This window comes from Olea europaea, chromosome 3, assembly GCF_002742605.1.
Source record: "Olea europaea var. sylvestris chromosome 3, O_europaea_v1, whole genome shotgun sequence".
Lineage (NCBI taxonomy): Eukaryota > Viridiplantae > Streptophyta > Magnoliopsida > Lamiales > Oleaceae > Olea > Olea europaea.
This window is the reverse complement of record NC_036239.1, coordinates 21,071,793-21,143,881: the sequence shown is the minus strand read 5'-3', so window position 1 is coordinate 21,143,881 and position 72,089 is coordinate 21,071,793. Positions and strand designations below refer to the sequence as shown.

The window sequence follows — 72,089 nt, the reverse complement described above, 5'->3', positions numbered from 1 at the left end:
ATTTGAAAAAGTGAACAATGGAAAGGAGCATGGGAGAAGCAGCACTCGAGAGCCTGGATGCTCGCCCATGCTGGCTCCACCCGAAAAAAATGAGTACGCAAGCGGCGACGCTCGCCCACTGCCACTTTCTAATCAATAACTCGCGCAGAACACGCAACCTCAACGTGCATTTCTGACATTATTCTGGTTGTCTGCAAATACAGTGCTTTATTTGTCACCATATCCAACATTTCCTCCTTTGCTATTGTACACAAATACACGTATACATCCAGGGCAGGGATCAACGAAGATATTTTGAGTTAAGGTAAAATAAAATTTTGTATAAATTAAATACTTTGTTCATAATTTTCGAATATTCATATTTAATCCGGAAAAATAGAGATTTACATTTAAAAAAATTCTTTTATTAATATTTTGCTCATCATTTTCATTAAATACACGTACACATCCAGGGCAAGAGTCAACGAAGATATTTTGAGTTAAGGCACAATAAAATTTTGTATAAATCGAATACTTTGTTCTTAATTTTCGAATATTCATATTTTATTCGAGAAAACATAGATTTACATTTAAAAAAATTCCTTCATTAATATTTTGCACATCATTTTCATTCATTTGATTTCAAACAGTCATTTTAGTAATATTTTGCTCGTCACAAGAAAATGCATATTTACATTTAAAGAATTTATAATTTATTTTGATACAGACAACTAATTGAAGTAATGAAAAGAAAAATATATAAGCAGTATTAATACTAATGATCAATCAAATAAACACAATTTGTTAAATATAAGTGAAATTGAATTTAATTATTTTAGACACAATTTGATTTGAGAAAATGTAAATTTAGGTTATAATTAGTTGAAAATTTAATTAGGAAGTAAAAATTTATAGTAAATATAATAACCTGTAGAGAAATTATAGACGAATTTCAAAAAATTAGAAGGGTCAAGATTTTTGGTAAAAATGCGCGAGGGAGAGTATCGAGAGAAAAGAGAAAATATTCAAATTTATTGTGATTATGCTCTTGTTTGATAGGGATTAAACTCATATTTTTAGTAGATTTTCCCATGAAATATATTACTAAAATTAATTATTGACTTTGATTTAAATTAAAATTTTAATTTTAATTCATGTCAAACAAGACTTTAGTGAGGGGGGAAAAAAGGTTGGGCGGGGTCACCGGTCACGTGACCCCCGAACCCACCACTATTTCTGCCCAGTGTATGTAATGTATGTATGTTCTACATGTATACGTGTGTTTCGCACATCTATTCATTGCCATCAGTGATCACTTTGGTCAAAAGTTTTTGCTGAATTGTGAGTGCATTAACTTACAATGGCAAATGCTCATCGAACTTGTGATTATAATTTGGAAAATGATATATGTACAGCACCAAACATTTACAGCTCTCTCATAAAATGTGAGTTCAACAATTATTTTAATTGTAAGTCCCACTTTTATACGTGAGAGGGCTGTTAAGAAAGTTGTAAAAAATGGTGACTTGTAGCACATTTGTTATAATTTAGCATGACTAATCTCTTGTTAAGTGAGCAAAAGAAATCTCGTCCATCAATAAAGTGACAAAATGTGATATTGTCACCTCATCGATATTTTAGATTCCATTGGTCACAAGCAATACAATTATCAAATTCTGAAATTCAAAGTGGATTCATCCTTGGAAATGTTCCGACGTGATCAAATTTTCGTAGGAGTATTACTTATAGGTGGACAAAATATCTCCTACTCATTATGGACACGAGATCAATCCTGAATAATTTAGTAATCATTTGATTACTATTTATAAATTTTTTATAATCAATCAAATTGTTTTTGCTTACCCTTTTTTTGGGAAAAAAAATCATCTTCTTGCGTTTTTACAAAATGTAATACTTGCGGTACAAAAATTTATTGCAAGATAATTAAAATAAAAGAGATTACATAAATAGCATTTTGAGAATTAAAAGTACGGAACTAAAAAAATTTCTTAAAGGCATTTGTAAATTGTTCTCTAAAAATTAGGGGCATCATTGGGCTCAAGGCTTATCTGACCAGCGCAACAAGTCGAGCTATCAACCCTTATATCAGTGGCCACACTATATCCGACATGTTGGCTATAGAGGATCAAATCGGGCTAATCCTTTGGCCTTTAATTTTTTAAAATTTGAATTTCCAAAAATAAATAAAATTTGTATAACATATTATAACAAAATAATAATAATACACAATGGGCTTAGTGCTGGTGGCCAATGGGCCTCACCTTCTGGCCCCCTATACAGCCCATAAAGTTTGGAGGTCGGCCCGGGGTCATTTAAAAAAAGGGCATCAGGCCGAGTCAAGCCCGGATCCGTTGCTACTTTAAGAACTGGATAGTCGCGTTTTCAAGGAATTTGTCACCAAACGTGTTTCCTTGCTCTTTAAGTGAGCTTGCATGTCCAACGCAATTTGCGTAAAATGCCATGCAATTGGAAGAGAGTACTATATTAATTTTAATTTTCTAGTAAATTAATTTTAAAATGTCATGCTATTTTAAGATGCCAATATATAACTTTTTAATTTGATATTTAAAATTTCTTTTTTTTTTTCCTTCTCATGCGTGGCAATTTTTCATGTCGACTTTCTTGTGAGGGATCAAATTGTTCATTTCAATTTATTGGATTTAGATAGTATATTAAAATTTAGGATATCATCTTAATTTATTAAAATGTCACTTTACTAAGAAGAATAACATAAGTCCTTATATGTTCGGTATTACTTTTATCTCTAGAGATTTTATACTTCACAATGTAATAATTAAAGCCTCCGATAATATTAACTTATAGCTTGTGGGGGTCTCATTATAATTTTTTTTGTAATTTGAACTCAAAGTCAAGTATTCATTTTAAGTATACAATTACAATTAACACTTACTATCCACACATTTTATAGGATTCACTTCTCCATTAATTTTTCTTTAAATAAGCACTTAGTGTATCTTTGACAAAACTTTAAAATATTTATAAATTGTGGATCTTATGAAATATGTGAATAATAAGTTATGCATCATACGAAATGTGTGAATGAAAAATATATATTGGTCCGAGAAGGTTTAAAAATAAGTTTGTAGACAAGTTATACGAAATTTAAATTGCAAAAAAATTTAAATTCACAACACCATATTTATTTGGCCTTAAAGGGCTCAGATGTTCGGTCTGGAAAGACCTAATCGCCCATTGAGCATCTGCCAAGAGATTATGCTCTAGATCCACTAATCTCAACCAACAAATGATACAAAAATGTATGAAAAAACCAGAGAGATTTTTTCAGATTTTTTCTAGCCTCTATATTACAAATCAGTAATTAACATTAGATCTCTCAAAGATCATACAAATCAACCCTCATTCTTACTAAAAGAACAGGGATTACACCATACAGATTCAGATTACAAATTTTCAGAAAAAACTTTAACTCACACAAAGAGAAAGAACCGTCAAACTACATACGTGAAGATGAAAAGGGTGAATTGAGTATATTTATCTATCCATATCAAAATGTTTCAATCCAAGATCGAGAATAAACCATGTGTACGGTAGATTACAACCCATTTAACAGAGGCAAAAAGGTGTGTAACATAAAAACATGTTTTCATGAAAATGGGCTACAAAATCAATTTCCAGAATAATACTGCCCAACAGTCCAAGTAAATAGCAAAGTAGCCCAATATTTAGCAATATATTTGGTCAGCCCTAGAAAAAAGTTATGATTTGCCAAACATGCTATAATTTTTAGTTTAAGACCACAAAAATTCACAATATTATGCAATTCTTAATCCAATTTTTCAAATAGTTATGTCAAAAATTTCCAAAGAATTTAAAGAACATTTCCTCAAAGTTTATGAATTTTATTAAAAGAACTAGAAAACATTTTTGAAGCTTTTAAATATGTATATTAGAATTTCTAAAGAATTTTTATTTTCAAAATTTGTGGCACAGAAAAAAAGATATTGTCTTAAAAATTTTCATGCAACCTTAGTTTCCAACAATATTAAGTCTATGTTTGGTTTAATTAAAAAGTTCATAAAAATTTAAGTCAAAGTCAACAATTAATAACCGCACATTTCATATGACTCACAGATTTTATCAACTTTCCGAGTAAACATTTTTATTACCTTTTATCGAAACTGACTATAAATCAAACGGGAACTAAATTACTTTGTCTGTCCTAATTGAAGTTTCAATCGGATTTATAAGTAATATAATGGCCGTTGACTTAATGCAGAGGGTAGATAAGTTCTTCAATGACAATACTGGTGGGCTTTAATGATAATATTCACAATAAACACTACAAAATAGTACATATTTAGTAATTAGTAATTCACCTTTTGCTTTCTTGTCTAAGGAAATGTAATCAATGACTTGCCAGCCATAACACTTGAGAAGGTAGAAAAAGAAAAATGTACCTTCCTATATGAATAATTTTTTAGCAGGTACACCCTTACACACTTAAAGGACTGCCCTTTTTGTTTCTCATTAACGTAAGAACGAGAATAAAAAGTATAATCGTTACGGATCCCACACAATAAATATAAATTCAAATATGGTGGTTTGATATGATAAATAACGATCATATTTTTCATTTTAATGGCCCAATAATGAAAAACAAATCGGGGCTAAAACTTTTTTATTGTGATAAATTATAACTTAAACTTCTTTTCTTTTTATTGATTTTTAAATGTTTAAATGGGATGGCTTAAATTTTAATACCGTAGAAAAGTAAACAAAGATTGCGCATTCAAAATTCAAATGCCATCGTTGCCTACTTAAGAAAACTTCACATATTAAAAATCTTGATTAAAAAAAAAAAAATAATCCAACATTCGAAGAATAAAAAATTATCTTGTTCATTATTCAAAATTGCATGGCATAGAGTTCGGTCGAACTTGCAGAGCTTCGACCTTGGTCCATTTTTATTATTTTATTTCCTTATAATTTAATTGTTAGAGATGGAACATCATTAGGTCATATAGTGTTTGTAATTATACTTGAGCCCCCGTTTGTTTCCAATTGTTGGAAGAAAAAAAAGAATTCATTTTTCGCCCTTTTTTTGCCAGCATGTGAGACCCAGTGTGAGAGAAGAAGTCAACAAGGGTGGTTGACAGTCTAACAACAGTTGAAAAATGCATTATAATTGGGCTGAAAAATTGGAAGCGAAGAGAGATGAATCTTTTACATTCGGTAGAATTATCCAAACTATTAAAACTATTCGTCATTATTTTGTGATTTGGTGAATTTTGAATAGAAGACTTTGCTACAGAAAATCCTTCTTACAATTTTCAAACCTAAGAAAGGTCTGTAAGCAGATTTTTGGGGGTTTATGTCTTTGTTAATCCATTGTGTAATTTGACATGAAATATACACTTTTGTTTGGAAAAATATTTCGATAATCATTTTATCTTGAAATATTTTGTGAAATTTCTTTGTCAATTGACATAGACATGTTCAAAGTTAACTTTCCATGAAATATGTCAAATGCTTGCAAATGTGAGACACTACAATTTAGGTTCCTTAGGTTACAGCCTCACTTGTTAGTACATTGTCAAAGCTTAAGTAAGGCTCCATGTTTTATGGTGAATCTAATCCATAATAGCAAGGATATGGTAGAAGAAAACTGACCCATTGAAGCTCAACTTTAATGAAAAGTGGAACTTTACAACCCACTTAGGAAACTCAATTCCCTCTCTCTTTTACTCCTTTATTTATTGTTTGTCTCAATAGTTCTTTGCATAGTTTAAGAAAAAATTGCACTATTGATAGTTGATCCATTCATCTTGTTATAAGTTAGTTCTCGACCTTTTTTATGCAAATGAATCCACAACTTTTTAAGTTCGTTGCAGGTTAGCTTTGATGGACGGATTCCATTCACACTTCTCCTTGATGTAATTCTTATTAATTATCTTTTTATCAATACAGACTTTGATATAATGAAAAGTAAGAAAACAAAAGAACAAGAAAAAAAAAATTCTCTTCTCAATTACCCAAATCTTGTATGTGCTTCTCCTTCTCATCGCTCCCAAATTGGCGTACTCCATTGAGGATGATAGAATGAAACTAGAACAGGTGTTGCCAGGTACAAACTAGATAGGAAATAGATGGGTTGTAGGGAGTGAACAAGAAGGGAAAACTAGCACGAACCAAATGAATGGACAAGGATTTGGGTTAGCGAGACGAAGGATAGGAGCGGTTTTTTTTTTTTTTTTTTTTTTTTTTTTTTTTTTTTTTTTTTTTAAATTTAAGTTTTTTTTTTTTTTTTTTTTCTCTTTTTCTTACTCTTTAATTAAAATTAAGAGTTTACTCATTTTAGTTTTAAAAAGTGAGATACGTGAGAATTACAAGCTTTGTTAACTACCATATTAACCAAATTTTTTAATTGAAACTCACTTGTTATAAATGTAACAGATTGACTACCACATTTTAAAAATAATAAGTTTACACCAACATGATACAATGCATATAAATAGATTGAGAACACCATATTGATGTCAAACGTTACCTTGCATCCCATTATGTTAAAGGAAATATTTTAATTGATTAAATATCAAACCATACAAAATGTATAAGAGGTTTAAATAATCATCTCAACCAGACTGATATTTTAAGATTGAATTTCAAATCTTTATATGGTACAAAGTCATTAAGTGCAAATAGTTAGTTTGATCCGTTTAAAGTTCAAATAAATAATTGAAATTCAAGATTAGTCTTCTTAAATGAATTATCATCTTTTAAAAGACATGTAAAGAGCAAAATTCAACATTAATTAAATATTAAAACAACAAGTGAGAGATTGTTCTTCCTTTCTTTGACATGTTTGACATATGCATCATCATAATAGAGTTCACTTTTTACGGCATATATTGCATATCGCAAAACATACCTTATGGCATGCAAGTGAATTTCGTATAAAACTATGCCATAAATATTTAAATCATTTTACAGCATCCATTTCATGTCGTAAGAAAATGTAAAACATGTCATTGATGTAGTTTTTACAACGTGCAACTCCACGCTGTAAATATATTCACTTCTTACGTGTGCTACTGCACGCCTTACATATACTTTATTTTCGACATACTGTTTTGCAAGTCATAAAAGTCCATTTAGTAATATAATTTAAGACATACTTTTGTTGCACGTCGTAAAAGGTCATATTTTTCAAAAATATTTATTTATTTGATTACCAAAAAAGGTAAGAATTCTTCTATTTTTCGAGGAAAATTGCCTCTCAAACAGCCCCTATATATAACAAAACATATATAATAATTTTTTCCATAATTTCAATAAACAAAAGTATATTGAGTGTGGTCCAAGGATGCTTCCATCTCCTAAATTGGTTAAAACACAATCAAAATTTATGGAAAGGAAACATGATGATAACTTTAAAACCGTAAAATTTCCAATCGAATTTGAACCTTCATTTTACTGAAAATCGCTGAGTGTTTCTCTAAATCAATAAAATTCCCCTGTAACCCAAGAAATGAATCGATAGCAATCCAACAACTCAATTCATTTTACATCATTCCCCTGCAATTTGATAGCAACCCAACAAACAAAAATCAATAAACGTGGATACCTCGAAGGTATCCAATGGACTTGGATTGTTAGATTAGTGGGCTCAACGGTTGATGGTTGATCGAGGGGTGGTAATCTGGGAGACAACGACGGACGGAGCAAGAAGAAAAGCGAAGGAAGAAGAAGAAACAGAACGTTACGTGGGGAAGAAAAAAAGAAAGAAAAGAAAAAGGAATGGAAATGAGAGGAAAAAAATGTGGGAGAGTTAAATCAAGGAAAGAATAAGGATGTGTTTGATTACATTTATTTTTCATGGAAAATATTGATTTTCTATCCAAATTTTCACTTGGAGTGTTTGATTGCTACTTTTTTTTCATGGAAACATTTTCCAACTTTTGAAAATATGCCTAATTTTTCTTGTTTTTAAGGAAAATATTTTCCTTGGGTAAAGGTGGTTTTTATTTTCCACAAAAGATGGAAAATATTTTCTTTTCTAGGTAATATTTTCCATGTCAATCAAACACTCTAAAAGTAAATTTAGGATAAAAAAATTGGTGCATACAAAAGAAGAAAAATCGAAGTTATTTCATCTTGTATTTTTTACGACGTGCAAAAATGTATTCTGTAAATATTTAAGGTAATTTATGAAAAACACACAACATGCCTTGAAAGTACGATGTAAATATTCAACTTTTATGGCATGCGAAGAATGCACGTCGTAAATACTTTAAGTAATTGATAATTTACTGCATACATTTATGGCAATATCATAAATAGACTACTTTTACGGCGTGCCTTTAATGCACATCATAAAAGAATGTCGTTAAAAGCTAATCTTATCGTAATGCATCCACAACTTTTAAGTTTTAGATATAGCTTATTCTATCTTTTAAGCTCTGAGTACTTCGTGTACTTGACTTGACATTATTATGGCCACCTAATAGAACTTGAGTTATGAGTCCATCCAAATAAGTTCTTAGAAAGATTAATATTTTAAGATAAAATATCAAATTTTAATAAATTAACAAACCTTTCATTTAACTGTAGCCAATGCACCCATAGGATAAAGTAAAGTAGGGCATGTGGAAGCTACAATAAGCCTCGGTGTGTCCTCATTTTCTTCAAATTCATTTTCAATTACATATTTCAAGAGTTTTTTTAATTAACTTTTCAATTACTCGTTTCGTCAACTTTTATTAAATTCATAAAAATCTTATTTTTATCAAAACAAAAAGGGGGCTCAAGTGTCTCATCATTCTTCAACACATCATCTCTTTCTTGTTTGCTTTTGAATCTTATCTCAATTCTGTGTTGCATCACGCAATCAATGTCATATTTTTGAGTTGGTCTTAAGCAAGTTAAAGCGTTTGCATGGGCAAACACACGGCAAAGACTTGTTTTTTCTCCACAAACATCAATTGTTGTTGAAATCAATATATCATACTTGATTGCTTTAAAGAAAGCCCACTCCAAGACTCCATCGCTTTAATTCTCACCTCACTCTTTTCACTCTCTCTCCTCTCATTTGCTCTATAAATACATAACTTGTGCCATGCTTGTATTCACACTTTTGTTTTGGTTGATAAGGATAAAGTGCAATGTGGTTGTAAATGGGCGACTAACTCGTGTTGGAGAAGCAGGGCACGTGCAAATTTCGATCCTTGAAAGTCGAGACGTAGTCGATGCATGGAGTTTGCACGTGCTCCCCTTCTCCAACTTGGGTTTCTCACTCCTTCCCTATTCTCTCTTTCTTGAGTAGAGGTTTGGTAAGTTGAAATACGAGGAAAAATTTTCAATGTAGCACCACCACTCCGCCCCACCCCTTTGGATCCCGTATTACTGAACATAACTGAGCGCCAAACGTGCCATAAATGTATACTTTTACTTCTCTATAATTTTTCATATATTATTGTCATTGTCGTCGGGTTTTCTAGGAGATAATAGAGAGGAGTTTGTGTACCTCTAGATGGGGTAGGAAGGAGTACCTTAATTGTAATAGCTAGGTTGTGGTCCATGAGTCATGACCTATATAATTCTGTTGATTTAAATTTATCTAAGAATTCATTAGATTCTTTTACTATTCATGGGTATATGAAACTACAAGGACCCTCGTACCAGTGCTCGAAACCAAGATTTCATGGTGGCAATTGACAATCCAGAGTGCAAAATGGGTCACGTCGTGCCCCGGTCAGGCCCATAAAAATGCGACTCTAGACGAACTTATTGATAAGGACCAGATGGACGACATGCTATTAGTTCTATTTTTTAAAAGCTCTTTTTAAGACGAAGACGAGTTTTTTATGACACTTGATTATTTTCCATTTTAATTATTTTTTATAGAATGGTAATTTCAGAAATAACACTTGATTTTGATTAATTTCTCCTTCGACAAATTAATATTGTTGTTTAAGTTCAGAAACTTAATTTTCTCCAAATATTTGAATATTATTATATATTTGATTTTCTATCTAGGTATCATAGCATGAGAAAAGTCACATTTTGTTGACGAACTAATAACTCAATAATAAATAACATAATTAAGAAGAAGTTTGGAGTTGGAGGCGTCCGTAATAAGACTTTCATCCCTATCTTTCAAGTAAACGGAGAAAAATGAAAAAGAAAAAAGTACGAACTTTTTCCAATGAATCACGAAAAAATATAATTACCAATGCACCCTTAATCTCACGAACGAAAATCATTTCTTTGCCACTAAACTTTAAATGAATTTTCATTTAGGTCATCCAACTTTAATATGTTCGATTAAATTACTCAACTTTAATTTATTTTTAATGTTAATCTCTCTAGCAACTCCCGTTGCTAAATTTAACATCACAATCCTACTCAAAATTAAAAAATTGACAGTCCAATTATGCCTCTTAATCATGTCGCAACTTTGAAGTTTGAAAATGAATTTTGTGTAACCGTAATTTATTTGGACGAAGCATATTACTCATCCTAAATTTTTCAACCACGACATAATTAGGTAACAGATTTACCTAGAAATGGGTACTAACCGAGGGTTATGATATTTTGCGGTCATCACATGATTAGGTGGTATATTTACCTTAAAATAGGAGCAATAATTCTGGCTAACCAAGTGGCTAACTTTAAAAGTAACTTAAAATTTAGTAAAATTGAGGGACCAAATTGAACTTTTATGAACTGGCCCGGGCCCATATTGACAGGTCCTTCCCCACTCACAATAAGCATTTTCCCTGTGTCTGGCTGTACCTCTGCGTGTAATACGGACGTTATTTTGAAGAAACGCTCTTGGAGGAGCTGTCCAATCTGCAGACTGGATTCAGATACGGATATGTAAGAATTAAACTCGATTTGGCAGTCAAAGAGAAGCATTACAAGTAAACTGTACTAGGGTTTTTTGGGCCTGAGAAAGTGGGGGATTTTTTACTTGCTTTTGTTGTTGGAAATTGAAATGAACAGACAAAGTTTTTAGTCAGTAAATCCAAGCAATGGAGTAAACAAGTTGACAACAAATGGAGAGACAAGATAAAGGAATATGCATAACTTTGTCTGGTTATTAGGTTTTTTCTACACGCAATGTGCACACAATTCGAGGTTCTCTCTTTTTTCTTCTTTATTATATATTTAGGACAGTTTGTGGTCGATTTTTACATGCACAAGGACACTGTATTTTCACCTTTGTTCCCTCTTATTTAGGCACACCATAGATTGTATTTATTTACTTCTATGAGTTTTCACGTGAAAGTGAAAATTTATTTGAATGGATCAAGCTCACATCAAGTACCTAAACAATTAATGAAAATTTAGGCCTACCTCATTTTATAAAATTTATTTTTTCTCGAAATCATTTTCAAACGTACATTTATAAAATTCAGAACTTTTATTAACTTTTAAATTATGCATTTATCAACTTTTATTAAAATCTATATAATATTTGATTTTTAACTAAATTAAAAGCATCTACAAAAAACTATTTAAACATAAGATGTTCTCTATTTTAAAAAGTCAACTCTTAAAATCATGCTTCAAGAGACTCATTAAATTAATATTTTAATTTAAAGAGTGTGATATAATTAAATGCATTCACAAATGTTTCAATTTTCAATATAGGAAAATAATAAAATAATTTAAAGAAAAACTAATTAAAATAAAAGATACAGAAAAATAATACATATTTTTTGGGAATAGTAAAATTAAGTGTTAAATATTAAGCGCTTTATTGGAGTACTTTAACTTTCTAAATTTATAAATGATCTCCAAATAATAGAATATACTCTTTAAAAATAGAGATGTTTTGAACAGGAATTTGGTCAAACGTACGTAAACATGATGAGAGATAAACTTTGTCTCTTTACTTTTTTTAATGTATAGTACAACTACATACTATTATACTAATAGAACAACTAAAAATATTTAATATCTTTATTTTTAAACCGGTTATTATCATCTAATTTATTTTAATCACGCAAAGAAAACTATGACATGTTGCTCATTGTCTTGAAAAAGAGAGAACCTCTAAAGAATTAGCATAGCATACATGATGTATATGGTCGTGCGAAGGAGATGGTGGAGAGGAAACTGGGAAGAAGAGAAGTGAAATGAAGTACTAGAAGAGAGAACTTGTCGCTAATTCAAAGGAAAATGTGGTAGTTACCTTACCGTCACATGATGGATAAATACGGTTTATAAATAACATTATTTTAAAATATTTGTCAAGATATCACATCACTATTCTTATGAACTTCAAATAAAATTAGTATAATACATATCTGAAGTAAGATTAGTTGAAATTAGAGGAATTTAAATTTTTAAAAATTAAATTTCAAATAATTGACTCCAATTCACAAGATTTATGAAAATATAAATTGAATTATTAATAAATAGATTTGAATTAATTATTTTTTAGATTAAATATCTAATTTGTGAAAAATTACGTCTATCAACAAATTTGTGAGAATGTAACAATGACATGATTTTGTCTAATTTTCTCATCAATGATGGTCCAATTTGTGAAAGAAATCATGCTCATAGTAAGGCCCAGCCAGAAATTTTTTGTGCAAGTAGGCCCAAGAATAAACTTCTGGGCCCATTGCTTGTGGTGAAAATAATTGGGCCACAGTACTTTGATCCCCCACTACACATAATCTGAATAGCTTATCCGTTGAAATTTGTAAGCCCAATGGTCCATTTAAATTTGTAGATGTTTCGTGTTTCGATCAAGAGAATGTTTGGTTACACTTAAAAGAGATCAAATTATTTATTTAATTAAATATAATTTTAAAAATACTCGATAAAATATTTTCACATACAATCAAATAAATATGATTTTTTAAAATTTGTCTTTGTTTACCGTTGTTCTTTCATGCGGTGGAATATAAATAAAATTTCATTTGTGGTAACTATATTTTGTCTTAATTTTAATTAGCTAATTGTGTTTTACTTTTATTGATTTAGGTAATAGAATTTTAATTTGATTTCAATCTGATAATTTCATTCAATCTATCATTTAAACTGACGAAAAACTATGACATGACTGTCATTTAATGAAAGTCGTTTAGCATCAAGGTGGAGGTTCCAATAGGACAGAATGTTCATTTCCACTTCAGAAGGATGGTCCGCCATTTATTTTGTTGAAATTAAACTTATTCACGTACACTTGATGATGTTCATTTTTTAATTAAAATCATAAAAAGTTTAACTATTCCATGAAAATCAAATTAATGTATAATTAATCTATTGAACAAAATTGGGATACAATGACCTAATTGAAAATAAGTGATAGTATAGTTACTGAGAATGGAATTTATGCAATTAATGAAAATTAGTGATGAAAATTACTTCGCTACTTGGAAAAAATAATTTTTTTCACGACATTTTATTAACCACGAGTGCATGAATTTTATGTGAAAATAATTAGATAATATAATCTAAATCCATATATATATATATATATATATATATATATATATACACATATACATATTAAATGGTGTGCACATGGCAAAGGGGATCCTACATTAGCTTATGGGACATTAATGTTGTCAATTGGATTGGCCGATCAAACTAAACAAGTTCTACTTCGGCATGGATACAATGGCCATGGTCATCGGGGTGCAAATGGTAAATGGACATTTTTTATGTGGACTTTTGCACCCTAATTGTGTCATAGCGTGCAGGTGATAGCTTGTTAGATATGGAGATGGTCGAAATTCTGTTAGCCACTGAATTGGACAGATTTTGAAGTCAACAAATTCTTGTTAGAAATAAAAAATATATATATAAATGAACGAAAGTTGTGTTGCGAAATGGACACAAGTAACAAAATTTGGCGATTTGCTATAAGAACTTTCTCGTGGAAATACCATGATCAATAAACTAGATGTTTACAAACTATTCACCAAAAATTAATGATCATGACAAAATAAATCCATTGTTGGAAAATGTTTGAAGAAATAACTTCTTACCAATATAGTCAATGATAAAAAGGCCATGGAGCATCGACCAATTGCATTCCAGAATAAAGTTTTGCCACAAGGAAACCTTGCACAGATAGAATATCAAACAAAGCATAAGAATAAGAAAATTAAACAAACCTGTATCTGATGTTAATTTATTCAAAGAGAACTTCCATTTATGTTAAGAATGAGAATTTTTCTGGATTACCTTAATGGTCAAGTTTGTCTGGAACTTGAACTGGATACAGATGAATTTTGTCTGCCAGGCATTAATTTCACCTCAGAAACATGAGTTAATTGTTCCAATGGTCACTGAATTTAGGTCCATGTCTTTGATTGACTACTGAAATTTAAAACGTCGAGTTTTGATCACTGAAACTTAGGTCTATGTTTTCAATTGCTCACTGAAATTTAAAATGTCGAGTTTTGGCCACTGAACTTATATCCATGTCTTCAATTACTCACTGAAGTTTAAAATGTCGAGTTTTGACCACTGAACTTTGGAAAATGTTGTACATTCCCCACTGAACTTTGAAAAATATTGTACATCACTCGCTAAACTTTGAAAAATATTGTACATTACTCAGTGTAAATTTGATATTTTTCAAAGTCCAACAGTTACACTAATGAGTAACGTAAGACATATTCTAAAGTTTAGTAGCCAAAATTCGACATTTTAAATTTCAATGAGCAATTTCAGACATGGACCTAAGTTCAGTGAACAATCGAAAATATTGACCTAAATTCAGTGACTAATACTCGACATTTTAAACTTCATTAACCAATCAAAGACATGGACCTAACTTAAGTGGTTAAAATTCGACATTTCAAACTTCAGTGACCAATCAAAGACATGAACTTAAGTTCAGTGACCATTGTAACAATTAACTCCAGAAATACACTTCCAAAGTGCACTGTTACACTTGAAACCACTCCCAAAAGCCAACTGCCATACTCTATCTCCCCTTCGAATTCTTCCCTTGGCTTCTAAATAGGCTAGCGAATACCATTAGATGAAGACGACGTGTTGCCAAACCTGTATAATGTCATTTTCAATAATTCAAAGTCCCTTTCTGTCAACTTCAACTTATCCTTAATGCTCTTGATTACAGCCCTTCCCCCAGCGTGAATAAAAAATGCTCGAATTACGGATTTTCTTCCAGACGATTGACATGCCATATCAAATTTGCTCTGAATAGGGTATCACCAATAGGCCTAATGCCCTCAGATTCGTCTTCAATGCATCCCCTGCTACCTAAAGGATTTTTTCGTCCATGACATAAAAAGTAGAAATATACATAAATAGGATAATGCTATTTGAACCCTTGCCTTTACCTGCCGGATGAGACTATGACGTGGAAAGGGAGCATATTTTGAATTTTCAATAAATAACAAATCTTGCCATATTCATTGTTGGGCCGGGTTTTACAATTGAGAGTAATTAAGTGGGCAACAATACCCACTCATAAGAAAACACCGGGTAATTCAAATATGCTCAGCATATTGTCCGCGATTTCTCTTTCTCTGGCCCCAATTCTTGAAACCTACCGCCTGTACAAGAAGCCGTCGTCTCCGGCTTGAAGGTAAAGGGTTGTTCCGACTTCAAGTTGTCGCCGTCTTCATAGATTAGGCGGTGTAAAAAAGAGCTGTTCCAGCTTCAAGCTATCGCCATCTTCGATGACGGACAAAGGTAGAAAAAGCTTGTTTGAGATGTATAAATGCCGAAATCAATGGTTACAGTACACTACGGTAGAAAAAGTTTGTTTGAGATGTGAACAAACCTAAATTGCTGCTATGTTGTAACGTAATCCCATTTTCGACCACTTTGTTTTACAAGGAAATCTGTCAACCCATTTTCACTCACTTGTGTTATGATTTTTTTATGTTTTTTTTACTATTTTTGTAATATATTTTTTTTATTTACTTATTACAGTAATCTCAGTTATTACTATCATATTTTGGGAATACTATGTTGTAACGTAATCCCATTTGTCGTTTGGGGAAAGCTTAAATGTTTGGGAATATTATGCCAATGACTCTGTTTTTTTTATTTACTTATTTAGGGAATATTATGTTGTAACGTAATCCCATTTGGGAAAGCTTAATTTGTTTTGTGAATTAGTTGTAACGTTGGGTACTTGAATTTTTTACTACAAGCAACGACAATTCGGAAGAGGTTGACAATGTCATTCTATTAGAAGACAGAAATGACAACAATTTGGATAGTGTGAACTTCATGGATGATGGAATTGAAAGAGTGGACAGTGTGATAGTGCCCGTGGTGGTATGAAATTCAACGATGAAAAAGAAATGTTTAAGTTCAAACGCACCTCTCCAACATGGTGCAAACATGTGATTTTGGATGAAAATAATTGATGCTGTTGGCAGCTCACTTGTGAGGGAAATGTGGCTCATATTGTTGTGATGCCGAATATCACCATTGAGAAGTTGGATTACTTTTTGAGCGAATTAGTTCGAGGATGATTAATCTGGTATAGAGATAAGAAAGTTCAGCCTCCATGCCTTGCAGAAGATGTCGGTATAGATAACTGTTCTTGTGCTCTTCACAAGTAGTTTGTCTAGTAGCTTGAGGTTCTCTAAGACCCTCATTGTTGGTCTGTAGCTAAACTTTTCTAAGTTTTCTGAGAGAAGATCATCCCTTTGATTTGTTATGAAAAACAAATTCATAATTGAAATCACACTTTTGGATTTTACTGCTCCTTTGTGCATTTTATTGTGCTGATGGTATTGTTCCAAGTGATTTAGTAAAGAAAATCCAGTTAACAAATAATTACTGAATAATCTTGCCTAAGAGGATGAATTGCCTTATGTTTGGCCATTTTGTATTGATTTAGTTTAACTGGATGATGGAATACATGGACAATGGAATTGATAATTTAATCATCTTAGAGTTTGTACAGTTACTCTTACTGTCTACTGGTTTACATTGGCAGTCTGGACATTACTCCGTGATAAACACATGGCTTGATTGCTTTTTTACCTTCTGCTGTACATGGCTTGATTGGTTTACTGGTATGTGCTCCCATCAGAGTGGGGAAAAAGCCACTCTTAAACAACGTTCATGAATGGCAGCTACAAGTTTTCATGCTCAATACCTGCAGTTAGTATTGCAATTTCATTGGTGCTCATACCATCAGACAGCTAAAAGTTATTCATGCTCAAAACCTATATGATTAATCGAGTTCACAGTAAAAGAAAACAAATTATTGAGATGGAATGATAGAAAATTACAGCAACTTCCAAACACTAGAGTGAAGAACACAAATTAACATTACTGAGATGGAATGATTGAAAATTACAACTTGCCAAACACTAGACAGTTCACCAACTACACTAGACAGAACACCTACATACAGTCACCCAAATAAACACCAACTTTCTTATAGTTCACCAGCTACACTGGAAAGAACACATACTACACGTCAAAAGTGGTATGGAACGAAACTTATGACAACATAACTACTAATCATGCCGGTCCCTTCCATTTTTTATCCACTTCCGCACTTCTCTTGGCCTTGCGTATTGTCATGTTCAATCTTTTTAATATTTTTTTCTTCCGCTACCCAACAAAAAGATTGGAACAAGTGGGAGAAGTGTTCAAATTCCTCAACAGCCACATGATTATTCTCATTCACAGTAATGCTACTTGATCCTCCATTGTCGACCAATTCCCAATATTTACAATTAGCACTGCAGCAATTGAACAATTTCCCCTAGTTCTTCGTCTCACTCTCAACCTCAAAACACTTTACAAAGCCAATTTTACACTAGGGGGGCATTGCCCTTTTTTCATGCAATCCGTAAAGAAGTAACCCTTCTATCGAAGCTATGACATAGTCCAGTGTTCTTTCCTGGCTACTGCACACAAACGACCCATATATTATGCTACAGTAATCTACAAGCACAGACCACTGTAAAATCTTTGAACTATTTTATTATTCAAAAACAATAAAATCGAGGAAAATGGATGCCAAATATATCATGCTTACATAATGTGTGCTGCTAGATTCCGTCGGAGGCGATGGATGGCGTTAGAGACGGTCGATTTGCACACGGTGAAGCTCCCATCTTACGACTACAAAAAAAAAAAAAAAAAAAGGAAACCGCGAGCTTAACCTAGGCTGGAAAACCCAAACATGGAGACGATTGATAAATTAATCGCTGGCTTCTTACTCCGGCTGAGATGGAGTGCTGGACTTTTAACCAATTTTCACCTCCAAGGGTTCTCTCTGATTTGGGGATAATGGTGCAAGTGAAAATGATGAATATGTCTGCTCAGTAAGTGGGCCGGTTTAAGTTTTTGACCCAGATAAATGGTTTAAGTTTTGACCCGACTTCGTTAAAACGCGACACGCCACCGTGTAAACTGGCATGTAAGGCAGCGAGTACGAGTAGCGCGATCGTATAAATAATGCTATTTGTACATTTGGGGGTTCACACCCAGGATGACACCCCTCACATGAGTAGAACTCGTGATTACTTTATGATCCGTGGGCCCCACCCCATGTGAGTGGGTGTCAATCCAGATGTACACATAGCATGACTAAGTATAAGTACGTAATGGAAGGGGACGTATTGCCTTATTTGAAGGATTGTTCTTGAGAGACTCCAATATTTTCATCGTCGTCCAAATCCTGTATAAAGCACTTGTAAGCTCCAATTTTGGAACCTGAGTGAGTCCTGACTACATGTTGCAACTCTTATTTTGCTTTCTCTCCGTCACATTTCTTGTTCGACAGTAAAATCCCGGCTCCACCCATTTCAAAGCAAGCAATTAGCAAGAAGCATTGACTTGACATTCCCTTGATAAATGTTCGTGGTCATGGTACTCCAAGCTGAGAATCAATGCCATGGAATTCTTGTGAACTTTGAGTAGATCACGAGCCAAGCTTATCTTCAAAATTCCCGCGCTACAACCCATTCCCAAGAGATAGAAGCTCTTTACGTTGCTTCTAAGACCAATTCTATTTACAATGTGTGAAGCCAGAGGAGTTGGACTGGTGAGGCTATAATTTGTGATTAGTGTATCTATGCTTCTTGGATTTATCTCGTGCTTTGAGATAAGATTTTCGACTATTGAAAAGAGTACTGTTTTAACTTCTTCCATCTTAGCATTCATAGAATGATCAGGAGGAAATAAATGAATTCCTGGAGGCAACATGTTTCATTGCCAATTTCTGATCTTTTGGCTACTTGCCTTTGAAACTCGAGACTTCTTGAACTGCTATTGAATTCAGTTTGTTCGATTAAAACGGAGATGGGAACTCGGTCAATATCCTGACCACGAAAGCATATGAAGTCGAGAAGGTAAACTCGGTTTGATTTGGATAAAATATAAAGTATGAGAGCAAGAATGAGGCTAGTTGCTGCTTAGTGATTAAATTGAGTAAAGAATATGATGATCACATCAGAAAGGCTAGTCTGATCAAATATTATGGTCTTCATACTTAGTTGTTCATTATAATTCACAAAATAACGACGTGAATATATAGATGAAGAGAGAGAGAGATGACCTTTGGATCATGCAAAGGTCATGTTAGGATCAGTGCTTCATATGACGAACATGTATTACCAGAGCATGTAATCACAAAGCTCGATATTTCATGAGAAGACAGATCATGATCGATGTTGGAATGCACCAGCAAGCAAGAATCCTGGCACATCATCAGCCTCACGAAATGCACGACGGTACCATCTTGGTTGCCTTGCCAACAAACCGAGCTTCAGATAGAAGCCATGCGAAGGCAATGTAGTAATCACAATAGATAATTGTGATATTCAGATATTCAATCTTCAACTTCTCAATGGCTTGCCTCAAACGATCATTATGATATATTGAGGTATTATTCAAATCTTTTGAGCAATGAAAATTTTATGTCATAAGTTCTTGAATCATTGGCTTTGAAATCGGTAAGATAGATTGGACAACATCCGATGGGAAAATTACAAGGTACTACTTGAGTAGTGTCATAACTGATTACTCTCTATATCATCGAAGAATTAAAGGTAAACTATGGCCCCCTTTGATTCCCATTTTCTCTTTTCTTTTCAATCACACTTTTTCATTAAAATAATATTACACATATATAAAAAAAACTTTTCCTTATTTTTTTTTATCAATACACTCAATATGCTATTTTAAAATTCATTTTTCCATGAAAATGAGTGTCAAACACCCACTATACAGCAAAGCCACTCTTTTATAGGGATTAAATTTTAAATTTTAATCTGAGTCAATATCAACAACTTATTTTAATAATATATTTAATAGGACTCCTAACTTTTCAATCACATTTCATCAATTTTTATCAAAATTTACTAAAACTCTAATTTTAATCTCCACCAAAAAGGATATTATCATCAATTAATTGGTTTACATGACCTAGTAAAACAGGGATTATGGAATAAATACTTCGCTTGCCAATGTAGTCAATCAAAAGCAAACCGCTCGAGCATCAACCTATTATGAAAATGGCAACCCTTCGAGTTACCAATATACATGAATGAATACGGGTATTTATGTAGAAGTTCCGTGGCATTACTTGAGCTCAGCTTGTACATATTCAGTTATGGACTAGATACAAGAATAGCAAGAATCCACAAGCAAATCATAACCATTCGCGTGATAACAATCTCATCAACCACAAACATGGCCCGAGCTGATAGTTAACTTCATTATATAGCACATGCTATTTTTCATTTCAAATAAGAATAGCAAACATGTAAACCCTTTGATCCGAAAACAAAGTTGAAACTTATGTCCAACACAGGCAACATTAGGCAAAACAAAAATCCACTTGGGAAATATAAATAATAAGTTTTCTTCCATTACTCTTCGTCCTCAACCTCATTCTCGGCAATGTTGAAGTACCTCAGCTCATAAATATTTCTATCCTTGTTAGAAGCAATCACACGCAGCCAATCACGCACATTGTTCTTCTTCAGATATTTCTTCGTCAAATACTTCAAGTACCTGAGCACCAAATGATTATCAGAATAACAAGCCAGTTAATTGCATCACTGAATAAGAAATAACAAACACGTATATGAAATAGCATCGACAAACCAAGTAATTTGCAAAAGTAATCCTTGTGTCAAAATAAACACCGCTGCAAACATTACTTCCCGTGAAAATAGCTTCTGCTTGCACTTAAGCTTGTGTTATTGTCCAAAAAAAGGCCAAAAGATAAACAATGTAGTTCTTTGCATCAAATTACATTTTGCTAAAAATCAGATTTTTAGCAGATTGATAGAAATTGACAAAATATGTAGTTGAAAATTTGATAAACGTTGTGCATCCCATGAATTGTGTGGTTGAAAAATGAGTTATAAAAAATTAGCCAAACATGGACTAAGCAAATCCTCAATAATCCCTTAATGACATGAAAGTAGCTCCTTTATTCATTAATCATTATTCAGCTCCCTCTACCCATTTAAGGTCAAAGATCTAAATCTGAACTTCCCCAACAAATACAAGTTTCTCCCTCGAAAGATTGAAAATGTTAACTAATATAGGATGACATGGATAGCGAAATAAAACTATACAAAGCCAATTTCGATATCTCAAATTCTTCTAATTATCCTATCAAATTACCACTTTATAGGAATATCTGTTCATAAATAACAAAGAAACTTGAGAAAAAGGTCTTTCTTGTAGCTTCACATGGATGTGCATGTCTGCACAATGCTTATATAAAGGATTGCGGAACTATGAGTATAATCTTCCCCTCAAAAATCATTTTTTACTTAGACCAAACATTACCGAATCATTGTATATCTTAGGAGGAGTAATGTCAATTTCTTATGGGCATAACTAAGCTGACCATTACTTTGGCACAATATCCAGTAGCGGATCCAGGTACTGGCGAGCTAGAGCGGCCGCCCTAGCTAGATCCGTCGGAGTCTTCAATAGCCGCCGGGACCGCCGAGTGGAAGTTGCAGTTCCATTGTTGCAGTCTCCAAAAGCTTGAGCGCAGAATGGAAGGAAACTAGATGATAGATGATTAAATTATGTTGCAACCGATAGCTTGGTTTGCAGTTGTAGACTTGCAAAGAGTCAGTCATGGAGGAAGTCGGAGAGGCAGGAAGAAGAAATGAAGAAGACTGTGTTTTTTTCCCTTTTTTCTTTTGGGCTGATGACAATTGAATGTAATGAGCTTCTTTTTGTTTAAAAACATTAGGCCCAAATCCAATTGCCCAAAATCCAAATCAATGAATCATTAATCAATTCATGGTCATTTTCAAATTTCAATTTCCCCCAAATCATAAAAGGCAAACCTAAGGCGATTGGGAAAGGCTGAAGCTCTGATTGAAACCCCAAAGGTGCAAACTCTTTACCTAATTGCATAATTCCATAAATGGACAAGTGGCAGCATTTTATTCGAGGTCGCAACTATCATCATTTGATGTTAGAAACTGGATGCAACAAATAGCCAATGGCGGTATGTTCAATTCTTATTAGTTGATAATTTTGCTCTCATGGTACTAGGGGGTTAACTATAATAATTTTTGATCTGAGAAATCCAATCTCTCTCACCTTTGGGCTGCAACTTAGGTTTCCTTTTACTAGTTTTACTTGTGATTGATGAGAAACTTTTCTTTAGAGATGTCGGATGTATGTTTAGAGATGGCGCGCTCAATATTCAAATTTTCTGGTACTTCATAAATAACTTTAAACAATCCAATAATATTTACGTACTAATCATTATATGTCTGGTAAGAGACTATGTGTATTGATCCTCTAATACTATCGAATTATATTTTCACATGTATATAATTTTTACGTTTTTTTGCATTTACATATAGATTGAAGAATTTTTAATATCATTTAATTAAATGTTAATAGATGACCTCACAATTATAGTCGTTGACGTTGACGGTCAACTACCGCCTGCCCTAGCTAACTTCCATTCCTGGGTTAGCCACTGACAATATCAATAACTTGATTCAAACACAATAGACTCCAGACCCAATTTCAAAACCTCATTTTTACTATCCAATTTACTTTCATGCGTGTTTATAAAAAAGAAAAAGCATTAAAACTAACATAAACTAATTTCTCCCAGCGTGTAATTAACAGGTAACGAATTAAAATAACCGTACCAAATCACTAACATTCATCTAGCTCTAGAAAAGCACAATCAATCTAAAAAGGTAGTGAAATTATAATGTTACCGCTTGGAAAAGCTGGTCTCGTTGGCAACGACGGTAATCTTGTTCTTATCGCGGGTGACAGTAACGGAGTCACCGAGGGCACCGGGCTTGCCGCCGACCTTGATGCGTTCTTGGAGGAACTTTTCCAATGAAGCAATGTCCATGATCTTATCCTCCACCGGCTTTGAGCAGTCAATCACGAACGTCGACGCCTTCTTCTTCCCTCCCTTCACAGCGCCGCCTGCTACTCCTTTACTCATTTTCTTTAGTTTCAATCAAATTCTTCCTTCACAAAGTATGAAATAATTTCAGAAAAACTAGAGTAAGAATCAGACATAACGAAGACAGAAAATATATAAATACGTATAATAGATGGATTTTTACAAGTAATACGAGCTGACCAGAGGCTGATTATTCTGCTTGGTGAGATAGAACAGCCGCGAAATGGCGCAGATGAATAATTAGGGTTAGGGTTTATAAGAGTAAACATGAATTGGGCCTAGACAAACCCTATCTGGTTCAGGCCGGTATTTTTGAATTTGGCTCCTGAAATGGCCTCCGGCCCGTTCAAATGATTTCATTTTGAGAAAATTAAAGAACTTTTGAGTGTTGGATGAACTTCAAGAATACTTATATCTATCAAACGAGGCAAATGATAGTATCTGAAACGTTTGCTATGAATTTTTAATCCATGAGCATGATTTAAACGAGGGTAAGCCTCACATTGGGCAAATTTTTCGAGTAGGGATGCTAATTTTTTCCATTCCTGAATAAGACTAGAATGACGAAATTTCCTGAATTTTTCGAAATCAACCTAAGCCCTTGTTTGATTCCCATTAAATTACATTTCATTACATTCTATTTTTTTCTCTCTTATTTTCAACCACACAATCTTTTATAAAATAATATTACACGTAAATCGAAAATTTTTCCTTCTTTTTCAACCACTCATTTTTTCAACAAAACACTATTTCCCTCATTTTCATTACCAAAAATGGGGGTCAAACAGGGGCTAAATCTACTTATTTTATTTTTATGCTTTGGATTCACATTGTGCTAAAATATAAATAAATAACATTAAAAATAAATTAATATTAAATGGGACGTCAAACAAAGCAACGATTGTAATGGTCAAACCTGACCTACCTCGCCCGACCCCTGGTACATTTCATATAATTGTGAGCTTGATTTTAGGTGATATATGATGAATTGCACCTTTGAAATGAGTTATTGATTTCAAACAAAGTGACAGTAATATATATTAGTGGGTTAATAAAATGAATCATCGTCAAACTGTGATAAATTTTCACTGGGTCATTGAATTTTAAAAATTACTCTATTAATCACTGAACTTTTTAATTAGTCATCCCCGATGTTTAAAAATCGAATCAACCTAACTTGTTCAATAGGAAAAATCGGGACTAAAATCAGTCTGGTTAGGCTTATAAAACTTCTAATTAAAAACTTGTCCCAAAACCCGTTAAATTGGTCAATCTTTGAAAAACCCGTAATTCAACCTATGTAAATGTGTATATTTTAAAAATTTTAAATGTAAATTTTTTTAATTTTTGTAAATGTATATTTTTAAAATTTTAAGGGTTTGTACGGTAGTGATTTGACAATTGATTTTTTGACCATTATTAAAATTTTAAGGATTTGTTAGGTAGTGATTTGAGAATTTTTTTTTGACCATTAGAGAAAAAAGTGGATCCTACCCGTGTGAGAAAAGGTCAAATATAATGGTTGAAATATTGAAATAACGGTCAAAATTTTGATTTTGGGGTCGATGGTTGGGTCAATTTTTAAAATATCGATTATACCATCCATCACTAAAATATAAATCATATTTGTCAAACAGGGGCTGAGTATCGTTTTGTTACAAGATGTCAAATTGACCCCACAAAAAGCATCAAAATTTCTGGAAAATATTACATTCCCTTTGTCCGATAAAGATATACTTGCTTCCATTTTCACACAAATTAAGAAAATGTAATTAATTTGGTTGAAATAATATTTTTTTTCCTAATATACCTACCATGCCAGTTTATAGTCCAAATAGGTCCTTTCTATTAGCTCGGAATGAAGCTCACGCAGGTTTTAAGATTGGAGACATATATGCCACATGAACATTTACAAAAGGTTGGGGACTCTCGATGGAGTTTACCATTAAAAATTAAAACTAAAAAATATTTAGAAACTATGAAAATTTAACTGTCAATAAGATTTTTTTTTTCAAAATAAAACATTCACTTTGAACCATTTAATAATAATGAAACCATGGCACAGGACATGCCACCTGTAAGAATTATGACAAATGGAAATAAAATATCTTGGAATGATAAGGCGCAACGTAGGTTGGCCCACTAGACACTTTGACAGTTCAGTTGGAGAGGCGTTCGGATCCTGGTCAGTAGGAGGCACATCCCGTGGTTTAATTGGTCTGTGTAAAGAGGGATCGGATCACAGACCCAAGGAATAGTCGTCGAAGGCGGACACCTTAATAAAAAAAAAAAAAATAAGGAATTATGACAAATGGAAATAAAATATCCTAACATAAAAAATGTCACATGTTACAAATACAAAATTGTATTTTTCACCTAGGAGAGGTATAAACATGGGACTCTTGCACGAGACATTTGTTGCCTCCATAATGTAGTCTGTCTGATCCTTCTGCGAATAAGTATTCAAAGTGAGGAACTTAGCATGTGGATCGGCATTTTTCCAGCTTTCTGGTCATAGTACTCAGCAACTGCAGCTCCAGCCAGAGCAGCCAGCGTTAGAGCTTGTGCGTGCAACCTGAAATTTTTTCCTGAGTTTAATGTAGGCAACGAAATTTCCGACCTGAAAAGAAGAAACATGGACAGCATATATTGTATTCATATAAGCAGGGGGGAAGAGTTAGTAAGCTGATCAAAGATTTCAAAGTTTATGTTATGATCTGTGTGTAACAATAAGAAATGAACTATTGTCTTTGGACAAAGTAATATGTCATGACAACTACCCTGTTGCATTCACTATAATCCCGAACTTGATTTTGGGTGATATATGGTAGGTTGCACTTCCGTCATAAGCTATTGTCTTTGGACAAAGTGGTGGTAATATCCTATATGGGTAATTGGCACAAAACGTCCTTACCTTTTAAGTCTATTGTGGAAAACGTCCATATCTTTCATTTTTTGGCATTTTTGCCCTCATTTCAACCTTTCTTTGCGCTGGACGTCCTTCCGTCCATATTCCGTCAGTTTTTCCGTTAATTAAAGGATAATTGGCACAAAACGTCCCCACCTTTCAAGTCTATTGTGGAAAACGTCCATACCTTTCATTTTTTGGCATTTTTGCCCTCATTTCAACCTTTCAACCTTTCTTTGCGTTGGACGTCCTTCCGTCCATATTCCGTCAGTTTTTCCGTTAATTAAATACAAAAATACCTTTTTCTTTCCATAAACAAGGGTAAAATTGTCCTCACCCACTTCACCCCTTTTTCCCGCCATCAACTTAGTCCATAAGTAACAGTAGCAGCAACATGAATCTGAAAATACTTTAAATGATTAAGTTAAATAAAGAAAAAATATCGTGAACACATTATATTTCACAATTCCACAACTAATTTTGTTGTCATCTTGTGTAACTGGAAAGATTTAGAAAGACATATTAAATGGGTAGTCAATTTATAATGAGCCAAAATGGTGAATGGCTCTTTTTGGCTCAATGGAGAAGATGAATGGCTCATTTTAAATTGACTCATTATAAATTGACTACCCATTTAATATGTCTTTCTAAATTTTTCCAGTGACACAAGATGACAGCAACAGTAGCTGTGGAATTGTGAAATATAATGTGTTCACGATATTTTTTCTTTATTTAACTTAATCATTTAAAGTATTTTCAGATTCATGTTGCTGCTACTGTTACTTATGAACTAAGTTGATGGCGGGAAAAAGGGGTGAAGTGGGTGAGGACAATTTTACCCTTGTTTATGGAAAGAAAAAGGTATTTTTGTATTTAATTAACGGAAAAACTGACGGAATATAAACGGAAGGACGTCCAGCGCAAAGAAAGGTTGAAATGAGGGCAAAAATGTCAAAAATGAAAGGTAGGGACGTTTTCCACAATAGACTTGAAAGGTAGGGACGTTTTGTGCCAATTACCTTTAATTAACGGAAAAACTGACGGAATATGGACCGAAGGACGTCCAGCGCAAAGAAAGGTTGAAATGAGGGCAAAAATACCAAAAAATGAAAGGTAGGGACGTTTTCCACAATAGACTTGAAAGGTAGGGACTTTTTGTGCCAATTACCCTATCCTATATCATTTGATATCAAAGTTGAGAATTTTGTGCTCATGTCTATACATTTTTGGACATAATGACGACAGTGCTATATGTCAATTTTGATCCACAACTTTGAAGCAGATTTTTGGCTAATTTATAATTCCTATGCTCTGTTTTGATACACATATATAGTTTTTAATTATTGATTTGACTGGCTTTAATTTGTAGGTGTTGGATGAAAGCTTGGTATTGATATGTTGTTTTCCTTTATTTTGTTGATATTGGTTGAAAAGTTGGCGTTATTAATTGGTGTTGATTGAAAAGTAACATTGATGTATTTGTCTGTGATAGTGTAACTTATGCTTTGCAAGTTGTACACGAGATTATAATTGAGTAAAAAATAAAGAGAACGTTGTTTGTTTGGAAAAATAAAAATAAAATAGTAAGGTGCCATTTGAAAAGTCACCATTCTGTTTTGTGGCTTAGAGCAGCTAACTAACATAATATCTAGAGACATTGCAATGACTTAAGTAGCTATAATGATTCAATAAGTATTTTTTTATTGAGAACTCGGTGTCGATGTTTTGAGGCCAAAGGTTTTTCAATTGATGTGACGAGCTTTATCCATAATTTATCATTATAAAATACTATTTTGTCACCGTGCCATATATATGAAGAATAGAATGTACCATTTAAAATGGTGCTTAGTCTTGCCGGATGTCAAATGAACCCCGAAAGGCATCCATGTCTCTTTAAAATATTTCACTTGATTAAAACAAATCACAGGGACTTGATAAATGGACAGATTGTTTAGCTGGATAGATTCTGGAATTTTTTCTACTTCAGCAACTTATGAGTACTTCAGGCCGAAGGGGGGGGGGGGTTTCTTCTCTAGTCCAGAACGGTTTGGGATGGTTCCATCACTCCCAAACATGCGTTTATTTTATGGTTAACTGTCCATTGTAAGCTCCAGACGAGGGACAAACTATTGCACTTGGAGATGGACCGTATCTGCCCACTGTGTGAGGTGCTGGACGAATCTGTCCAGCCCTTGTTTTTTGGATGCCGGGTCACTTCCGAAATATGGAAACAGATCAGATTTTGGTTGGGTATCAGGCATTTCATGTCTACTTTGCTAAGCTCTTTTAAATGGTTGAAAAAAGAAGTGCGGAGGAAGAGTTGGCCGAGCCGCGTTAAACGGATTGCTTTTGCTACTACAGTCTACTACATTTGGATGGTTAGGAATTGTTGTGTTTTTTATGGTACGAAAGTGCAAGTTGAATCTATTGTTAGGAAAATCAAAACACACGTATACAAAGTTATATTCGTTTTGTATCCGAATGTTTTGATTCTCTTGCTAATGGGGTTTATTAGTATTTTGATCATTGATCTTTTATGTACATTTATGGACATTGATTCGCCCGGGTATGTCCGGTGTACTTTTATTTAATTATGAACATTGTCTTGTCTGGGTATGTCCGGTGTACTTGTACATGGTACATTTTTTATCTATATATTTATATTTACCGATCAAAAAAAAAAAAAAAAAACTAGTGCTCATTTGAAAAGTCACACACTTTTAACATTTACATCAAGGAATAAAGCTATTCCAATTAGGCACTTTCCGGTTAGCTCCGAATGAAGCTCACAAAGGTTTTTAAGATTGGAGACATGGATGCCGCAAATGATAGATTGGGGACCCCAACGCCACAATTACAAAAGGTTGAGACCCTTGGTGGAGTTACCCTTAAAAAAGGCAAAAACAAATTACTCGGAGAAGTATGAAAGATTCAACTGTCAACTCGGAAATTTTTCAAAAAAAAAAAAAACCATTCACTTACGACCATTTAATAATAAAATGAAACCGTGGTACAGGACATGCCACCTGTAAGAATTATTTCAAATGGAAATGAAATAATCCTAACATAAAAAATTGTCACGTGTTACAAATACAAAATTGTATTTTTCGACCTAGGAGAGGTATAAACATGGGACTTTTGCAAGAGACATTTCTAGCCTCCATAATGTAGTCTGTCTAATCCTTTTGTGAGTAGGTATTCAACGAGAGGAACTTGGCATGTGGATCGGCATTTTTTCCAGCTTTGCGGTCAAAGTACTCAACAACTGCAGCTCCACCCAGTGCAGCCAGCGTTAGAGCTTGTGCGTGCAACCTGAATTTTTTTCGTTCTTTAGTATACGCAACGAAATTTCCCAAAAAGAACCATGGATGGTGGATATTGTATTCATATAAGCAAGGGAGAAAAAGAGTCAGGATGCTGATCCAACATTTAATGTTCATGTTATGATCTGTGTAACGATGAGAAATGAAAACAGGAAGCGAAATGAATAACAGATTATAAACACAAAACCACCCCAGCCCTATTCTCCTGAAGGGAAAGGTCCCTTTGTACATTATCATCCATGTTTAAATCATATTTTTCCTGTATAGTATTTTTAAAATATTAGAAAACCTAGGAATCATTGGAGGCATTACTAACCCTACCATGCCATATAGAATGCCAAAGTGATAATATTTATGTCTAAGAACAAAAACTACAACTTGTGTCTAATGAAACTCGAGATCTACTATATAAAATTCCTATATTCATCTCTCATTAGACACCCCATCTGCCTAAAAGATCCAAAGAAAATCAAATCTTTTCAACCATATCAAGCCATGTTGATCTTGATCTACTTCTCCGTCTCGTGAATTGTTCTAATAGGATCTAATTGTCCCTGTGAAGAGGAGCTTCTTTGAATTGAAAACCGATAAACACGAACGGCCAGACCATCTAAATCCGCATTCTTTTACAACATGATAGGTAAGTGTTTATGGGCTTCAGCATCTTGTAAAGGAGATTCCTTAGGATGCTTCCTCAGCTTTCTAAAAGCTCTTTTAGCCCGACGAAACAGTTTTAGATAATCATCGAAACAAGTTCAAAAGCAGTTCTATATAGCCTGCATTTAAATTTCATAAATTGAAGGCCTCCAAAATCTAGATCCCTGATACGAAGAATTATGAATAATAGTTACCTAGCGTGAATTATCTTGACACTTGTCTTGCCAGGCTGAGACCAATTGTAAGCCAAGGATCCAATTACACCGCTCGCCCATAGACTCCCTTTTAATAATACAAATTCAAAGCATCAGCTGGAACCCGAAACAATATAATAAACATCGGCGCACAACTACAAAATTCGATCCTAAAACTTCATTCACAAAACCAAATTAATGCATATTTTTCAAGGAAAATGAACTTCGTAATTGACAAGGTCGAAATATAATTGTTCATTTGATATCTAAAAACTTACCAACGGTACGGAGCTTGTGTTGAACGACCCATTCTCTGATTGATTCAAATTTTGAGTTGGTGATGGTAGATTCCGCCATCCGGTTCGGCTGAAACGCGGAAACGGAGATTGTAATGATGTGGTTTGTTGATGAAAAGATTTGAGAGAGAGAATACAACACAGCACAAAATCGGATTGATTTTATAGGTGGAAATGAGGCGAAGAAAGGGGAAGAGAAAGCGGACTTTGCACCCCCTGAAAAGTGAAAACTATGGGCGGGCGGTTCCAGGTTGAACCTTCAAACCAGGTTGCAGGGAGTCCAATTTTTGGTGTGCACGTTAGTATCCACTCGATTATACGTTATTTTAAGGGGTGTGTATTGAATTAAGATTTTTAATAGAACATTTAAATTTTAACGACTTTTAGATATTTTTATAAAAAATTTTGGAGTACTCACTTTTAAACAAAATGTATTCATATAATATTTTAAAATTTGTCACTCATTAATCACGAGATTTTGGCAGATTTTCACAAAAAAATTTTTTTAAAATTTTTCTTTTATTTAATTTTCGATGGACATGTATGATTAAAATTTATTTATTTTTCTATTGATTGTATTCCATTTATCTTTCTTTCTATTTTCTATAAAAAAAATTAAATTGAATTCTTGTAACTTTTTTTTTATTTTTTCATTTTTTGGGTGAAAAATATCTACTTTTAATTAAATTATAAAATTTTATATGAAAAATTATAATTGAAGCCCCATTTGGTACCTGATAATACCAATATTGCATACCCAAGGACCTTTTTCTTCAAGGACTCCCTACATGCTCCACCTCACTTTTCTGCCAAATGTTCCTGAAAATTTTTTTTTAGTCCTTGAGATAATTTTTAATCATCAAGGATTGTATCTCGGGGACTTTGCTCGTACGAATACGAAAACTCACCCCCTATGGTCCTTGAAAATATGTCCTTGGGTCATCATTCATTAACAGATCTTTGAGACGTGTGCGCCCAACGAACGGACACCTAAACGTCCAAGAACTCTATATCAACTCTAATACCACTAGTGAAACAGTTCCATTACGAGTAGGACATTCCTCACAAACAAGACTTCATTGGATAAATACATCCAACTGGCACAATCCCAAACAAGACTTCAGGTACGTTTTGATTATTCTCAATTTATAGCCTCACGCACATAATTCTCTTTCTGACTTAAGTATCGGAGGGACGACGAGAACATACCTCGTTGCATTTGTTTTTGGTACTAGAAGACTACGATCGTGCAAATTCAAACTCCTCAAGCTCGAAAAATCAACGGGTACAATTTTTTATAGCATCATTGGCGCCATCTGTGGGAAACGCTACCAAAAGTCATGGTTAACACACGATCAGGTATTTGCCCCGCAAGCTCATCCACTCTCATCCCCTCATCCTGCAGAAGATCAACCGGCTCATCAAGAAGAGTCGTCAGGAGTGCCCATACCCCAGACCGCGGTCGTCACAATTGAAGCCTTCGAAGAGCTCCGTCAGCAGGTGGCCACGCTAATGCAGTTGTTAAGTCAAAGAAATTCGCATTTGTCACCGGTGCAAGCAGGGCATGGTGGTTTTATGGCTGATGCTCGAACCCGAGCACCAAACCTCGCAACTGGTGGAGTAGGTACCTCGGGTATTCGTAACATGGTCTCGGGCTCGAGATCGGTTGCTATGGATTCCGGAGAGATTGCTCGGATCGTTAAGAAGGAATTACAGCTGGCTTGCAACGGAATGCTTAGAGGCCAACGGATTTTATCCCTAACACTCCATTCACCCCAGAGATATTGTCATATCCCCTGCCTGACAGATTCAAATATCCTTGCATTAAAGAGTATGATGGGACGATCGATCCAATCAATCATCTCAATGTATATACTGATGTCATGAATTTGCAAGTTGTGTCGGATCAAGTTATGTGCAAGGGCTTCCCGCAAACGCTGACAAACGTTGCTAGGGATTGGTTCTCAACATTGGAGCCCAACTTCATAGCCTCATTCTCAGATTTGGCTGATAAGTTCTCAGGCTTTTTTGCAAGTAGCAAGCGAATCAGAAAAACTGCGGCCTCTTTCATGCAACTTCGCCAAGGACCCTGCGAGGATTTATGATGAGGTTCAACAAGGAAAGACTTCAAATACCCGACTTGCACATCATAGCGATTGTCTCCGCCCTCACTTATGCCATAAGATATGAAGCCTTCAAGATGTCCTTATCAAAGACCCCGCCACAGACAGTGACCAAGCTCCTTACTCGAGCTGAAAAACACATTAATATGGAGGAAACGTTGAATCTAAGGAGATCTGGTCCTTCCCACGAAAAGGTCGAGAACAAGAAGCAACGTGATCCCATTTCTCGGCTAGAGAATCCTCAGAAGAAGCGCAAGAATGAAGGCCCACTAGGGCCTCTTACCCGGTTGAACACCTCCAAGGTAAATATCTTAATGGAGATCAAGGATATGAAAGAGTTGAAGTAGCCTTCAATAATGAAGTCACCCCCTGACACAAGAGATAGGAGCAAGTATTGTGAATTTCACCAAGATCATGGGCATACCACGGAGGATTGTCAAGCCTTGTAGCGAGAAATTGAAGCCCTCATTAAAAGAGGACTCTTAAGGAATTACATTGGTCATGATAAACGCCCGAGGAATGATTGTGACAATCGGAAAGAGCCTGGAGCAGGAAACAGTACTCAAACCACTGTTGATGTCGGGACAATTAATATTATCATTAGAGGCGTAGCATCCGGAAGAGACACAAATAGTGGACGAAAACAATATGCCCGCCAACATGCTCATACCTCAAGAGAATCCAGTGATAAACTCAAAAGACATCACCTTTGGGGCAAGGGATTTGGAAGGAGTATCATATCCTCATGACGATGCCCTGGTCGTCTCTGCAATTGTAGCTAATTTCGAAGTAAAGAGGATTCTGATTGATAATGGGAGTGCAACAAATATACTCTCACAAGAGGCTTTCACTAAAGTAGGGATCTCTCCCAAACAGCTCAAAGAAGTCAAAATTCTCTACAGGGATTTGGTGGTGGAATCATTATCCTGGAAGGAATCGTGGAGCTCCCGCGTACTTTGGGTTTCGACAATGTACAAGTGACGGAGATCACACCCTTCCAAGTGGTTAACACTTCTATGGCTTATAACATCATTCTGGGAAGACCCCTACTAAACAAGATTCAAGCCATTGTATCAACTTTTCACCTGGCCATGAAGTTCCCAACAGGCCATGGCATCGGAGTAGTTCGAGGAGACCAAACAGCTACCGGACAGTGCTATGTTACTAGCATTCGAAGAATGAGTACAAACGTCCTGCAACTTTCCGACCTCGAGCTTGAGCCAAGGGATAGACTTTCCCCGATTGAGGAATTGGAAGTGGTCGAGCTCGAGCATGGAAAAACGATAACTATTGGTCGAGATCTCATGGCCAACCTCCAGGAAGAGGTCATCAATAGTCTGCTCCTCAACATCGATGTTTTTGCATGGAAGTTCAATGATATGCCAGGGATAGACCCTGAAGTGACAGTCTATAGACTCAATATAAGCTCAGGGACCAAACCTGTCAAGTAAAAGAAAATGCAGCTTGTGCCTGAAAGACATGTGGTTATTCAGGAAGAGGTCGGCAAATTGGTGAGAGCAAGGTTCACAAGGGAAATCCAATACCCCGATTGCCTCGCTAATGTTGTTCTTGTGAAGAAGGCCAATGGTAAGTGGAGAGTCTGCATCGACTTTACCGATGGGATAGATAGTTACCACTCCCCGGGATAGACAATCTTGCGGACAACACATCCGGACATAAGTTGTACAGCTTCTTAGATGCATTCTCGGGGTATCATCAAATCCTCATGGCCAAGGAAGGCCAAGAAAAGACTTCATTCATGGCTGATTCAGCCATATACTGCTATAGGGTAATGTCATTTGAGTTGAAAAATACCGGGGCAACATATCAGAGGCTCATCAACACAGTCTTCGTTGATTTGATCAGGAAGAATATCGAGGCCTATGTTGATGACATGGTAGTGAAAAGTAAGAAGGTAGAGCAGCACATATCCGACCTGGAGGAAGTGTTCGCCACCCTACAAAAATATCGGATGAAGCTCAATCCAGAGAAGTGTGTATTCGGTGTAGCTTCGGGAAAATTTTTAGGCTTTATGATCACTCACCGGGGGATAGAAGCAAACCCCAATAAGATCCAGGCCTTGGTAGCAATGGAATCGCCCAGGACTAAGAAAGAGGTGGAAAAATTGACAGGTAGGGTAGCAGCCCCAAATAGGTTCATGTCCCGAGCAGCGGACAGGTGCTTTCCTTTCTTCAAAGTTCTTAGACGCAGCCTATCCTTTGAATGGAATGAAGAGTGTGAAAGGGCTTTTCAAGAACTCAAACAAACATTGGCGTCTCCTCCTATCCTCACTAAACCGGAGCCCGGGGATACTCTGTTATTGTACTTAACCGTGTCTCAAAACGCAGTGAGCAGCGTCTTGGTAAAAGAGGTCAACAGAGCCCAGCAACCCATTTACAATATGAGTAAAGTCCTACTTGATGCAGAGACCAAGTACACTTTGGCCGAACAACTTGCCTTTGCCCTAATAGTGGCAGCATGAAAGCTTCGATAATATTTTTAGTCTCATCCCATTGTGGTATTCACTAACCTACCTCTGAAACACATCCTTCAAAAGCCAGACGTCTCGGGCAAGTTACTAAAGTGGGCAATTGAACTTAGAGAGTTTGACATAGAGTTCAAACCTCGTCCATCCATCAAAGCCCAAGCCTTAGCGAATTTCATTGCAGAACTCACCCCAAGGCCTCGGGGACCGGATGATAGCTCGAGCAATACAACAGATGTTTGGCAAATTTTCGTGGATGGAGCATCAAACTCCTCGGGCTCGGGTTCCGGGCTCATCATCGCGAGCTCGGACATGCTCATGGACATTCAGTGTGCATTCAGGTTCGAATTCGAGGAAACCAATAACGAAGTAGAGTATGAGGCTGCCATGATAGCCATGGAACTTGCCATTAGTCTCGAACTTGAAAGCATCAAAATTTTTAGTGATTCACAGTTGGTGGTTGGCCAGATTGACGGTACATTCGAGAAGAAAGACAAAAAAATGAGATTATACTGCTTAAAAGTTCATGATCTCCAACGAGAATTGAAGAGGTGTGAAATTGTGAAGATTGTCGGGGCTGACAATTACAAGGCAGATGCCTTATCTGGTGTTTATGGGTATAGATGGACTTGACAGGACAGTACATGTCAGATTTGTGATTGAGCCTAGCATCAATCCAACTATTAGGGTCATGGACATTGATCATGAGCCATCATGGATGGACCCAATTGTGGATTTCAAAACAAATGGCAATCTTCCAGAAGATCGTCAGGCAGCAAAGAACGTCCGGTCAAAACCTCCAAGGTATTGTATTATTAATGGGGTCTTATTTTGCAGAAGCCTCACACTTCCGTACCTTAGGTGCCTTAAGCCTTCGGAATCCTCCCAAGCCCTGGAGGAAGTTCATGAAGGAGTATGTGGGGACCATCAAGGAGCTCGGGCATTAGCCTTTAAACTCATAAGGTACGAGTATTACTGGCCTACCATGAAGAAGGATGTTGTAGAATATGTGAAGAAGTGTGACAAGTGCCAGAAGTTTGGCAATGTTATCCGCTCTCCCACAGAAGACCTCACAGCATCAGTTGCTTGGCCCCATTCGAGCAATGGGGAATCGACATCCTCGGTCCGTTTCCAATAACTAGGGAACACTTGAAGTTCGTATTTGTAGCAGTTGAGTACTTCACCAAGTGGGTGAAGGCCGAGCCCTTGGCAACGATCTCAGAACCGAAGATAAGAACTTTTGTTTGGAGATCTATCATATGTAGGTTCGGGATACCGAAGGTCCTCATAACTGATAATGGTCGGTAGTTCGATAATGCACAATTCAAGGATTTCTGCTCCAACCTAGGGGTTGACCACCGTCTGACATCAGTTTCTCATCCCCAAAGTAATGGTCTAGCTAAGGTTACTAATCGGATTATATTGCAAGACCTCCGAACAAGGATTGGAGATGCAAGAAGTGCCTCGTCCAACGAGTTGCCCTCCATACTTTGGACTTACAGAACATCCCACAGGACTGCCACTAGGGAGACGCCTTTCATATTAGCTTTCGGAATCGAAGCTACCATTCCCATTGAAATAAGGTTACCCAGTAAAAGAAGACTTGATCTTGAAGAAGCAGGACACACCACTGAGCATCTCGATCTCTTGGAAGAAGTTCGCGATCAGACAGCCTTAAGAATGACCTCTTACCAAGACAGAACAGCAAAGTATTTCAATAGAAAGGTAAGGCCACGAAGATTCAAAGCTGGAGATTTGGTGTTAAGAAGGGCCGAAGTCGCTGGTCATACTCCAGGAAAACTCGGTCCAGTATGGGAATGGCCATTTGAAGTCATACGACAACTTCCAGGAGGTGCATACAATTTAAAGGATACTTCGGGAAGACCACTCCCAAAACCATGGAACGTCGAAAACTTAAAGGTATATTACAAGTAACTCACTCCACCATGTTTCAAAAATAAAGCCTGCGTGCCAAGTCAAATTTTTATCATTAATAAGGCCTGCGTGCCAAGTCAATTTTTTATCATTTGTCAGGCCTACGTGCCAAAACTAATTTTTTTTGTCAGGCCTGCGTGCCTAGTCCATTTATAGAGTATATTACAACTAAAGTTAAATTCGATGACATATCACACTATAACAAAAAAGTCTTACCCCATGCAAGCACCACAAAGTCTTGCCCTGTGCAAGCACCACAAAGCCTTGCCTCATGCAAGCACCTCAAAACCTTGCCCCGCGCGAGCACCAAAAGTCTTGCCCCGTGCAAGCACACAAAACCTTGCCCCGTGCAATCACTAAAAGTCTTTCCCCGCGCAAACAACACAAAGCCTTGCCCCGCGTAAGCACTAAAAATCTTGCCCCACGCAAGTACACAAAACCTTGCCCCACGCAAACACTTAAAGCCTTCCCCTGTCCATAAGAAGCCTTGATCCATAAAATACCACCATGCGAAAATCTTGAGCAACGCGATATGTCCCAACACATCAACACCTAGATCTACCAACGACTTCGGTTGACTGGGCTCGAGAGTTAACATCCTCGATGTCCTCGAGATATGATATGAATCCGTGTCCTCGAGAGGTTTTTCACTAAAAGTCCTCGAGATGTGGTCCAACTTAGTGTCCTCGAGATATCACCTGAATCCGTGTCCTCGAGATACGGTTTGACTCCATGTCGTCAAGATATCGCACGCAGCGCAACCCTGTATACTTCTGGGATGTGGTCAGCCATATGGCTCCCCCAAATCTTCAAAACGAAACACACGAGTATTGTGCCTAAAACGTACAATAACGAATGTCCTCGATGAGTGGTACCATTCCTCAGGTTAATAGTGACTACAGGTGTCCCATTCTTCGCAGCGTTTGGTATACGTCCCCCAAGACCTCAACAAAGAGAACACCAGTATAGTTCCCTGAACCTGAAAAGTCCTCGAAACGGATACGAACAAGAGTCCTCAATCATTATACTAGGCTACTCTTAGACTAGAAATATTGCTCGATGATGTTATATCGAGGACATCACTTGCGAGATTATGTCCTTAAAAATTTAACATGCTCGAGGATGTCTCTAGGAGTTAAAGATTTTTTATTCTCGAGGATGTAGAGTTAAAGATTTTTTATGCTCGAGGATGTCTCTAGGAGCTAAAGATTTTTAATGCTCGAGATTATGGGAAAGGCAGTGCCTCAAGACCATATGCTCAAGAATACTAACCCGAGGACATCACATGCATAATTACATCTTTTATAAAGTTAGTGTGCTCGAGATGTGTATGGCCTCGAGTATGTCAAAGTACTCGAGATCGGCATGATGAAATTGACAGATTATACATAAAGGAAATGTTCATTCACTAGCAAAAACATTTTATAATCGTCAAGCAAAAAACTTCTCCAAAAAATTACAAATAAGAAATCGGGGTGGGGACACTATCCTATATAGCCAAGGGGAGGGTCAAGGTTGTGGGTGTCAATCTGCACGTCGTCATCAAGGCCTTCCTCGTCGTCGTTCCCACCTACTCCTCTGTCCTCCGAACCCGGGATCTCTAAAGTATCGGCGATAGAAGGCACCATCTTCAGGTCATCTAGGGTGACGTCGGGTAATTTCGCATAGAGGAAGGCCCGAGCCTCCATGAGAGCGTGGAAGTACGCCCCCGATGCGTACTCACCCTTAATCTTGTCACAGTCGTCTGAGGTTTTGAACTCTTCCCAGACCTTCTCCTTAATCTCTACAAGCTTGCCCTCGAACTCTTTTATCTTTTGCAGAAGTTCGAGCCTCGCATCCTCGGCCTTGTCCTTTGCAGCACCAAGGTCATCCCGGGCCTTCATAGCCTCTCTCTTTATGTCATCACGCTCTTTCAACAAAGCCTCAAACTCAAGGATCCTCCCGTCCTTAGAAGCCATTAAGGTCTCCATCCTAGCTGCTCTCTTGGCCTCCTCGATTCCTTGAAGAGAGATTCCTTGAGCTATACTCAACGTCTGAAAGAGAAATAAAAGAGTATTAATCTCGAGGAAGAAGCTGAAAGCTTAAGTCAAATGTTTGAGGATTACCTTCATAGTGAGGAGCTTGAGGACCTTCATCCCATCCTCGAGTTTAATCTCGTCCTTGTATTTGGAAACAAGATCGGGAATGAGGTGGCGACGTTTGAAGTCCTCGGTAAGGGAATTCACCAAAGAAACAGTGTCTTCCTCGAGATCGACTACCTTGGAAGGAGGTCAAGGAGTAACGACTAGAGGAGTAGGAGACCTTTGGCTCAACTGCACCGGGCTCGAGGGTTGAGGCTATGCTCAAGATGTTTTGCCAGGCCCTCTCACACTTTGCTCAAGTGGGGTTCCTCGAGGCCTTTTCTTGCTCTTCTTCTTCACCGAAATTTGCCCCTGTGGATGGGCATCAGCCCTTATGTTGACAAAGTTGCGGAGGGCTCGAGGATCAAACGACATACATGCAAGATTACAACACTTTAGAACGAGCACAAGATCAAGCTATTTTGCAAAAATAAGGGAACATCCCTACCCTCGACACCTCTAACATCTTCCAGGGTTATAACCTCTTCCCCAATCTCCTTCATAGTCGAGAAAAGGGGGTTGAACCCCACCAGCATCCTCCTATGCTCTTCCAACACATCTGGATACACCTAGCCCTCATAAAACTTCTCGGCATCGGGGATCTCCCAATCAAGCTAGAAAAGAAGGTCGGGTTCTTGCGCTATTACATAAAACCACTCCTCCCTCCACCCTTTTAGAGAACTCGCCATCCTTGGGACCTTAAAACTTCCTACCGTCGAGAGATAACCAAAACAAGTATACCGAGGATACTTCTTAAGCTCAAACACCAATTTACAAAGGTCAACATTGGGCTCGATACCTAAGTACCTACAAGCTATAAAAAAAAATACATGAGCATTCTCCAGACATTGGGCACTAACTATCCCGGGCGCATGGAGTGCTCGACCAATAGAGCAATAAAAAAGTGGTGAAGGGGCCACCTAAAGCCAGCCTTAAGGGTCTCCCTAAAAATGACAAACTCCCCTTGTCGAGCTTGAAAAATCCTATCCTCGGGGCCAGGGGATCTAACATCACAAATAGACATAATGCCATATTCCCTAGCCACGACAATAACTAAGTGCTCTTTTAGCCTACAAGGTTCATCGGGATACTCGAAGATCATATTAACCTGAGCCTCGAGTATTACCTCTAGGGGAATAGCCATTGGTATTATTGACGTGCCTACATCCTCGATACTATTGGATATATCACAATCCTCACTACTCGACATTACTCAATGAACTTAAGACCTAGCTTATGGAGTAACTTAGAGTCTCGAGCCTTACGTGGAGTTACCCGACGACTTGAGAAGTTCCAAAGTATTTTGCTCAAGCACGATCTCCCAGAGTTTAGATTTATAGTGGGTAATAGTGAAAAATGAAGGTGAGAACAATAGTATTTATAGGTGAAAAGGACGGGAGGCCAAAGGTCGCCATCTATGGCCGTCCATGAAGACACGTGTCACACATCCAAGCCCACTCTCAGCAATGGTCATATCAATGCCGACCTTTATCGTCAGCCAATATTTCTTGACGAGGCTACCTAAAGAGAGGTATTCGTAACTCATGTGGACCCCATCCCAGATCTCGCTCTCTAGGAGGAGTGCACGGGGGCCAGTGATAATACCAATATTGCATACCCGAGGATATGCTCCACCTCACTTTTTTGCCAAATGTCCTCGAGATTTTTTTTTAGTCCTCGAGATAATTTTCAGTCCTCGAGGATTGTATCTCGAGGACTTTGCTTGTACGAATATGAAAACTCACCCCCTATGGTCCACGAGAATATGTCCTCGAGTCATTGTTCATTAACAAATCTTCAAGACGTGTGTGCGCAACAAACGGACTCCTAAACGCCCAAGAACTCTATATCAACTCTAACACCACTAGTCAAACAGTTCCATTACGAGTAGGACATTCCTCACAAACAGGACTTCATTGGATAAATACATCCAACTGGCACAATCCTACTAGGAGTACACTACCTACCTCTACCTGATTATTCTCAGTTTATAGCCTCACACACATTCTGATTATTCAATGCAATAATTGTTTAGTTATTAAAGAAGAAATAAATAATAATAAAAATAAAGACTATAGTGAAAGTGATAAGTGTGTTTTTGCACACTTATTTAGATCACAAACATGACTTAATTACGAGCAAAATGTTTAAATTGTGACTTAATCTCGTTGAATTCATGCAATGTAGGTATTTCTATGGAAGTGGTGGAATTCAGGAGAAAAGAGCCGAAAAAGGACTAAAATGAAGCAAAGAGATAATTCAGGGACTAAGTATGCAAATATTCAAAAGTTGAACTAAAAGGCAACCCGGGAATGCAAAGATGCTAAGTATGAACTTGAAAGCGTACAAGATGATTGGAAGAAAAAGGAATTACAAAGGGACTAAAATGAAGAAAAATGAAAGTTCAAGGACCAAAATAGATATTTTGCATAGTTGGTACCCTCTATGTGGTCGCATAGAGGCCTTCCGATAATTTTGCTCAAATTTTTTTATTCTATGCAACCGCATAGAAATGTACTATACGGTCGCATTGAACAAGTTCTGGAGCCGATTCTGTAGTTTTCTTATATGACTGAAACTCTTTTGGTAACTTAATTTTCACGCGATATAATTACTAAAAGACGTCCAGAAAGAAGGAGAACGTACTGGAGGCAGAAAAACACTTCTTGAAGAGGATTTTGAGCGCAAGAACTAAGATTTACATGAAAGCTTCAAGATTTCATAACCCGTTGATGCCTTTTATCCAAAATGTGGTGTATTCTTTTATTTTAACCATGTTAGGCTAGATTTTCTTGTGTTAGGAGATCGATGTACCATGTAATTTGATCTTTAATTTTCTAGTTTTGCAATTTGACATTAGGACATATTTCTATTGTTTTGAATGATTTATATGCAATTATTGTTTCCGCAATTAAGGCCCCGTAATTGTGTGAGTTTGGGTGATTTATTCTTGCATTCGAGAGAATTTGAATAGGTTTGACATAATATAAATTATCGTAGGGTCCGATAGGGGATAGAAGTATATCGCTATACTCTACGTGAATCTTTAAGTGTTCATAAACCGCATGCATTTTTACATATGCACTTGTCATATAAATATAGCTTGGTGGTATGTAGAAATAGGTTCGATACATCTCAAGAGAGAGTATTGGATAGACTTAAGAATATTGATTCGTCACAATTGAAGTGTGTTGTCACATTGTGAAACCAGGATTTTAAAGTGATAATTGCATGAAAAATTGTAATCCTAGTGTGTTTAATTTCTATTGATTACAACAAACGTGCGTTCTCAACATTTGATTTCATTCTAGAGTGTTAAAAATATTGTTTTGCATATTTAATTTAATTCAATCATAAAAATTGCATAATTAGGGGTTTTATTAGGTTCACATTGACATTAGCAATTTAGTTTCGGTTAAGGCGACGATAGGTAAAATTGAACTAATCAATCTCTATGGGACGATATTCAGACTCATTTAATCAATTTTATTACTTGTTAACGAACCGTACACTTGCGGTGGTTTTAAATCAAAAGAAATAATTTCGTAAACAAGTTTTTTGCGCCGTTGCCAGGAATTGAGTTTAGTTTAATTTTAGTTCTTGATGCACTAATTCGAACATCAAATTTTATTTTGCTAATATAATTTTGTTTTTATTTTTATTTTAGGTTATTATCCTTTATTTGTGTTTTTGTTATTTAAATTATTTGAATCTCAGTGCTCATACTGGTTTTGTTTCTCAGATTTGCATGCCACGATTGACTGGAGGAGAATTGATTCCAACTGATCCTGAAATTGAGTGCACCTTTCATCGACTACAAAGAGATCACTGAGAGGCACAAGTACAAATGGCTAACGAACTAAATAATCCCATTATTCAAGCTAATGAAGGAGAGGCAATGGACGAAGGAAATGAGATTCTGGGAGATTTCTTGACTCCTCAAGTGATTCAAAGTCAATCCAGCATAGTGTATCCACCGTTTGGGTAGCCAAATTTCCAGTGGAAAACCAATGTGATACAGCTATTTCAAAATGGACACCAGTTTTATGGCAAAGTCGAGGAGAATCCACATACACACATATCTCAATTTTTGGATATGTGTTAACATTTCAGATACCAAGGGATTTCGGACGATGCTATTAGACTAAGGCTATTTCCACATATACTACGAGACAGAGCACCTGAATGGTTGGATTCACTTTCGGTTGCAAGTATCACTACATGGAATGAGTTGGGACACAAATTTTGTACAAAGTTTTTCTCCCCAGCCAAGATACCGAAGCTGAGACATGACATATCAGTATTCAGTCAAGGAGAAATCGAATCATTTGACGAAGCTTGGAACAGATGCAAAACATGCTCCGGAAGTGCCCTCAACATGGGTTTGATAAAAAGACCCAAATTCGATTCTTCTATACAGGGCTACTTCCATACCACAAGAGCATGATGGATTCAGTATCAGATGGCTCAATATCCACACGAATAGTTGATGGGGCATTGAAATTATTTGAGAGAAAGGCTACCACATCAGCCATGTGGTCTTCTGAGAGGGCGATTCCAAGGAAAACTCCGGTTGTCTTCGAGGTGGATACTTATTTAGCAATATTTATGAAAATCGACTCTCTGTATCACAAGGTGGAAAGCATATCACGAGCAGCACAAGCTAATAAGAGCAATTGTGAGGAATGTGGAGCTGAGCATAAAACATTGGAATGCCAATACTCATGTCAGGAATTGAGCAAGCAGACTATGCACAGTGGGGACAATGCCAACAACACAATCAATATGGAGAAACTTTCAATCCCAGTTGGAAGAAGCATCCCAACTTCTCTTGGAACAACCAGAATTAAAATAAGCTACAAGGGCAATTTCAACAACAAAAGAAGAGGCCTCATTTGGAAGATATGATAGGAAAATTCATGGAAAAAGTCAAAGCTACACTTCAAAATCAAAATGCAGCCATTAAAAATTTGGAAACTCAGAGGGGGCAGTTGACCATAGCATTGACTGACAGAACGCCAGGTAACTTATCGAATAACACAGAAATCAATCCCAAAGAGCAAGCCAAGGCCATTACAACTCGAAGTGGAGTACAATTGCTTGAAATCCATGGCAAGAGACTGGGTGTGATTGGAGAGACATCTTCCCCTGCTGAAGAAGAGACTATTGTAAAGGAATCAACTCTAAAGGAAAATTCAGAAAAGTTACAGGATAAGGCCAAAGTCACAGTCAACCCATACGAGCCTCTGATTCCCTTTCCATAGCGGTTGAAGAAGCAAAAATTGGAGCAACAGTACAAAAAATTCCTAGAAGTCTTCAAAAAGCTCCATATCAATATCCCACTAACCGATGCACTGTTCCATATGCCTAGCTATGTGAAGTTTCTCAAAGATATTATATCAAACAAACGCAAGCTGAAGGACCATGAGACAGTAATACTTACGAAGGAATACAGTGCCAAAATCCAGAAAAAACTCCCACCAAAACTGAAAGATCCAGGGAGTTTTACTGTTCCTTGCACTATTGGTGAAGTCTATTTCGATAAAGCATTATGTGACTTTTGTGCAAGTATTAATTTAATGTCTCTGTCTATTTTTAGGAAACTTGGTTTGGGAGAAACTAAAGCGACTACTGTGACACTTCAGCTGGCGGACAAGTCACGGACACATCCCAGAGGGATAATTGAAGATGTGCTTATCAAGGTTGAAAAGTTCATATTTCCAAGCAGATTTTCTTATCTTGGACATGGAAGAAGACAAGGATGTCCTATTGATAATTGACAGACCATTTCTGGCAACAGGGAGAGTGTTAATTGATGATCAAAGGGGGGCAGTTGATCTTAAGATTGGGAGAGGAGCAGATATCATTCAATGTATTCAAGGCTATGAAACTACTAGCAGAATCAGATAGCTGTTACCAAGTTGACATCATTGACAAAGCAGTACAAGAAACATTCTTACTTCACGGCCCATCTGACGCCTATGAGGCATGCATTGCACAATCCCAATCAGTTCAGTCAAATTCTTTTGAAGTTAAAACATGTGCGAGGTTTTTGGAGACCAACCCGCCATACACCCAAAAGAGGCACTTCGAGGAACTGGGACGGGAAATACAAAGCCACTGCCTTCCATTCAGCAACCGCCAGTTTTAGAACTCAAGCAACTATCGCCACATCTTAGATATGCATATTTGGGTGAGTCAGACACACTTCCAGTAATCATTTCGAACATAGTCAGTGAGGTAGAGGAAGAAAAATTGCTCAGGGTACTCAGAGAGAAGAAGATGGCGATTGGGTGGACAATAGCTGACATTAAAGGGATCAACCTTTCTCTGTATATGCATAAAATTCTAACGGAAGAAAATTGCAAGCAATGTATAGAGGGTCAGAGAAGATTGAATCCAAACATGAAGGAAGTAGTCAGGGCAAAGATATTGAAATTACTGGATGCAGGAATTATCTACCCAATTTCAGATAGTGCATGGATCAATCCAGTTCAAGTGGTGCCGAAAAAAGGGGAATCACAGTGGTGAAAAATGAGAAGAATGAATTAATTCACACCAGAACGGTTACGGGATGGATAGTTTGCATCGATTATCGCAAACTCAGTGCAGCTGCACGAAAGGATCACTTCCCACTCCCATTCATTGATCAAATGTTGGAGAGGTTGGCTGGACATTCACACTACTACTTCTTTAATGGATACTCGGGCTACAATCATATACCTGTCGCACCAGATGATTAGGAGAAGACCACTTTCACTTGCCCTTACGGTACTTTTGCTTATCATAGGATGTCTTTTGGTCTTTGCAATGCTCCAGCCACATTTCAAAGGTGTGTGATGGAATTATTCTCCGATATGATTGAAAGGTTTATTGAGGTTTTCATGGACGACTTCTTAGTGTTTGGATCTTTATTCGATGAATGTCTAGAACACCTAAATTTGATCTTGCAGAGATGCAAGGAGACTAACCTAGTTTTAAATTGGGAGAAATGCCACTTTATGGTGCAGGAAGACATTGTACTTGAGCATCGGATCTAGGCAAAAGGAATTGAAGTGGAGAAGGCAAAAATTCAAGTTATTGAGAAGTTACCACCGCCTACATCAGTTAAAGGAGTTTGCAGCTTCTTGGGGCAAGCGGGGTTTCACAGGAGATTTATAAAAGATTTCTCGAAGATCACTAAGTCGTTATGAAATCTGCTAATGAAAGACGTAACCTTTGAGTTTAATGAGGAATGTCTCACAGCATTCAACACTTTAAAGGAGAAGCTCACGACAGCACCAGTAATTGTGGCACCAGACTGGGAACTGCCTTTTGAATTGATGTGTGATGTCAATGATCACGTCGTGGGTGTAGTACTAGGACAGCGGAGGAACAAGATTTTTCATGTGATCTACTATGCAAGCAGAACTCTAAATGATGCGCAAATCAATTATGCCACCACTGAAAAGGAGCTGTTGGCCGTGGTATATGCATTCGACAAATTCAGATCGGTCTAAAGTCATCGTCTACACAGATTATGCTGCATTGAAGTATCTGCTCACAAAGAAGGATGCAAAACTGAGATTGATTTGTTGGGTGCTGTTGCTGCAAGAATTTGATATTAAGATACGAGACAAGAAAGGCAGTGAGAATGTAGTAACAGACCACCAATCTCGATTAGTGCCTGGGGAGACAGAAGAATTAGTGGACATCAATGAGATCTTCCAAGATGAGTAGATGTTGAGAGTAGATGAAGCACCTTGGTACGCATATATTGTCAATTACTTGGCCAGTTCCATCCTACCGCCGGACTACTCAAGTCACTAGAGGAAAAAGTTCTTCGCCGAATTGAAGTATTATCTCTGGGAGGATCCAATTTTCTATAGGCAAGGGGCTAATAAGATAGTAAGGAGATGCATACCTGAGGAAGAAGTACATGAGATTCTCGAGCACTACCACTCATTTGCATATGTAGGGCACCTTGGAGCTTCGAAAACAGCGCAAAGATTCTACAATTAGGGTTTTACTGGCCTACACTGTTTAGAGATGCCTTTGAGTTTGTCAAGAAGTGTGACAGATGTCAACGCATTGGAAATATCTTGAGGAGGAATGAAATGCCACTGAATAACATTTTGGAAGTGGAGATATTCAATGTTTGGGGAATTGACTTCATGGGATCTTTTCCCCCTTCATTCTCAAATCAGTTCATCTTGGTAGCAGTGGACTATGTATCAAAATGGGTAGAAGCAGTTGTACTGCCAACAAGTGACTCAAAGGCAGTAATTGGGTTCTTGAAGAAATATATTTTCACCCGATATGGTACACCGTGAGCTATAATCAGTGACGGTGGCAACCACTTCTGTAATCGCCAGTTTGAGCAGTTGTTGAATAAATATGGCGTTAAACACTATGTTGCTACCCCATATCATCCACAGACCAGCGGACAAGTTAAAGTATGTAATCGGAAGCTGAAGAGAATACTCGAGGTCACAGTGAACTCATCTAGAAAGGACTGGTCTAAAAAGTTGGACGATGCATTGTGGGTTTACAGGACAGCATTCAAGACACCGATAGGCATGTCTTCATACCGCCTATTTTTTTGAAAAACATGCCATCTGCCACTAGAACTGGAGCACTGGGCATATTGGACTATGAAACAGTTAAATATGGACTTGAATGCCGCAGGTGAAAAGCGCCTACTGTAACTTAATGAGTTAGATGAATTTAGAATGGAAGTTTATGAAAATTCAAAACTCTATAAGGAACGAACCAAGAAGTAGCATGACATGCATATTCAGAGGTGAGAATTCGAAGTGGGGCAGCAAGTGTTATTGTATAATTCGAGACTCGAGCTATTCCCAGGAAAACTACGATCACGATGGTCGGGTCCTTACACTGTCATGAAAATCCTACCATATGGGGCTATACAAGTCAGCCATGAGACTAGGGGTACCTTCACTGTCAATGGGCAAAGGCTGAAACACTACTAGAGCGTTGACTTCTCCAACCAAAAGTCCACTGTTCAATTCGGGACGTCAGAATAAAGCAGCTGCAGAAAAGCTGAGCTATCGACTATAACCTAGCGCTCATTTTCATTACTTTTAATTTTTGCATTAGCTTCGAAATTTTTAATTTTCACGTTTGATTTTTTTTAGGTTTAGGTCATCGATCATCCATGCATGTTAATCTAGTCTAAGCAGTACCCATACGGGTCCCTATTCATCGAGCACAAATTAGGAATGACTGATTTAGTGTTTAGGTAATTGGATGTGACATCACGCATTTCGAGGCAGAAAAGTGTGTTTTTCAAAGTACTTCAGGGATCAAAGGGTGACTTCAATTTTAAAAAGTGATTTTGAGAACTAAGTCAATGACCTATACGTACCCCATATGGTCTAATGTGTTTTGATAAATCAATGTTTGTATTTTATTTTGTTTTGTTCTTAAAAAAAATTGAGGGGCAACCTTATCACTATGCGACCGCATAGGTTAAAACTATACGGCCGCATAGTGGTGAATCGGTCAAGGATTTAAACCATGACTGGTTCACTTTCACTCATTCCCATTTCCTCTCTCTTCGTTCATCTCTCGCACCCACACACATACACGTACTCACATCTCTCCCAAACCCTCAACCACAACATCAATTTAACAAACACACACCAATTTTCACTCCATCACACATTTGAAATGAGCAAAGGGTTCAAATCCCACAAGTCTACTAAAGTTTCCAAGGTAAGCACCATACACATTACTTTACAATTTCGAAATTTGGGATTTGGGTTGTCTAAATTTTGAGTCATTGACAAGGATTGCGTGTTAGGTTTGGCTTACCATACACATTACTTTACAATTTCGAAATTTGGGATTTGGGTTATCTAAATTTTCAGTCATTGACAAGGATTGCGTGTTAGGTTTGTAATCAATATGTGAATGTGGAGCCAATTGACAAAGCATCAATATTTTCAAGGTAAATTCTCTACACCTATTCCATCAATTCCGACATTGAGAAATTTTTTTTTTAATTATTTGATTGGTATTTGATGGAGATTGGGAAATTGTGGTGTTTGTGATTCATTTGTGACATTGGATGCTAGTTTAGAGAGCATCAATAACCAAAATAGGAAAAATTTCATAGTGCACACAATATGTTCGATAAAATGTCTAAGTTAAACTTCTATTACATTTTTGTGCATCTAGTGTGGCATGTGATTGATGATTGAATGGATTACCTTTTTGTGATGCATTACCACACAGTTTGAATTAGAAAACACCAATACCCAACATCAATACACATGCACATGTCTAGGTCACAGCACCCTACGTCCCCTACTTTACACAATAATTTGAAACACTAAACGAAATCCAATTGATTTGAAAATTGAGTATGTGCTAGATCTCATTGAATACTTCTCTATGCTTAGAGATTGCCTGGGAAAAATTCGATATTTCTCGACGATGCCCGAGGTTGAAAGTGCGCTCTCGATCATGGATCAAATTTTCATAAATGTGCATATTTGGGCCAAATTTTGCAAGTTTTTCCTATTGGCGCAATATTTCTACTATCTTGAATATCATGTTTTGAAGATTGCACACCAATGTGTTATACATGCATGTTGAAGCAAGTTTGGGGAATACATATCTTACTAATCTCATTCCATTTATCGTTTTTCAACAAGAAGTTTAATGAATGCTATTTTGGCACCTTTGCAGGATGCCTTCAAAACGAACATCAAAAGGAAAAGAGAAGGTTGGTTCCGCATCTAGCACAGCCCGGACTAGAGAGCCCGAAAGAGGTGTCAGGAGATTTCTATCATCAGACACAGCAGCTCGTTACGCCAATGTTGTCCGCGAGTGGGCACTCATCTCTGAAATGCCATTTAAGTTGGAAGATTTCCCTGATTTTGAATTAGTTTACTTAATCCACAGCTGTAGTTGGGAGAAAGTAATTGAAAGACCACATCCAGTGTATGAAAATCTGGTGAAGGAGTTCTATGCCAACTTCAATACGTAAATCGACACTCCTGGATCAGATCATCTACATCAAACATGGGTTCGGGGTAAACGAATTATGTTCTCACCAGAAGTGATTTATAACTATTATCAGCTAACCTAGAATAATGTGGTCTCGGTCCCACATAATTTCAATTGGATTGAGGTTGCAGAAGTATTATTGGGACATGAGAATGCTTGGCCTCTACCGAGTGCAGATTGGCATCAGATTGATCTCACCCCATCTATAGCTATCCTATGGTTATTCATATGCCACAACATCGAGCCCATATCCCATAGGACGACATTTACAACTCAAAAGGCGGGGTTTATCTATCATTTGGATCGGGGAAACAAGATTGATTTGGCCACATGCATCTACAACCGGATACGGATTATAGGCACATGGGGAGACAGGCACACTTCACTGATTTTCCCAAGTTTGATAAGTGGGATATGTAGAGCTGCAGGCATACAAGTCCAGCCTAGGGAAGCACAAAAAAAACCAAGTCCCTATATCAAGTGCCTCACACTAGAGGCCCAGGACCGAGCCGGAGTTAAACGTCAACAGAAGTTAGAAACTCTTGTAGGCTTATTCACTCGAGTTATAAAGGCTCGATCATATGACTTTTTACTAACTTCTTTTCCTTTTGCTTTCTATATGACCCCTTTAGCGAGCTTTAGGCCAGTGACTCTCAAGCCAGTTGATCTTAGGGTACTAGATTTTGAAATATCCTTGCAAGCTTACTTGCTCGAGTTATAAAGGTATGAAAAGAACTATCTTATTCTCACAAATTAATTTTATGCCTTTACTGTTCTAGACATTTAGTTTCCAAAACCAACCCCCAATTTAAGATTCACTTAATCTTCACCTCACTGGTCTAGACAATCCACATAATAAAATTTCATGCACGGAGCCCCCGCTTATCTCCATGCTCCCTATAATAGCCCAACCAATTCCAAATTGTCTTAATGTGATTTACGTGTTAATTCAATAGAATGTTATCATTCTTTTCCTACTTTATGCTCAAAATCCAATCATTCACCTAACATGTTAAGCATGAATAGCGTGCATAGATAATGTCAAGATTGCATCACAAGTATTGGTTAATCTATTCAGCACTATATCCAAAGTTTATGAATTATATCAATCCAATAATCACATCATAGCCAGCAAGGCTATCAACTTCACATAAGCATGCAAAAGTATAATCAACACTCACTCATCGAGCATGCATCATACAACAATTAGTCAATAATAACGCTGGACTGTGAAAATGCAAAATAATTACATGCCGACTATTTGTTTTAAATTATGCCACCATCCCCCAAACTTATACAGTACATTGTCCTCAATGTAAAAATTAAAGTTCAAATGACATAATTTAAAGAAAAAAAACATGAACACAAAATAGCAAAATGAGATAAACAAGACTCCCTTGATCAATACAGTGGCTGTGATGAGAGGCTGGGTATTGCAGCATCATCTCCAGGAGGGGGAGGAAGGCAGGATAAAATCTCTCTCGATAGGTCAAATTGATGGGTTTGCTCCACCTGCATGGCCTGAACCCTGGTCTCCAAGCTTCCTAAACGGTCCTATGTCTCATTCACTCGCCATTGTATACCATCCATCCTGCCAACGTACATTCTCAATCTCTCATCAAAGGTACTCATCTCTCTTCTTGCTGCAAGGGACTCACTGCTGACATTGGATGCGAAATTTCTTGTGATTGCCATATCATTCTGCACCTGCTGGATGGTGGTACTCATTGCTCCAAATGATTGCTGAAGACTCTGTATGTCTAGGTTGTGTCTTGTCATAGTGGCAAACACTACCTCAATAACCGGGTATTGGTCAACCGGTGGTGGAGGAACTTGTGGCATCTCGAAGTTCTTAGATGCTTGTCCTTCCTTAGCCTGTTGCTATCGGCGTCGCTCGTTTTTAACTTTTGTTGTGTTGGCTTGATAGTCTTGCGGGCTATGATGTGATTATTGGATTGGTATAATTCATAAACTTTGGATATAGTGCTGAATAGATTAACCAATACTTGTGATGCAATACTTGACATTATCTATGCACGCTATTCATGCTTAACATGTTAGGTGAATGATTGAATTTTGAACATAAAGTAGGAAAAAAATGATAACCCTCTATTGAATTAACACGTAAATCACCTTAAGACAGTTTGGAATTGGTTGAGCTATTATAGGGAGCATTGAGATAAGCGGGGGCTCCGTACATGAAATTTTATCGTGTGGATTGCCTAGACCAATGAGGTGAAGATTAGGTGAAAATCTTAAATTGGGAGTTGGTTTTGGAAACTAAATGTCTAGAATAATAAGGGCATAAAATTAATTTGTGAAAATAAGACACATCTTTTCATGCCTTCATGACTCGAGCAAGTAAGCTTACAGGATATTTCAAAATCTGGTGCCCTAAGATCAACTGGCCTGGGAGTCACCGGCCTAAAGCTCACTAAAGGGGGTCATATAGAAAGCAAGAGGGAAAGAGGTTAATAAAAAGTCATTTGACCGAGCCTTTATAACTCGAGGAAATAAGTCTGCAAGGGTTTAAAACCTGGCGCCCTAAAGCCAACTGATTTGGGAGTCACCGGCCTAAAGCTCGTTACATAGGTTAAAAAAAATGAAAAGTGAGAAAAACAAAAGAGAGACAATAACATGAAGAAAAGCCCTTAGACATTTGGTTGAGGAAACTATACCTTTGAGGCGAGGTAAGTAACATATTTTAATCTTAAGTGTCAAAGCAATCAAACTTGGGAGAGCCTTCACTTGTTGAAATGTAAACTTGTGATAGTGAGATTAATCCAAACTACGAAAGGGTGAGGACTACAACTATGTAAACTCCTAATTTTAAAACACAATCCTGAGATAATTGAGTGAAAAGAATAAGTTTGGGGGCTTGTGTATCTCTCGAGCGAGTAAGGATACATTTGACCACTTGGGGTCGGGACTCAACCCATCGTGAATTTGATATGTTGGCACATCAAGTATGCATTCAACAGATAAAGGTTGATGTCATTTTTGCACTGATAAATTTTCATAAAGTCAAATACTTAGTCCAATCCTGAGCCACGAAATGGTATTAAGCCATGTTTGTTCAAAATTAAGTCACTATCTTGCTTGAGGACAAATAATAGTTCAAGTTTGGGGGATTTGATAAGTGTGTTTTTGTACATTTATTTAGATCACAAACATGACTTAATTACGAGTAAAATATTTAAATTGTGACTTAATCTCGTTGAATTCATGCAATGTAGGTGTTTCTATGAAAATGGTGAGATTCAGGAGAATAGAGCCGGAATGGACTAAAATGGAGCAAAGTGATAGTTCAGGGACTAAGGATGCAAATATTCAAAAGTTGAACTAAAAGGCAACTCAGGAATGCAAAGATGATAAGTATGAACTCAAAAGCGAAGAAGAAGGAGTTGCAAAAGGACTAAAATGAAGAAAAATGAAAGTTCAACGACCAAAATAGACATTTTGCATAGTTGGTAGCACAGCGGTCCCTCTATGCGGTCGCATAGAGGCCTCCCGAGAAATTTTTCTCAAATTTTTTTACTCTATGCGGCCACATAAAAATGTACTATGCGGTCGAATTGAACAAATTCTGGGGCCGATTCTACAGTTTTCTTATACGACTAAAACTCTTTTTTTGGTAACCTAATTTTCACATGATATAAATACCAAAATACGTCCAGAAAGAAGGAGAACGTATTGGAGGCAGAAAAACACTTCTTGGAGAGGATTTTGAGCGTAAGAACGAAGATTTACATGGAAGCTTCAAGATTTCTCAAGATTTCATAACCCGGTGATGCCTTTTATCCAAAATCTGGTGTATTCTTTTATTTTAACCATGTCAGGCTAGATTTTCATGTGCTAGAGATCAATGTACTATGTAATTTGATCTTTAATTTTCTAGTTTTGCAATTTGACATTAGGACATATTTATATTGTTTTGAATGATTTATATGCAATTATTGTTTCCGCAATTAAGGACCCATAATTGTGTGAGTTTAGGTGATTTATTCTTGCATTCGAGAGAATTTGAATAGGTTCGACATAATATAAATCATCATAGGGTCCGATAGGGAATAGAAATATATCGCTATGCCCTACGTGAATCTTTAAGTGTTCATAAAACTGCATGCATTTTTACGTATGCACTTGTCACAGAAATATAGGCCGGTGGTATGTAGAAATAGGTTCGATACATCTCGAAAGAGAGTATTGGGTAGACTTAGGAACATTGATTCATCACAATTGAAGTGTGTTGTTACATTGTAAAACTAGGGTTTTAAAGTGATAATTCCATGGAAAATCGTGATTCCAGTGTGTTTAATTTCTATTGATTACAACAAACGTGCGTTCTCAACATTTGATTTCATTCTAGAGTGTTAAAAATATTATTTTATATATTTAATTTAATTCAATTATAAAAATTGCATAATTAGGGTTTTAATTAGGTTCACATTCACTTTAGTAATTTAGTTTCGGTTAAGGCGACGATAGGTAAAATTGAACTAATCAATCTCTGTGAGACGATAGTCGAACTCATTTAATCAACTTTATTACTTGTTAACGAACCGTACACTTGCGGTAGTTTTAAATTGAAAGAAGTAATTTCGTGAACAGAAAGTATGGAAAGAATGGAAAATAAGATAATAGATACGAATAATAGAATAGATAAAGTACACGAAACATTGGGAGAAATACAATACAGGATCAGAAATCTAGAAACAAAAGGAAAAACAACCTATAGATAATTATACAGAAAATAATTATTTGGAAACAGAAAATCAGAAAGAAATAATTTGTCAAATATCTAGAGTAAAGACAACAAAAAGTATCAGAATACCTATAGAAGTACAAATAAACAAAATAATAAAATTAAATTTGATAGCATTAATATATACATGTTGTACATTTAATATAATCAAAAAAAATTTAGTGTTAGAAGATTGTATGCATAAATTAGAATATGAAATAAGAGGAAGTCAAATTGACGGTAATAAAATGGGATTCGAAGAGAGACTTTTTTAATGATTGTAAGATTAAATTTCAAGAAAGACAGTATAATTTAACGACTACATTAGTTAGCGCATTGATAAAAGATGAATTTGTTATAAGAATAAAATTCTTACTTAGTAGAAACAGAAGTTTAACAATTACTCCTAATGTTATAATTTTTGGAAAAGATACTTCTATTATTAATACTATATAATCATACCAAGAAATAAAGAATTGATAGTTTTTAACAAAACATCTTCTAAAATAGATAGTATAGACAAAATTTTAGAATTAGTTGAAAATATTCAAATAATAGGAGAAGACCCTATAAAACATTGGAATAAAAATAAAATAGAAGCTAAATTAGAAATAATAAATGAAAACATAAAAATTAAAACAGCAGAAATAAAGCATACGAATCAAGATATAGAAGATTTTAACATATGGATTAAAGAATTATTAGATTTAAAAGTAATAAGACTGTCTAGCAGTCAACTTAGATCAACAGTCTTTATAGTTAGAAATCATAGTGAAATGAAAAGAGGAAAAACAAGAATGGTTATAAACTATAAAAGATCAAACGATAATACTGTAGAAGATGGATATAAGATACCAGATAAGGATATGTTAATAAATAAAATACAAAATAACAAGATATTTTTTAAATTTGATTGTAAATCTGGATTTTGGCAAATAAAAATGGCAAAAGAATATATTCCTTGGACAACTTTTACTACTTCATTAGAACATTTTGAATGATTAGTCATGCCTTTTGGATTAAAAAATGCACCCTCTATATTTAATTCTCTTCCATTTGTTTGTGTATATATAGATGATATTCTAGTACATAGTAAAAACTATAAAGAACATATGAAACATTTAGAATGGGAAGTGTGTATAAATCGTTTAAATGATAAATAAATAAAAATAAGTTATTACTAAGTAAATAATACGTATAAATTCTACAAAAACACATAGATAAAAATAATTCGACCGTCTATTAACATTAACAAAGCATGCGCTGAAATAATGTACATAATACCACAAGGACCTCATTTTAGCCCTTGTTTGATTCTTATTATTTTCCCATTAAAATAAAAAATACTACTTCTATCCATCACATCGAGTCATCGTATTTAAATTTCTATCTCTTGTTAGGACCCGTAACGATTATATTTTTTATTTTCATTTTACATAAATGGAAAATAAACGGGCCTTAGTAGGACTAAACTGTAAAAAAAGGAAAAAAAAGAAGAGGATAACCCTGTTTGTTTTTCATTATTTGCCTATTAAAATAAAAAATATAACCGTTATTCATCATATCAAATCATCATATTTAACTTTCTAACTCTTATGTGGAATCTATAATGACTATATTTTTCATTCTCGTTTTTACATTAACGTGACTGGATCCAACCCTCTCTTTTCTAGTTTCTACTAGTCATATCTGTTCATCGGACAGGTGTCAGATGATTACGTCTACTGGAGACAAATTGACGAATTACTAACCGTACGCATGTAATCTTCACTATCAATTCTGCATTCTTTTCTCACTCCGTAAATAACCCTATCCCGCACACCTCCACCCAAATCCCTAGTACAGACCCTCGAACATTCGGACCAAACGCTCCTTTTCTCCGTTTCTCGGCAAGGTATACTTTCTATTCTCTCTCAAAATAATTATATGATTTGATTCGTGTGAGTCATTTTTCAATTTACGAAATTTATTTTGTGTTTGTTTTCTCAATTCTTCTTCTTCTTCTTTGTTCAATTTTCTATTAATAACGTAGGCCTCGAATTTTATTTTTCTTTTTGTGAATTTTCTTACGGGGAACCATTTCTTTGGAAGCAGGTTTTGTTGTGGGTTAATTTTTGGCATTTTTCTTTTTAATTTACATGCGTGAAGGGAATATTAAAAATGCTACCTTTAGGGTTTTGCTTGTTGATTTTTTTTCCCTTTTAAATTATTTGATTTTTTAATTTATGATTTCTTTGCATGCTTTTATCTGAAGGAAACAAAACAGGAACTAGAGGAATTTGGTTTTTGAATGAATTTGAACAGTAAATTAATTTAATTTTAATGTATAAAGTCTTCAAAATAATTTGGGGTTGTACCTAGGATATGGATCTTGCTGTAATTTTTATTTGTTGTTTCTAAAGTTTCATATAGCATTTAGTCGATTTTGAAGTTGATGCAAATGAAGCAAATTTTTTCTGGTGTAAATTTTACAATGAATTCAGGAAAGATGGGCCGCTCAAGCAGAACTATCTACGTGGGCAATCTTCCTGGGGATATTCGTGAGAGTGAAGTTGAAGATTTGTTTTACAAGGTTTGTTTGGGTATTTGTTGGATTTTCCATTGTACGGAGAAATTTTGTGCACTTGTGGTTTATATATTCGATGTTTTATTGAAAGTACACGTATATTGCAACTCGTTGCAGTTTTTGGTATTACATTATATGCAACAGTTTTCAGCTCTTCTGCCATTAAATTAAATTAAATTTTATGCATTATTTCACTTTACATGTAAAATAGGATGATTTCCAGATAAAAGTAGTGCAATTTGCATTTATGTGTTGATTGTAGGACTAGCCATGTTTTAGGGATTCTTTTCTTTCAAGTTGGAGATTGAGTTTATTGAAATGGCTTAGAACTAACTTGCTAATGCAATTATTCTGTGCTGGTGATTCTACTGCAGTATGGGACCATTGTCGAAATTGATTTAAAAATTCCTCCAAGACCACCTGGTTATGCTTTTGTAGAGGTGAGCTTGCCCCCTTAAAACTTGAGGTAGATATAGAATTGTTAGATAAAATTATATGCTAGCTTAGTCACAGCAATAGAATTAATTAGTTTGCAGAGAATTCCTTTAGCTGTCCTTAACACTAGGTATGCCGGAATGGTTAATTTTGGTGAATTACTTGATTTAATTGTCTAATCAAGCTTTCCTAATACCCTTACATTTCAGTTTGAAGATTATCGTGATGCTGATGACGCCATTCGTGGCCGAGATGGTTATGATTTTGATGGTCATCGATTGAGGGTCAGTTAAAAATTAGTATTTTGTTTAACTAATAAGGTAATCGTTCATTCTCTTGCATCTTACTATATTTGTGTATGTAATTGTAGGTTGAACTTGCACATGGAGGGAGAGGATCATCATATGATCGCTATAGTAGTTACAGCAGTGGTGGTAGTCGTGGTGGACTTTCAAGGCGTTCTGACTATAGAGGTAGTTCTGTTGTACTCTCATTCTTACTCTTTACTTTTTACATTCTTCATACTTAATGACTATCCTGTAAATTACCCATTTTTTTAATGTTAATATTATTTGTAGTTTTGGTGACTGGGCTGCCTTCTTCTGCTTCATGGCAAGACTTAAAGGTAAGAGAACTCCTCAATCCTATTTATTGCATTGTGTTAATAGGGAGAGCTGTGCTTTGCTGCTTTGGTGTCTTAAAATATATTGTTGCTGCTAGGATCACATGCGTCGAGCCGGGGATGTCTGCTTCTCTCAAGTTTATCGCGATCGAGATGGTAACTCTTTTTACTTTAGAACATCTTCTTTTTTATTGTTATTAGGCAGAACTTTTCATTGCTTCAAATTCATATAAATTAAATTTTTTTAGTTTGGAAGCCTCTTGTGCATTTGTAGAGAGGTGAGGGCTAACTTGTTCTTCTAACCAAACAAAGAAAATTAACTTCAGAAACTCTTCTTTGGCTTAGCTGCTACAGAAATTATGCATCTGATCTAGGTTGAAATTCATGGATGCTACTCTCCTCACGCCTAGAGTACCTAAAGCAAAGGGAAAGGTGGGGAAAAGCTGTAGTTGGTCTTTGGAATACCGAATATGTGATCATTCAGAGTAAAGAACCCTAATTGTCTATCAGCTCCCATTCACTGAATTACACAAATATAGCAATTTTCAGTACGATAGGCCTTTTTTGAGATTTCAATATGTAATGCTTTCATCTACTTGGCATTTAAGCCTATATATTTTTAAGTTTTTGCGGATAAGCTGCACAAACGGCTGATATTTGGAACTCATTGTTGATACTCGGTTAAGGGGAAACATTGCCCTCCTTGTTGGGATTATGTTATTGAGGATGATTTGCACGTTTGTTGTGTGTGTTCAGTATCGTAAATTGGCTTGTTCAAGAAGAAGGATCACCCCCCTTGTGTTGAAAGTAAGAAATACATAGCAAAGCGTAAAATCCCTTTCAAATATATCTGCCTACCAAGAACTTATAAAGCAAAACTCTATTTTTAATATCTAACATAATTTTTATCGTTCACTTTCAGCTTGAAAACTAGGAATATGGACAAAGATAAAGCGAGCTAGTCTGGAAGATGCAGCTTATATTGTTCGAAATTAAGTGCAGAAATATTTTAATCTTGAACTTCTTTCTCAGTTGTCGAGGGATACATCTGAATGTGAAGTTGGTGTCTAAACTTAGCATCCCATTTCACGTAGTTTAGATATGTATGGTATATTGGAGTTTCATTCTGTTAGCCAGACCAAGAAAAAGTCAGCCTTCTTGAATACACACTTCATAGGCGGATCAGTATATTCTAAATTTTGTTGTGGTTGTACTTGTCGTCGTGTTTTGGAGTTGATTCTTTTTTTAATATGTTTGTGATCTGCCATATTTCTTATGGAAATCTGCGATGTGTTAAACTAAAATCTCCATGGTCTTTTAAATGGCTTTCAATCATGGGTTATGCTAATCTTCTGTCTTTTTCTTCCCTCCCTGATGGTGTTCTTGGTGAAAATATCTTTGATTCCAGGCCTGCGAGGAATTGTTGATTATACAAACTATGAAGACATGAAATATGCGGTAAGCTAATTTTACTTTAAGTCATTTTCTAGTTTGTTGCTATGGTGGCATGCATTGTGGTACTGATATGAAATTTATTTGAACTGGCTTCTGTTGTATTTTTATTATGAAATACAGATAAGGAAACTTGACGATTCTCTTTTTAGGAATCAATTTTCTCGTGCTTATATACGGGTATGATGTGATGGAATATCTAAATTTTAGATTCAGTACCTCATCAAGTTTGCAGCCACTCATGTACCTGTCAATTTTAGGTGGAGGAGTATGACCGGCGACGTAGCTACTCTAGGAGTCCTAGTAGGAGTCCTTATTCAAGAAGCCGAAGTCCCAGCCGCAGCTACAGCAGCTATAGGGGCAGAAGGTCTTTTTAATTGTATTCACGTGTTTTATTGTTTTGGTCAATTTGCACGTTAACAGCTAAATTTTTTGTGTAGTGTGTCACCTAGGGCTAAGTATTCTCGCCATGCTTCATATCGATCTCGTTCTAGATCTGTCTCTTCACGATCATACTCTCTGTCACCTCCTCGCTCTGTTTCAAGGTATGATTTTTCTTTACATGTTTATAGCTGCTTGTTTGTCTAAAATTATGATCATCTTATAATTTGAAGTCAAGAGTCAAACTTTAATTTTATCAATACATGCACACTACTACTACCCATTTATTATCCACATATATTGTGGGACCTTCCTCTTAGGTGACGCACTTAGTGTGATTTTCATATGGTTATTTTTCCAATTCTTGTCATTTTCTAATTCCGGTTTGCTTTTGGTGCATTTGCATTAATATTGTCTTGTCGATGCTTGAGTTAATCTTATTGTTCTCTCGTTCTTTTGTCCGTGTGTTTAAAAGACGGCGTGTTTTCTCTCTTTTGTGCTATTGCCTTACGGGGCAGTGTGACGTGATACCCTCCATGAATAATGAACTTTGAAGGAACCTATTAATTCATGTTTTTTTACAAAATTGTCATTTATTAGCTATATCTATGACTCAGATTGCCTGCTCACCTGATCTCTCTTTTCCTTCTATGGTTTTTGGATGAGGATTTTATTATTGTTGCTTTTCTTTCTTCTGTTGGCAGGTTGGTTTATTTATTTATTTTGGGGAAAGGGGGGGGGGGGGGGGGTTGGGGGGAGGTTTTTTTATAGACATGTCTATTATTATCTCATTTCTCTTGCTGGGATGCTAGACTCTGAAAGATTTAAAAGCAACACGTTTATGTTACCAGATTGCATTTCTGAGATGCTCTGATTGATCTCATTATCCTAGTTGCACTTTTCTTACAATTCAGACGTAGTTATGGTCTACCAGACAGGATTTGGAACTATTCAGACTGACATAGACACTATGTTCTTTAATGTTACCGCAGTTAGCTAAATTTGACTGATGGATACAATTTGTTTTAGAAAATCTGGTTTCAATGTGAGGAATGAAGAAAATAAACTAATCATAGTTTACAATGAAATATGGACCAATGACATTGAAAGTAAAATACAACTTATTCTCGTACTATTGTAATAAATGTTGAAAAAGAACTGAAACATTTGGGAATAAAGTAACAAACAAAAACAAGAACAATTTTAAGTAGTTATTTTTCTCTGGAATGATGGTTATATCTTAAAAAACCAAAAATTATATATTACTGGAAAGATGCTAAAATGTTGAGGGAGCTGTCATTCATTGCTAATATTTAATCCTGCTCTACAAATTTAAATTAACAACCCGATCAATCTCTTTTGTAATGATGATATTAATTTACTTACTATCAGATATCGACAACTAATGAACGAACCTAAATCTTATTGTGGTTTGTCTTTCTCTACATCGGAGCCCTGCACACATTTTTTGCATGTTCTCTCAGCCCTTGAATTTCTCAAAGATCGAAGCCAATGAAAATGTCAATTGATTGCCTTGAAGTCATGGATAGGAACTGAATGCATGGTGCAACTCAGAATCAATATAGTAAGAAGTGTTCTTGTGATAGTGGTAAGATGAATTATTGGAGAACTGGCATTGTATTAAGCAAATGGGTTCATACATGTGTACAAATGCATGCAGCGGAGGAGGGAGGGGTGGGGGACACTGTCCGATTACAAGGATTTAGTGATATAAAGGTTTATGAAACAATTGAGAGGATCAAAAGATTTTCGGATTCCAATTTCTTTTGTGAAAGTTGTGAGAAAGTGCTGCAAAACAATTTTAAGGAAAATAATTTTACAGCATGTTGCTTATTTAACTATCCGACTTTGAAATTAAAATTTCATTTGCTTCCAATATGAATTGCTTGGAGTTTGGGAACCAGTGGGTTATGCGACGTCGTTGAGCAAAAATGAAGTAAATTTAGTGGGTCAAGTTCATCATAGAAAATGGAGGAACCAAAAAGATGGAGTACAGGAGAACAGCTGTAGAGCAGCAAAACGATTTTCATGTAGATTGTGTAGATCTAGTAGTGCACGATGTATACTATGAAAACATGAACTTCGGAATTGGTGCCAAATAGATGAATTTGAAAGCCGGACAAGGATTGACCTGAATATTATAGCAAATTTACTAGGCTACCCTATCAAGCATCCTAGTTGGTTCAGATCCCAATTAAGTGACTAAAACTTAATTAATTGTCATGCAATCTATGTTTATCTTATTGTATACATTGAGATCTGTTGACTTTGTATACCATTCCGTTGTAAATAAACAGATACAGATCATGCTTGGCAGTCACTTTTCTACTAAAGTGTATATTCTTCTGGAAATCACAAAGTCTGCTGTAAATTATGCATTCTTCCCTACCTGGCAGATATTATTAAAAAAAATGAACAATGTTACAACTTGTTTTGACATTTTATTTTTTTAATATTCTAGTGGATTTATTTTTGATGCAATTGAAATATTTGTAACTATTATAGAGTTGATTCTGCTTGTGTTATAAGGAAAAGTTGTAGAACTAGAAATGGGCAAGTTCAAAATGGGAGAGAAAAATTAGTACTCCCCTTGACATTTCCAGTTGGTCTCGTGGCCAACCATTCTTAATATGCCAGAGGAAATTTATTGTTCTATAAAGTGTCACGTGCATGAGTATAGCATTGAATTGAAATTGAAAATACAAGTATTTAAAGATACCACAGATCAAATTATTGATATTTTTTAATTCATAATAAATTATTTTGACTTATCTCCTTGTGTAACAAAGACTATTTCTAATAAGATCATTTTGTTAGTTATTTGTTAGGATGTCAGTTGGATTTTCTACTGAGCTGTTCGTTTATCAAATGAACATCTAATAAGGTTTCATTCTAAAATTACAATTTCTTTTCTTTAAGGAAAGTGAACTACGGAGATTGATAAGAGATGATAGTTTCAGAATGTGTAAGCCATTACATCAAAACACTAAACTGAATGGATATGCTATTCTTGTCTTCTCAATTGTTTCATCCTTCGGTGTAACATTGTTTTGTATATGGCGGTGGACGAAATTTGTAGAGAAAGGACTTGCCAACTCGGGTTTTGATACAATGATTATGAAGATTGCCTTTTTTGTTTTCTAGATTTGGCGTTTCGTCGTGGTGTGGGGATTGCGTGTTAGGGACTTGATGATTTGTGGTGCTCAATCATGTGTCTCATTGTGGCAGTATGCTGTTTAGTCAATGAGCACCTGCGGTAAGGACGAGGTTTGTAGAGAAAGGACTTGCCACCTCTGGGGTTTTGATACAATTATTATGAAGATTGCCTTTTTTGTTTTCTAGATTTGCCGTTTCCTCGCGGTCTGTGGATTGCGTGTTAGGGACTTGATGATTTGGGTGCTCTATCAGGCGACTCATTGTGGCAGTATGCTGTGTAGTCAATGAGCACCTGCGGTAAGGCCAAATGGTAAATATTATTTTAACATGTCGTGTGTGGTGGATACCTATTAATAAAAAACTTGAAGCAGAAAAATGATGGATGAATATAAAGGTGGATTATTTAAAATTAATTGCTTTTAATGTTGTTGATAATAAGTCAGTTCTGCTGCATGGTGGTTGTGGTACTGGTGGAAGGCTTGTTATCGGTGCTCAAGTTTTGGGTTCTCTTTGACCTGGCCCTCCTGAGTTTTTGGTGGTTGAGCTGTCCACAGACCAATTCCCATTTAACTGAAATCATTACTTCGTATAATCTTTCCCTGTGGAATGCTACTATTTTTTGGGTAAAATATCGTGTCATCTTTCAGTTGTGGACATGATATATTAGCATAAATTCCATTATGATGTAGGTACTAAACAAAATTATGGATGTTTATTCATGTTTGTGGAATTTTTTGCAGATCTCCCTCACGATCCAGAACTCCAGCATCACCAGTAAGTGTAACTTTAGCTATAAACTACTGATATAGGAGATTCATTTTTTATTTTATTTTTTATTTTTTAAAGACACATATCAGCTACTCTATATTATGTATACTATATATACATATTCTTATCTTCAACTTTTGGTACTGAACAGCCTCCTAGACGCAAGCGTGCGAGAGTTAGTCCAGAGCTGAGTCCCAGCTATAGCAGAAGCAGATCCCTATCCCATGCTTCTTCTGTATGTCTGAATTATATGATGACATCTCTAGTTGATTTTGTATTTGCATTTTATGCCGCTATTTTCAATACTTGTCTCCATTATTGGCAGGTTAGATCCTACTGAAGCAGATTTGCAGACTTGAGGTAGCTAGTGCCTAATTGGCTATGAGAATAAACTGTTCTATGGTACTCAGTCAGTTTATCGTAACCATAGAAACTGTGTGACGCTTACATACAATTGGACAGACTTTGAACAGTAGTAAAGAATGGTACCTATCTGAGATTTGAATATATTAAAATCCTGTGAGATTTTATGTTGTTTTCATGTTCTTGATATCATGTTGTGGGTCCCATTTCGCTACCTATTGAGCCTCGGTTGTTCAGGGTATGGCTTGTTGCCATGCACGAGCACCTTTTGGTGTCTTCGTGCATGCGATATATCGTGCTATATGTTACTTGCATTTGGATTACTTACAATACACGGCTGTATGAAGGTGTGCTAAAGAATTTTTTAATATTACTCTTCCTGTTCGATGAGTGTGTTTGTGGTTCTCTAGTTAAATGATTAAAAAATAATTGATTGTCATATTTTTATTTTATTTCTTGGAAAATAGGTAACTCTTATTTTCGTGTAAGTCTAGAAATTACAATATTTTTGCTCTTGTTCTTAATAATGCCCTGCTTTTTGCTGAAATCGTTGTGAAGAAACTGTAGAAAATTCTAGAATGGTACAAGTCAAGGAGCGTGTTTAGACCTAATTTACGAAGTAGGAACAAGCTAAGACGCACACTAAATGCCACGGAAGTGTTCAAAATTCACTTATTAGGCGAGATCTGACAACCATTTTTCTGCAAGAATTTGATATATCCACTAAGGGTGATACCAAAACCTGAACCTGTATGATGAAATTAGCCGAGATTTGTACTTTAGATCTTGCAATAAATTGTTTTCGAACCTTTCATTTCCTGCCTCGTGCTTGATTGTCAACTCTAATTTTCTTTTAATTAATATACGTAGAGATATAGACCCGGCAAAACTTTTGAAAAGTCAAACGACTACTTGTGGACTTGTTTAATTAATTTTATGAAAGTGATTCTTGTAGTTGGAAGATCTTTTAAATGAAATTGATCCAATGCAACTTCATTTAGAAACACTTTAGAAATAGAATTTTCTTTTAAATATTAGTTTTCAAAATTGGTTCATAATCACTTGTAAAAAATTCTATAGCCGACAGGAGAAGCCCAATAAAGTTTACATAAAATGGGTCCCGAGTCTTGAGCGCTATCCGTTTGGGCATTTACTTCTAAGCGGATATGTCCACTATGTGTTGTAGACGAGTCACTCCTGTTAAATTAGCACCTTGGCAGAAAAGCATATATCATGGGGAAAGTTGACAAACAAGCTGACTCCAAATTAAACAAATAATTTCATCGGACCGAAGCAGATAGTTTCTAAAACATAGGTGGTGGTGTACACAACACAAGAAATGCTGGTAGATTATTATCTGCAGCAAATTAGCAAAAGCCAAAGTTAAAGTCAAATCACAAAGCTCGTAGCTGCTGAACAGCGATAATTTCAAGTTCGCGCGATAGTTCAAGGTTTGCATGGTTGGCATACCCCAACCATTGAAATAGTCCCTCAACACATACATCAACTGGGTTTCAGACCATTGTAATCACAGATTCCATCAGGAACAGAAAATAACAGTCTACCAACGATTTTGAGATAGCACCCTCTCGGATCCATGCCTCTGTTGATAACTGCTGGATCGGATTCCTGTATCAGGTCCACTAGCTGTCGGGTAAAATGGTCCCCATATTGATTCTCTTTCAACCTGGTCTCTTCCCCAAGGATTATGACGACTGGGATTAGGTTGTCGTCCTTCGGGGAAGGTTCTTCTAGATGAACCTGATGAGAAGAAGTAAAAGCCACTGGACCGATCTGATGTTGAGGCTGGAGGTGCAACTTGAGCCAATCCCCTGTTGCTATAGGATCTTTGCCCGACAGCTGTAGGAAGTGTGTGTGCCGTTGGGTTGCCACTTGGTCGCTGATGATATCTTTGAAGAGACTGAACACGATCACGTACCCCCCGAGTAACACGACTGGAGTAAGGAGGAATGTCTGATGAGGTAACTGAGCTGGGAGCTCTACTAGACGAACTGCCATGATACATGTCAATATTACATAAATTCAAGAAATATGCAGATAAATGACAATTTGCGCGACTGAAAAACATTAATACTAAAGCCCCTTCCTCACTTAGAATCGATCCTTTTCATTGAAATTAAATCTGAAAATTTAGGTCATGATGACGCGAAGCATCAAATGAAACTTCTCAGTATCCTCTTTTCTGCTATTATAATTCAAGCACTGTAAGGTACATCATGGACTAACCTTTGACTGACAAGGAATGGGTGTGTGAAAGTTCCAGGTCTTGGCACATCAGAATTGGTCCTGGCTGTGCTCCGAGTCACAGAATGAATTGAGGACTGATCTGCACCACCGATGTGATTGCTAGTAGCGTAAGGAGAGGAATCGGATTCCAAACAGTGATAATGTACATCCACGAAGGAAAAGAATAAGAACTAGGGATCTCACTTGGAACTGATGGGCCAATCCAGTGATTGTTAATATTGGATCCATCCGAAACATTTCTACTAGAGGTTAAAGAGGATGGGCGAATAGGTCCTATGTAGGCAATAAACGGGGGACAAGGAGGATTTGAGGATGATCCAGTTGTATGTTCCGCAAAGATAGTATGTTGCCCAAGATCATGATCTATGAAACAGCAAAAACCCCCATTACTACTGATGCTTGATGTAAATATTACTATTTAGAATAGAGGTAACAGAAATCTTACATGCATTTGCTGAGAATTCTCGTTCACTGAGAATACAAAGAAATAGAAATATAATAAGCGTAACAGAAAAATAGATACAGATTAGAAGAAATAACAGAAAAAGAGTTGAAAAGAAAAGACGGGGTATGCAAGCCAACCATGGTAGCTATGATTAAATCACTAAAACTGCACCGAAACCAGTGGAACTGCTGGGAAAATTCTCTCCACAAAAATAAATGATGACAAAGTAGCTGGCAGTGATTGTGTGAAGTGATGATCATAAAAAGCTGATAATGCATAACATGAATACATCACAAATTCATACTCCTTGATGGAGGAAGGAGGAGATGTCAGAGCAGAAGTTTTTTTTTCCAATGTTTAGCATGGCACTATCTGGAAGATTTTAAATTTCCAATATTGAGAACCATGTAATTCTTAAATGATCCACTACTTCGGAATGTACCGTTCTCGACAAGTTCAAGCTTTCTTCCAGTATAAAACAAAATAAGAACTCTACAAAACTATACAACTATTGCAAGCATATCAAATTTTATATCTTGAAGGCAACAGATTATTTGCATAGGAAAGGAGCAGATACAGAGTGGTACTGGGCATATATAACTATCTCACATTGAACTGCAACAAACTACTTGCACCAAGGCATGTAGATATAGACTTGTTATCAGGCAAAGAGGAAAAGTGTAGTATGTAGGCAAGGCACCACGTATACAATGTGCAATTTCTAAAATAGCAAAGCTAAAATTGTCTACTAGATAAACAATGGCAACCAGTTCACCTTGTCCCAGTTGCTTAAGGATGCTTTTTCAGACAACTGAGGGTCAAGGATTGGTACCTCCCTCTCCTCCCCTTCATTCCCCACTCAAAATAAATAAATAAATAAATAATAAAAAACCAATGGCAAATGAAAAATGAGCATTACAAGAGGGAACCTTTATATTCAAAAATTAAAGAGAAAAGTAAGCCAACAACTGTTGAAATTAATTATGAAAGGAAAAAATACTCTTAAGCAAAATGATGCTTACTCAAAAGATGAAGTGAGCCTCGTTAACCCACTAAATGGACACCAATGAACTCCAAATGACTGCAAAAACCATTCACAATTTTCAGGGAAAAAGAGAGAGAAAGAAAAAGAACGGATCGATTGTTAAGTCTAATCAACAAGTTTAGACAGGTTCCAATACAAGATAAGAAAAATGAATTCAATAATGCATAATAAAGTAGAAAATAAAGAATTCTCAGATTAGTTAAGATTCAAGTATAAACAAGATATGCTTATCAAAAAAAGGTATAAACAAGATATGACAAATAGATTTCACTAAGGAATAATGGGGCTCTACTATGAAATAAAAAAACAGAGGATTACAAGATGAGTTTCAAATAGGAGTTAAAAATGAAATATCAAACTCTCTCTCTCACAAAAAAAGAACAAATTTTATCTATCCCAAATCCTCCCTTAGTGCTCAATTGTTTTTGGCACACACTCATTGAACATACATACATATTCAATGAACACATCCTAAGGCCTATTTATAGATTTTGTAAGGCGGTTTATCATTTGATAACTACAACTTATCCTTTAAAGAGGTAAAATTCAAATTTGCTTCTACCTCTATCATTTTCAACCTTATCTCTAATAAGTAAAATCAAAATTTGTCTCCACTTCTAACAATCTCCCACTTGGAGACAAAAATCAGGCCTCAGTGGAACTTCGCCTTCATCTTGAAGTACTAAGACCAACTGAAGTTGAACAAGAATTCCGTTTCTCAATAGTTACTACCTTTGGTAACATCTCTGCAGGATTTTCTATGGTGTGGATCTTCTTCAAACTGATTTTACCATCTTCTAAGAGCGAGCGAACAAAATGGTATTTAATGTCAATATGTTTCATTCTCGAGTGAAATGCAGAATTCTTTGCAAGATGTATAGCACTTTGACTATCACTATACAATTTGTAGTCATCAAGATTCTTGCCCAATTCACTCAAGAAATTTTGAAACCATACCATTTCCTTACAAGCTTTTGTCATTGCTACATACTCTGCTTCTGTCGTAGATATGGTTATAATCTTTTGCAATTGAGAGACCTAGCCAGTTGCAGCACTTCCTAGAGTAGACATATATCCAATTGTGCTCTTTCTGATGTCAATTTCTCCTGCAAAATCAGAATCAACATACCCATACAAGCCTATCTTTGAGCCACCATAACACAAAGCCATATCTCGAGCACCTTTTAGATATCGCAGTATCCACTTGACAGCTTCCCAATGCTCTTTGCCAGGATTATTCATGAATCTACTAATAACTCCCACTGCATGAGCAATATCTAGTCTTGTACAGACCATAGAATACACGCATAAGGGACCTTAGCCATGTACTCTTTCTTCTCGTGCGTTATTGTTCGTTGTTCCTTTGTTAATCTGAAGGGACCTGCTATTGGGGTGCTAACAGGCTTAGCACTTTCCATGTTGAATCTCTTGAGGACTTTACCAACATATTCTTCTTGTGATAGCTTTAATCTCTTGTTCTCCATGTCTCTACTAATTCGCATTCCAAGAATTTCTTTTGTCGCACCCAAATCCTTCATCGCGAATTCTTTAGACAACTGCTCATTCAGCTTAATAATTTCATCCATGCTTGAACCTGCAACAAGCATATCGTCTACGTACAAGAGAAGTATCAAATATGAAGTGTCAAGCTTTTTGTAATAACAATAGTGATCACCATGGCACCTATGGAAGCCTGCATTTGTTATGAAGCTATCAAATTTCTTATACCACTACCTGAGCGCCTGCTTTAGACCGTATAAACTCTTCTTGAGTTTACACACCATGTTCTCCTTTCCTGTAACCACATAGCCCTGAGGTTGATGCATAATAATATCCTCCCCCAAATCACCATGAAACAATGCAGTTTTAACATCTAACTGCTTCAAATGCAAATCCTCAACCGCCACGATGCTAAGGACAGTTCTAATAGAAGAAATTTTAACAACAGGATAGAATCTCGGTATAATCGATACTTGCCTTTTGTTGGAAACCTTTTACGACCAACCTGGCTTTGTATTGTTTGGTGCCATCGGGTTCTTTCAAGCGATAAACCCACTTATTGTGTAATGCATATTTTCCTTCGGGCAATAGAACAGTTCCCACGTCTGATTCATTAAGAGAGATTCCATCTCATCATTCATTGCCAGCTCTCACTTTTCCCTCATTTCAACCTGTAATGCTTCTTTATAACACTTAGGTTCACCATTGTCAGTCAGTAATAAATAATGCAAGGAAGGCGAATAGCGATCTACTAGCCTAATAGTTCTTGTAGACCTCTTCATAGGAACTGGGGTTGATGTTTCTGTAGGCTGTGTCAACTGAACATTCGTATCTTGGGATTTTAATCTCTATTACAAATTTCCTCAAGCTCCACTGTCTCAAGTTCCTTGGTCTTATCGTCAAGTCTATCCTTGTACATGACAGACTCATTGAACACCACATCCATGCTTCTAATTATTTTTCGATTTTCATAATACTAACATTGATAACCACAATTATCGATGCCATAACCAATAAAGACGCATTTACGAGGCCTAGAATCAAGCTTATTCCTATTCTTAGGCTAAATCTGAACATATGAGATGCAACCAAATATTCTTAAATGCGATAGGTTCACCTCTTTTCCCGTCCATGCCTCCTCTGGATTCCGCAATTCAAGGGAACTGAAGGACCTCTATTGATCAGGTAAGTAGCTGTGCTTACTGTATCTGCCCAAAACTGCTTTGGTAAACCAAAATTAATCCTCATACTTCTAGCACGTTCTAGGATTGTTCTGTTAATGCGTTCTGCAACGCCATTCTGTCACGGTTTACCTGGAATTGTCAGCACTTGTCGAATTCCATTTTTTGCACAATATTTCTTCATTCGACTATCTATGTACTCACCTCCATTGTCTGACTTAAGACATTTCAACTCTAAACCTGTCTCATTCTCAACTAGGACTTTCCATTTTTTGACGACATCAAATAAATCAGATTTGTTCTTCATAAAGTAAACCCATAGCTTTCTAATAGCATCATCAATTAAAATAACAAAGTAGCGAGAGCCACCAAAAGATGCTACCTAAGATGGTCCCCATACATCTGTATGCACCAACTCCAATCGTTTCGACTTGCGTATTCTTTGCACTTTTGTGAAACTAACCCCTTTCTGCTTTCCGAAGATACAATCTTCACAGAAATCCAAGTCTAGAGACTCCAAACCTGGTAGTTTTCTTTTTGACATCAGGACTTTCATTCCTTTCTTGCTCATATGTCTAAGTCTACGATGCCACGTACTTGCCTCGACTTCTGATGATATGATAGCAATGGAACTATGAGTACCGGAAGTAACATAGAGAGTACCTTCCTTTTTGCCACGAGCTACCACCATAGCCCCTTTGGTTATCT

General features: G+C 36.2%; 4 protein-coding genes and 2 long non-coding RNA genes across 23 annotated transcripts in view; 3 read left to right on the top strand and 3 right to left on the bottom strand.

The window, feature by feature from the left end:
- The first annotated feature begins 15,341 nt into the window (after window positions 1-15,341).
- LOC111389813 lies at window positions 15,342-16,700 on the top strand. Its single transcript, XR_002701800.1, has 2 exons — window positions 15,342-15,672; window positions 16,140-16,700. It is a non-coding gene; the product is annotated as an uncharacterized LOC111389813 (long non-coding RNA).
- Window positions 16,701-20,590: 3,890 nt separating this feature from the next.
- Window positions 20,591-24,024, bottom strand: LOC111389765 (60S ribosomal protein L22-2). Of its 6 annotated transcripts, none has more exons than XM_023014748.1 (3): window positions 23,558-24,024; window positions 23,178-23,442; window positions 20,591-20,976 (listed from the first exon to the last, which is right to left on the bottom strand). In XM_023014748.1, the coding sequence occupies exons 2-3, from the start codon at window positions 23,414-23,416 to the stop codon at window positions 20,832-20,834; spliced, it is 384 nt and encodes a 127-aa protein (XP_022870516.1). In that variant the 5' UTR covers window positions 23,417-23,442; window positions 23,558-24,024; the 3' UTR covers window positions 20,591-20,831. The 6 variants fall into 6 exon arrangements, with proteins under 6 accessions (XP_022870516.1, XP_022870509.1, XP_022870539.1 ...); XM_023014741.1 differs by having other exon boundaries at window positions 23,541-23,662; XM_023014771.1 differs by having other exon boundaries at window positions 23,178-23,438; window positions 23,558-23,660.
- Window positions 24,025-25,736: 1,712 nt separating this feature from the next.
- Window positions 25,737-31,047, bottom strand: LOC111389801. 2 transcript variants are annotated; one of them, XM_023014788.1, is made up of 3 exons: window positions 30,738-31,047; window positions 30,460-30,547; window positions 25,737-25,952 (listed from the first exon to the last, which is right to left on the bottom strand). In XM_023014788.1, the coding sequence occupies exons 1-3, from the start codon at window positions 30,814-30,816 to the stop codon at window positions 25,841-25,843; spliced, it is 279 nt and encodes a 92-aa protein (XP_022870556.1). In that variant the 5' UTR covers window positions 30,817-31,047; the 3' UTR covers window positions 25,737-25,840. The 2 variants fall into 2 exon arrangements, with proteins under 2 accessions (XP_022870556.1, XP_022870550.1); XM_023014782.1 differs by lacking the exon at window positions 25,737-25,952 and adding an exon at window positions 29,244-29,597 and having other exon boundaries at window positions 30,738-31,033.
- Window positions 31,048-56,825: 25,778 nt separating this feature from the next.
- Window positions 56,826-65,332, top strand: LOC111389727 (serine/arginine-rich splicing factor SR30-like). 12 transcript variants are annotated; one of them, XR_002701776.1, is made up of 16 exons: window positions 56,826-57,072; window positions 57,662-57,750; window positions 58,119-58,184; window positions 58,389-58,463; window positions 58,550-58,652; window positions 58,758-58,804; window positions 58,900-58,957; window positions 60,210-60,259; window positions 60,377-60,433; window positions 60,514-60,620; window positions 60,694-60,798; window positions 63,800-63,911; window positions 63,998-64,108; window positions 64,552-64,585; window positions 64,731-64,814; window positions 64,905-65,332. XR_002701776.1 is itself a non-coding variant. In XM_023014675.1 (14 exons), exons 2-14 carry the CDS (start codon window positions 57,667-57,669, stop codon window positions 64,917-64,919), a joined length of 885 nt encoding a protein of 294 aa, XP_022870443.1. In that variant the 5' UTR covers window positions 56,826-57,072; window positions 57,662-57,666; the 3' UTR covers window positions 64,920-65,332. The 12 variants fall into 12 exon arrangements, 2 of the variants coding, with proteins under 2 accessions (XP_022870443.1, XP_022870488.1); XR_002701777.1 differs by having other exon boundaries at window positions 63,800-63,922; XR_002701788.1 differs by lacking the exon at window positions 64,905-65,332 and adding an exon at window positions 64,255-64,434 and having other exon boundaries at window positions 64,731-64,780.
- On the top strand, window positions 58,965-60,016 carry LOC111389760. The gene is made up of 2 exons (XR_002701789.1): window positions 58,965-59,608; window positions 59,724-60,016. It is a non-coding gene; the product is annotated as an uncharacterized LOC111389760 (long non-coding RNA).
- An 853-nt stretch (window positions 65,333-66,185) lies between the features above and the next one.
- Window positions 66,186-72,089, bottom strand: part of LOC111389720 (E3 ubiquitin-protein ligase RFI2) — an 11,080-nt gene continuing 5,176 nt past the window's right edge. The window contains 5 exon segments of the mRNA XM_023014667.1: window positions 66,186-66,954; window positions 67,190-67,364; window positions 67,367-67,573; window positions 67,656-67,681; window positions 68,678-68,736. Of these exon segments, the coding sequence (XP_022870435.1) occupies window positions 66,504-66,954; window positions 67,190-67,364; window positions 67,367-67,573; window positions 67,656-67,681; window positions 68,678-68,736 (918 nt within the window). The 3' untranslated portion in view covers window positions 66,186-66,503.

Excerpts from the sequence above, each read along its gene's own strand:
- LOC111389765 (XM_023014748.1), bottom strand. The coding sequence starts at position 23,416 with ATGAGTAAAGGAGTAGCAGGCGGCGCTGTGAAGGGAGGGAAGAAGAAG. Across the intron at positions 20,977-23,177 it reads GAGACCAGCTTTTCCAAGCG|GTACTTGAAGTATTTGACGA; the intron begins GTAACATTATAA and ends TTTGGTGCTCAG.
- LOC111389727 (XM_023014720.1), top strand. The coding sequence starts at position 57,667 with ATGGGCCGCTCAAGCAGAACTATCTACGTGGGCAATCTTCCTGGGGAT. Across the intron at positions 60,434-60,513 it reads TTTCTCGTGCTTATATACGG|GTGGAGGAGTATGACCGGCG; the intron begins GTATGATGTGAT and ends TGTCAATTTTAG. Across the intron at positions 64,815-64,909 it reads CCCTATCCCATGCTTCTTCT|ATCCTACTGAAGCAGATTTG; the intron begins GTATGTCTGAAT and ends TTGGCAGGTTAG.
- LOC111389801 (XM_023014782.1), bottom strand. The coding sequence starts at position 30,816 with ATGGCGGAATCTACCATCACCAACTCAAAATTTGAATCAATCAGAGAA. Across the intron at positions 30,548-30,737 it reads ACACAAGCTCCGTACCGTTG|GGAGTCTATGGGCGAGCGGT; the intron begins GTAAGTTTTTAG and ends TATTATTAAAAG. Across the intron at positions 29,598-30,459 it reads GTCAAGATAATTCACGCTAG|GTTGCACGCACAAGCTCTAA; the intron begins GTAACTATTATT and ends AAAAAAATTCAG.